The sequence below is a fragment of the Eumetopias jubatus genome, unplaced genomic scaffold, assembly GCF_037043125.1.
Source record: "Eumetopias jubatus isolate StellerSeaLion01/CBP00866 unplaced genomic scaffold, mEumJub1_p1.0 scaffold_13, whole genome shotgun sequence".
NCBI lineage: Eukaryota > Metazoa > Chordata > Mammalia > Carnivora > Otariidae > Eumetopias > Eumetopias jubatus.
This window is the reverse complement of record NW_028274819.1, coordinates 10,450,233-10,511,180: the sequence shown is the minus strand read 5'-3', so window position 1 is coordinate 10,511,180 and position 60,948 is coordinate 10,450,233. Positions and strand designations below refer to the sequence as shown.

At 54.4% G+C, this 60,948-nt stretch overlaps 2 protein-coding genes and 1 long non-coding RNA gene across 13 annotated transcripts; 1 reads left to right on the top strand and 2 right to left on the bottom strand.

The window, feature by feature from the left end:
• The first annotated feature begins 596 nt into the window (after window positions 1-596).
• On the top strand, window positions 597-21,510 carry CD5 (CD5 molecule). The gene is made up of 11 exons (XM_028118076.2): window positions 597-732; window positions 11,146-11,184; window positions 13,382-13,687; window positions 14,183-14,245; window positions 14,489-14,827; window positions 16,886-17,179; window positions 17,925-18,050; window positions 18,820-18,873; window positions 19,723-19,842; window positions 20,431-20,522; window positions 21,156-21,510. The coding sequence occupies exons 1-10, from the start codon at window positions 675-677 to the stop codon at window positions 20,517-20,519; spliced, it is 1,488 nt and encodes a 495-aa protein (XP_027973877.1). The 5' UTR covers window positions 597-674; the 3' UTR covers window positions 20,520-20,522; window positions 21,156-21,510.
• A 3,293-nt stretch (window positions 21,511-24,803) lies between these two features.
• On the bottom strand, window positions 24,804-52,100 carry VPS37C (VPS37C subunit of ESCRT-I). 10 transcript variants are annotated; one of them, XM_088017853.1, is made up of 7 exons: window positions 51,896-52,100; window positions 43,106-43,428; window positions 32,427-32,589; window positions 31,949-32,046; window positions 28,577-28,748; window positions 27,770-27,852; window positions 24,804-27,120 (listed from the first exon to the last, which is right to left on the bottom strand). In XM_088017853.1, the coding sequence occupies exons 4-7, from the start codon at window positions 32,039-32,041 to the stop codon at window positions 26,398-26,400; spliced, it is 1,071 nt and encodes a 356-aa protein (XP_087873979.1). In that variant the 5' UTR covers window positions 32,042-32,046; window positions 32,427-32,589; window positions 43,106-43,428; window positions 51,896-52,100; the 3' UTR covers window positions 24,804-26,397. The 10 variants fall into 10 exon arrangements, with proteins under 10 accessions (XP_087873979.1, XP_027973757.2, XP_087873977.1 ...); XM_028117956.2 differs by having other exon boundaries at window positions 32,433-32,589; XM_088017851.1 differs by having other exon boundaries at window positions 32,433-32,589; window positions 43,231-43,428.
• A 4,112-nt stretch (window positions 52,101-56,212) lies between these two features.
• On the bottom strand, window positions 56,213-58,258 carry LOC114220498 (uncharacterized). Of its 2 annotated transcripts, none has more exons than XR_003611566.2 (3): window positions 58,161-58,258; window positions 57,461-57,587; window positions 56,213-57,288 (listed from the first exon to the last, which is right to left on the bottom strand). It is a non-coding gene; the product is annotated as an uncharacterized LOC114220498 (long non-coding RNA). The 2 variants fall into 2 exon arrangements; XR_003611567.2 differs by having other exon boundaries at window positions 57,538-57,587.
• Window positions 58,259-60,948: the final 2,690 nt, after the last annotated feature.

Below are 60,948 nucleotides of genomic sequence, written 5' to 3'. Positions count from 1 at the left end.
ACATACCTACGTAGAAATCACACAGAACGACATGGAGATCCCACACACACGCACACGCACACACACACGTGCGCCCAGGCCCAGCATTCATGGAGGAGCCCTCGTCCACGCTCTATGGTAAAATACCACCTGTGGAGCTTCACCTCAAATTCCCACCTCATCCCTGTGAAGGGGATACAGACGGTTTCATCTGGTTTTCCACCACTGTGCCTTTGGCAAGAACTGGTGTGGCACCCTCCACGTTCCCTTGTCACCTCCCAGCACAGCTCAGCGCCCTTTCAGTGAGACCCCTGCCCCCCAGGCCCCTCAGGCCTGCCCTCAATGAGGCCAGGCCTCCTCCCTCCCAGCCACCGGGCCCAGAGCTGCCCCACGCCGCAGCCCCGCCCCAGCGTGGTGTGGTGGGGGCACTGCCCCAGCCCTGGGCACCTCAGGCAGGAAGCTGGCAGAGGCCAGGGCCGCCATTCAAACTGGGGCAGATGGTTTTACCGGGAGGAAGTTGACAGTTCGACTTCAAACACGGGTGACGCAGGCCCCACGCTGTCTCCTGCCCCCCCCCGCCCCACCCCTGCCGGCGCCTGCCCGCCCCACCCCCTCCTCCCTGAGAGGGAGACCCAGGACCAGACACCTTTCACCCACGGGTGCCGAGCTTGCCAAGGCTGAGGCAAGAGGAGGCCATGCCCATGGGGTTTCAGCGACCGCCGCCGGCCGCCCTGTACCTGCTGGGGGTGCTGGGTGAGTACCGGGGCACGTACCGGGCTACTGGGACTCGGGGTGCGAGGGGGTGCCAGTTCTTGCCCTGGTCTGATGCAGGCCCGCATGTACCCTCTCTGGAGCATCGCGGAGGGTTGGGGGCCGCCCTGCTTGTCCCCCCATCCCTTTACCACCTGTCCCAGCTCTGCTTCGTTCTTGCACTGCGGGGGTCTTCCTGCACCCGTTCAGGTGGCACCCACAGGAAATCAGACTCTCAGCCCCCATCTAGTGTGAGCCTCCTCTACAGCCCCCCAACACACACACACCTTGAGTGTCTGGCCTTCACCTAGATGCACCCAGGCACAGCGCACCCACAGTCTCCTGGGCAGTCCTGATGATGCTCTGAGCACAGTGGGCCATGGCAGGGTGGGGGCTGCCGCTGAGAACACAGCTGAGCATGTGCCAAAGACTCCCTTAGTTCCAAGTCCTCCTGACTCTCCCGGAGGTGCCCCAGCCAGGCCGGCCAGCCAAGGTGTGAGCACACACTGGGTCTGTTCTCACTCCAGGCCCAGGGGAGGGGCCAGTGTGGAAGCAACCTGGGGCCTCTGAGAAGCTGGCTGGGGGTCAGATTAGAGGCGGGTGAGCCTGGGGCCTCCTGTTTGCTGGGAGGGAGTTGATGGAAGCTGGCCCATAAATATTTATGAAATGCAGGGGGTGAACTGGGTGAGGTCTGACCACTTCTCAGGGGTTTGGAGGATACTGCGGGGCAAGAGAGATGCTCGACTGCAGGCCAGGTGGGAACAGGGCGGGTGTTTCGTCTTCCTGGTTTGGAGGCCAAGGACCGGGGGCCGTTGGCTGCCTGATCAGGGAGCCTCAGTCCCTCCTAGACAGGCTGGTGTGTAGTGTGAGTAGTTTGAGTAGGTGTGAATGTGTGTGTGAGGAGGTAAGTGTGTGTTGGTGTGTATGAGAAGTGTGTGTGTGTGTGTGTGTGTGTGTGTGTGTGTGTGTGTGTTCATGGGCCAGACACGTCTCCAATTGTAGGTTTACCTTCTGCCCGTGCATGTGATGATGGCCCAGGTGCTCGCATGTTCACACAGCCCTTCTCACATGAACCGCAAAGACATACAAAATGCCTCCTGTCCCCAGGGCAGAGGCCTAGAGATGAGACCCTCCTGAGGAGCTGCTGTGGCCTCCTTGGCCCTGGGGGTTCCTAGGATGGGGTCCTTGATGCCACCGGGGCAAGGAGGCTGGCCAGGGGATGGGAATGGGGTCCTGCTCTCTGGGCCTCCCATCTGAAGCCCGTATCATGGGGCCAGGCTTCTGGCAGGATCAGGGAGCTCCCCGAGGCCAGCAGAGCCGGGAGTCAGGGACACTCGGAGACAGCACCTTCCCCAGGAGTATGGGAACCATCTGGAACCCCAGGAGCTCATGCTTTCTGGTGTGTGTGTTTGTGTGAACTGGCAGATAATAAGCATTCCCATTGTTCAATGGGTCACCGCTTACAAAATACCTTTGAAGCCATTTTCTTCTGTAAGCTGCAGAACAGCCTAGGAGGGGGGCGGGCCCCAGCGCCCCATTTTATAGTCGGGAAACCGGAGTTCCAGAAAAGCCAAGAAGCAAAGCCCAGGGCACGGCAGCTAGTAAGCAGCAGGGACCCAGGGCCCGCACTGCTGCTCTCATGGAGGAGAGTTACCCTCAGAGTACAGACACACCAAAGCCACTCCCACAAGTAGGAAAAGGGCCGCAGGTCACAACTACCTTGTCAGACATGCCCCAGCAAGGGCAGGGGATGCTGAGGGCAGGGGACGCCGAGGGCCAGGGCTGGGGCTGGGGGCCAACAGCACGCACACCCTTTGAGCCATTCCGGGAAGAGACACCTGGCCACCAGAGCCCTGGGGAGGCTGTGTCTCCTGGCTGGCCACCAAGGTTGTGACTAGGGGAACTTTGGGGCACGAAGATGCCCACGGCATGCCTGGGGTGGTAGTCACAGCTGGTCCCCTCTGTCACTGCTTTTAGCCCCAACCTGCCTGGGGCTCACCTGCTCGGGGAGCAGGGTTTGGAGACAGCCCTGAGGGTCAGGCCCGGCCACCAGGATGGCAGAAGCCAGCACTGGGGCCATGGCAAAGTCATGGGCGCTGCCGTTTGGATTCTGATCTGCCACTTGCCAGTTGAGTGACCTTGGACCATACTGTAAGCCTCAGTTTCCTCCTCTGCAGAACGGGAATAATAAGAGTCTGTGTCTCGTATAGAGATTTGTAAGGATTAAACGAATCGATTATGGAGCTCTGCAGAGGAATGTCAGTTCAAGTGTAGTAAGTGCTCAGTAAGCATGGATGGTCCTAGTAATTACTACCATCATCATCACCAGGGTCGGAGTCGGCAGGGAGCAAGTGAGCTCGGGACCTGGTGGAAAGTCTCGCCAGACGCCAGCCTGGCCCTCGCTCCTTCTCTTCCCCAGTCCTCTGACCCGGGCGATTCCTGCCTTCATTCATCCACCTACAAATATTTATGGGCCATCTGCGGTGCGTCCAGCGCTGTGTAAGGCACTGGGGATCCAGCAGTAAACAAGACGGGAGTCCTTCCGCTTGCGCAGGGAGCACCCAAAATAGTTACAAATTCCTAAATGTTGTGGTGAGTACGATGCAGAACACAACAGCAGCTGTGACTCAGTGGCCAAGGTCCCTGAGGAGCGGGCCCAGTCCAAGGGGAGGGCCTCTCTGAGGCGGTGGCATCTCCTCGGAGACACGGACGCAGGAAGGAGCCAGCCAGGCAGAGCAGAGGGGGAAGTGTCCCATAGGGGTTGGCAAGGACAAACGCAACAGGCGGACAGGAGCGAGAGGGGCTGGGCATCCACAGGAGACAGGGGGGTGGCCCGGGGGCTCTAGCTTCAAGCAGGCTTGCCCGGTCCACTGTCCCCTTGCTGGATCTGGGCGCAAAGAATTCAGCGCCCAGCAGCCCAAGCTCCCCACCCCCAGTGGGGAATAGAGGAACCCGGGGGCTCCAGTGCTGGCACTGGCCCCTCTGGTCACTCTGTCCAGTTCCAACACTTCCCCGCAGAGCCAAGGAGGGATTTCAACTCCAGCTGATGAAACTGATTGAACACCTAGCCCCTGCGTGCATGTGTGTGTGCCTGCATGTGGGTACATGTGCGAGCACATGCGTGCATGCTGTGTGTGCACATGTGTGCATGCTGTGTGTGTACATGCGGTGTGTGTCCTTGTGTGCGTATGTGTTGTCTGTGCACGCAGGTGTGTGAAGGCCTATGGGGCTTTGGAGTCGCGCAGATTGGGGTTTGATTTCTGTTGAGCCCCTCACAAATGATAAGAACACGTCTCAGAATCTCAGTCTTCTCATCTATAAAATGGGGATGACCACCACGCCCACCTTCAAGGACAATGCAATTGTAAATCTGGTTCATTCACTCATTCAGACAGCAAGCGTTTATTGAGCACCTTCTATGTGCTGGCCACTATTCGAAGTGCTGGGGACACAACTGAACCATCGAAATCCCCACCCTGACAGATCCAACATAAGAATCGGGGTGTGATGGGGAGACAGACAGTGATGGCATGGGTGCTGGGAGCTCATGAGTGGGGTGGGGCTGGGGGGTTGGGAGTGCTGGGCACCATGCTTACCCCAAGGAGGGTGCAGTGGGTCTCATGAGTGGATAATGTTTGGGCAAATGCTTGTAGGAAGTGAGTGAGTACACAGTGTGGGCCTGGGCCGGACGATCCAGGCAGAGGGGCAGAGTAGAAGAGGAAGTGTGATGAGTGCCCTCGAAAGGAACAGTCCCCCACACCTTTCCAGGTCCACACATCCTTATCCCCAACCTTGGGCCAGACGCGTTTGGGAATTCGGAATTTTCCAGATTGTGGGTCATACTGCATATGTGCTGTGTGCTCATCACCTGCCAACGAGGTCTTGGGCAACACCCCCGAATCGAACGCATTCCCATTCAGTGAAACATGAATTCACACCCGAAGAGAGACCCATAAAGGCTGCAAACACCCTCCTGCCAAGTGCACTAGAAAAGACTTACAGTTTGGGGTCCTGAGTTGCAGGTGAAGGATTATAGCCCCAGATCACTTCCTCCATCGATACTACCATCATCACCATCACGTCCTGTTCCCACGGGAACCCTGAAACTCCCCTTGCCGTCGGGGCACAGCTGGGACAGATGTGGTGGGAACAGGGTAAGAAATTGGTGGTGACTGGAAGAAGCAAAAAGCGTCCTGTGCCACCACAGACACCCATGGAGACATCCAGGGTGAGCCTTTCCCTCCTTGGCCTCAGTTTCCCCTCTCTGTACCCCGGGATGAGCAGGCTCCAGGTTCTCCCAGTGGTAGATTGCCGTGATGCGGTGGTGATGGGGTTTCTTGTCCTGACTCTACCATCAGCAAGCTGTGTGAACTTGGGCAAGTCGCTCGGCCTCTCTGAACCTCAGTTTGCCGATCTGAAAATGAGAATGAGCGTGGGCCATGGGTGGAAAAAACTTTGGGATATGTGATGCTCTGAACAAAACGGAGGGCTTGTCACTGTGCCAGTGGAGATGCAGTGGAAATTCAGGCAAATTCAGTTGGACACAGCAGGCCACCAGCGAGAGAATGAGCACGACGTAGACTGTGACAGCCATTCTGCCCGCGATCAGCTCACATCCACGGGTCGGCGCAGGCCCTGTGAGTGGGATTAGAGGCCCGAATCTGCTGTTCCTTCTGCGGGCACCAGTCCCTCGGCTTCTCCTGACATAAGTTCGGTGTGACCCTCTGCGTGTCTTGCACATAAAAAGGCTCCTGATCAAAAACCAGCCACTTCATCTGGTTCTCCACTGAGAAACAGATTTGGGGCCTTTGTGATCTTTGTTCCCCTAGAGCCTTGATACAGACGCGGGGTAGACAGCACTCCGCTGATTAGTATCATCTCAGATAAAGGGGGTTTCTGACCTTCCAACTCAGCCTCTCATCAGAGAACGAAAGGAAGACAAATCCAGAATGCCCCCAAAAGGCAGTCCGACATGTGGTGCTCGCTGTGAATTGAGGAGACGTTTGTGGACTATTAAGAGTGACCCCTTGTTTATGGAAAATATGGAAAATCTGACTTCCAACCTGGGCTGAGTCCTTCCGATTCCTGATCTGGGAATCAGGGTGATAGCAGCCCCCTTCAGTAAGGCTGTCGGGGGTGGGGTCTCCCGCTCAGAGAGCTTGCCCTGGGGTTTGCACGAGGTAAGAGTGCCATAAATGTTCACCATCACTGTTCCTATCAGTGGCATCCCAGCTCCTCGCCGGGACCCCGCTGCCATCCCAGCACATGGCGGCTGCAAAGGCAGATGTTCGCTGGTCCCAGCAGGGTCTGTGAGTGAGCCTGGGGCCAGCCAGCCTGGGCCAAGTTCTGGCTCTGCTGAGTCCTGCAAAGGGGAACTAACACAGTACACTCATCAGCAATTCCCAAACCCAAAAACACCTACAGGTCTCCAGAAAATGCCTTTTTGGTGCAAATCCTGACCTGAACAAATGGCAGGCTATTTATAATCCTGCGCATCCCACATAGTGTGAAAATTCATGTTTCGCCGCAGAACCCATCATGAGTTTGAAGCTGGAGCTCCAGACACAGGGGGACAGTAAGGTGCCTTGAAGGTGCTGGTAAACCAGATCTGACAGGTTGCCGCCCGGGGCTCATGGGGATGCAGCCCGATGTGGCCAGAGCAACCTATTTTTCTTTTTTTTTTTTTTTATTTAATGTATTTTTTAAATTTGATTTTATTATGTTAGTCATCATACATTACATCATTAGTTCTTGATGTAGTGTTCCATGATTCATTGTTGGCATATAACACCCAGTGCTCCACGCAGTACGTGCCCTCTTTAATACCCATCACCGGGCTAACCCATCCCCCTACCCCCCGCCCCTCTAGAACCCTCAGTTTGTTTCCCAGAGTCCATAGTCTCTCATGGTTCAACTCCTCCTCTGATTTTCCCTTCATTTTTCCCTTTCTACTATCTTCTTTTTTTTTTTTTTAACATATAATGTATTATTTGTTTCAGAGGTACAGGTCTGTGATTCATCAGTCTTGTACAATTCACAGCGCTCACCATAGCACATACCCTCCCCAATGTCTATCACCCAGCCACCCCATCCTTCCCACCCTCCACCACTCCAGCAACCCTCATTTGTTTCCTGAGATTAAGAATTCCTCATATCAGTGAGATCATATGATACATGTCTTTCTCTGATTGACTTATTTCGCTCAGCATAATTACCCTCCAGTTCCATCCACGTCATTGCAAATGGCAAGATCTCATTCCTTTTGATGGCTGCATAATATTCCATTGTATATATATATACCACATCTTCTTTATCCATTCATCTGTTGATGGACAGCTTGGCTCTTTCCATAGTTTCATCCTATTTTTCAAGAACATCTGGCTCTTGGGATTTTTTTTTTAAGTCAAGCAAAACAGAAAGAAACCTTTTTTTTTTTTTTTTTAATTGACTGAAAAAAAATGTTAAGCGCCACGCAGAGCAAATACAACCCAGCCAGGGCCTGATGCAACCTACCGTATTGCTGCACCGAGAACCAGAGCGAGACTCACCGGGAATGTTGGGGAGGCAAGAGGACTGGGGGGGCGGGGGGCGGGGTGAGGGTGTAAAAGTCTTGGGGCTGCCTTCAGGAACGTTTGCACTCCTCACAGAGAACCTGCCAGCACAGCAGGGTCGGAATGGCTGAGTCTCTGTAAATGGGGGGGTGAAGAGAGAGGCCAGGAGAGCGAAACGCCTCCTAGGTCTCTAGGGCTTTCTCGGCCCTGCACTCAGCCTGGGCTCAGCCACTCCAAGCCCGAAATTGTGGGGGTCCGAGGGGAGGCTGGCAGGGGAGAGAAGGGGCCTTTGGAGGATTCTCGTTCTTGGCCCCAGCTGCTCGGCTGCTGCTGTGGATGGCAGATTAGGAAATGGCACAGTGCATCCGAGCCCCGCGTCCCTTGTGGCCCCCAGGGTCTCCAGCCTTCTGTTTGCAGCTCCCGCAGCAGCAGAGCTGGGGGCCTCGGGCTGCATGCAGGGCTGGCTGAGCTGCAGCCCCGGACAGTCTCGGAGAGAACCTGAGCATAGTCCGCAGGGTTCCAGGGAAGGAGGCCGCTGGTTTGCACCCCTGTGAGGAGCAGCTGAGAGAATGAAAATATGTCTCAGACAATGAAAACCTGAGCATATCTCTGGACAGACAGAAAGAAGAAGCATCCAGAAGGCTCGGAGTCAGTCACTCATCTCACCTCCACTTCTGCCCGGCCCCTGCCAGCCACTGAGATATATCAGGAACCAAAAGGTTATAGATCAGAGAAGTCTGAACGGAGAAGAAGGGGAGGGATCGGGGCGTCTAACTTCCTCATTTTACAGATGAGGAAACCAAGTCCAGAGAGGTTGAGCGACTTGCCAAGATCACAGAGAGCAAGTTCGTGGAAAAGGCTCCTCATGGCATGTTTCACTAACTGAACGGAATTCCAAGTTCTTCCCTTTCCTCAGGTCTGCACTCCATGAACATGCAGGGAGTTGGTGAAGGAAGGGGAGGCAGCTTGGCCCAGCAGTCAAGAGCATAGAGTCTGTGACAGATGGCTTGGCTTTGAGTCCCAGCCCCAGCAGTGACCTGCTGCTTAGCAGCTTAGTTCATCTTTCTCCACTTCTTCAACTATAAAATGGAGATCAAAATAATAGTGCCCTACTGGAGCACCTGGGTGGCTCAGTTGGTTAAGGATCCGACTCTCGGTTTCAGCTCAGGTCGTGATCTCAGGGTCGTGTGACTGGGCTCTGTGATGGATGGGAAATCTGCTTGAGGATTCTCTCTCCCTCTCCGACTGCCCCTCCCCTCACTCGCACATGCTCTCTCCTCTCTCTTTAAAAGAAATAAATAAATCTTACAAAAAACGATAGGGCCTATTTCATAGAGCTATGGTGAGGTTTGAGAGAGTTGACATATAAAAACGCCTGGGTAAATGTGAACTCTAAAAGTGTTGCCAGTGGTGATGATGGTGATGGTGAGGCTGATGGTAAGGCTGATAAACATGGTGATGGTGGTGATGGTGAAGGCGGTGCAGGTGTTGTTGAAGGTAACAGTGATCGTGATGGTGATGATGGTGAGGCTGATGGTGGTAGTCATGGTGATGGTAGTCATGGTGATGGGGATGAAGGTGAAGCTGATGGTGGTAGGGATGGTGACAGTGGTAGTGATGGTGATGGTGATGATGGTGAGGCTGATGGTGCTAGGAACGGTGGTAGTGATGGTGACTGTGGTAGTGATGGTGATGGTGATGATGGTGAGGCTGATGGAGGTAGTGAAAATGGTAGTGATGATAGTCATGGTGACGGTAGTCATGGCGATGCTGGTGACAGTGACAGTGATGGTGATGGTGAAGGAAGGACAAGCCAGGAAATGCTGCTCCACCGAGGACATCAGGCACCCAGAGGGAGGCAAAGACTTGGGATACCAGACGCCCTTCCTCAACAAAGCATTTTGGGGATTTTACTTGGTTCTCCAGCTTGTTTAGTCTTTCCCAAGAACGTTGTCTGAGAGGGGCCTGGGCCATCCTGTGTGAGATCTGCCAGAATGGTCTGGTCTGGCCCCTGCCCCCAGGGGTTCCAATGTCTAGGGGCTCAAGCCCCTCGGGGACAGGGTCTAGGCTGCGTTCATCTCTGCATCCCCAAACTTGGCGCTCTGGAGGCACAACGAGGTGGCAGTGAGCACGGGTTTGGAAGGCAGACTCACGGTTTAAATCCAGGCCCTGGCTGTTGCTGGCAGTGTCCCCCTGGACAGGGCATTCTCCCTCTCCCAGCGTCTACACCATGAATATATTCAACTCACATCACGGAGCCGTGTGGAAGAGTAACAGTGATATCTGTCAGGAGCCACCCTGAGTGCCGAGTATACAGTAGGTGCTCAATAATTGGTAGCTGTTGTTAATAATGAACATTGACCATGGTGACCTGGGGAGTATGAAGGTCTCGAGTGGGAAAGAGAAGTGGCAAGCCCTCCACGCATCCCAGGCCGGCAAAGCGCCCCAGCCGTCCTCTGAGCACCTGCCCCAGGCCCCGCCAGCTCCACAACCAGCGGCCCCAGCTCCAAGCACTGGACGCCAAAACCTCACAGTGTTATTACCAGGAGGCTTGGCTGGGGGGAGAGCGCCGACCGGCTGGGGCCTGTCTTCCCTTACAATTCTACCACCAGCTCCAGAACACTCAGGCAAAAACAGCCTTTTTAAAACACACCTATTTTTTTTTTTTTTTTAACACACGGCAAAAATTTCTCCAAAGCAATTTCAATGGAACCATTTACTCCCTCAAGTTGTCACCCTGACTGTCCCGGCTCCCGGTTGCGAAGCTAGCCCAGGGGTCAGACAGATGGAAATCAGAGCCCCAACTTCAAAGCTGACAGAGCTGAGCGGCAAACGTTGGGCAGGGGTGCTCTGAGGCCACACAGGTGCACCCCCCTGCCCCAGGCCCACCCAAATCCGACCTCCGCCACAGCCACAGATGAGCTGGCCACAGGGGTGCTCCATGAGAGTCCCCGCAATAAGCCAGTTTGCACCCCCAGCTCCGGAGTCAGACGGGACTTCCCAAATGGCCCCTGTTGCTATTGAACAGGCCTGGGCAGGAGCCACACCAGAGGGGTGGCCAGCAGCTCCCCAAGACCCCTGTCCACTGGGGCTCTGGTCCTGACTCCTTTGTGCCCCCCAGCTGCGCTATCTCGGGCCCCCCCCTTCCATCTCCGAGCTTCGACTTCCTCCTCTAGAAGCTGAGCCGTTGAAGATAAATTGCTGTCATTCCTATCCTGCTTTGGGGATATCAGAAAGTAGCAAATGATGCCTGGGGTTCCCATTCTGGGTCATTCCTCTGGTTCTCTACAACTGTGAAGTTCAAGCTCTTTTAGACTGAAAGCAACGCTCACGAGGGGTTTACCCTGCAGCCGAATGCACAGAAAGGGGTCCTTATCCTCACAACAGACCGTGTACTCTGACATTCTCTATTCTCGTCCATTTCATTTCGTAAAAAACGTGACGGCTGCATGACTACATAATTTTTAAAAATTAATGGTGGCAAGGCCACCTATCACTGCAAAGGAAGAGCACGAGGAAACGCTGGGGGGTGATGGAAATGTTACCTTGACTATGATGGTGATCACCCAGATCTCTGTATGTGTTAACATTCATAGGTCTGTGCACCAGAGGAAAATCCACTTTACTGATGTTCGTTTAAAAAGTAAAGTTTTAAAACGGGGAAAAATTTGATAGCTGCAACCCACAGAATTGGTTTCATGACCCACCTAGGGGTTCTGATGTATAGTATGAAACCCTGAACCCCATATTGGGGGGGGTGCAAAAGAGGCCACTGCTCACGCTGTGGGTGGGTGTGAGGTGGGGTAGGGGGGTAGGGGGCAGGAGGGAGGTTCCACTTCCTGACCCTCCTCTCTCCTTTCTGCAGTCACTTCCTGCCTCGGGGGGCCCTACTGGGAGGACTCAGGTAAGGAAGAGCCATACAGAGGCCTGGAGCAGGGGCTGGTGGGGGGCAGGGCTGCGATTCCATCAGGCTATAGGGGGACCTGTCAGAGTGAACCCCACCCCAGACAGAGAGCCCCAGCATGCCCAGACTCGTACACCCACACTCACATATACATTTAGATGCCCATGTGCTGACGGATGCCCTCAATGGCCTGAATGCTAGTTCTCAGGATAATTTCTATTATAACCCACTCACCATGCAGAGAAAACATACTGGCCCATAATGCACCCTGCAAAGTCCTGTTTCCTACTCGCTCCTGCCAGATCTCCCTGGTCAAATGCATTTGCAGCTGAGGCTGTAGAGAGAGGCTGCACCAGATTGTAAAGTATGTGGAATGCGCTGCCTTCAAGGTTGGACTTTTAAGAGGTTAGTGTTTCCCAAACAGGGCTCATGGAATGTGTTGGATAAAAGGTAGGCAACACCGTCCCTCACTGGAGACTGACTGTGTCTACCGGCCTGGAAAAGGCTCTGAGAAGTCCTACAGTGAAGAAACCTGTTCGGTAATTTTTAATTCAGCAGTTCTCAGACTCATCTCTCCCCAGACCTCACTCTTTCACATTTCTTAAGATAACATCATGCTGAATGTGTTTTGGGAGAAATGTGGCTAGAGGGTCTCAGAAGCCATGTGCAAACAGAAGGAGCCGCAGGGGCCTTGGTGGGCCCTGTCCAGGACCTAGAGCCCTGCGGTGGCATCCTAGCTCTGAGCTCTAGCAAGTGCTTTGTCCTCTCTAAGCCCCAATTTCCCCACCTATAAAATGGGGAGAACATCTCTTCCCTGGTGAGGAGTCAGTAAGTCTGCTCACTGGAGGGAAAGTGCAGAACATCCTGCCGATGTCAAGTGTTGGACGAGCCCCCGTTGTCTCCAACTAGTCTAGCGACCTTGCCAAGCCCTAGCGCTGTGCTCTAGGCCCCAAGCCCCAAAGATAAAGGTAGCCTGCCCAGAACTTTTCCAACCAGGGAAAAACCTCCATCCCGCAATCACTTGGAAAAACCTTCTACATTAAAAAAAAAAAAAAAAAAAAAAAAATTCTTGAATAGGTAATACAGTTGCCTGGCTTAAAACTTTAAAAATATAAAAAGACCTACAGTGATGAACCTCATTTCCATTTCTGTCCCCCATCTGCCCAGTCTTTCCCCCATCCTAACACCCCAGGTAACAACCACATGGATTCCTGTCTTGTCTCTCCTAGAATCTGTACAGATACAAATACATATGTATCCTTTTTTCCTTCACGGAGCTTTAGAAAATCACACTAGTCCCGTTCCTACCTGTGATCCAACAATTCCCCTCCTCGGTATTTACCCAAGAGAAATGGAACACGTGCCCACACAGACAGACATCAGTTCACGAACGTTCCACACGGCTCTGTTCACAGCAGCCAAATGGTGGCTAGATAAATAAATCGTGGCATAGCCACACAGCGAGACCTTATTCCACAACAAAAAGGGATGTGGTGCATGCAACGATGCAGAGAAAACCCAAATGCCGAGGGAAGGGGCTCAGACGAGAAAAACAGAGTAACAGAAACACAAACACGCTGCATGATTTGCATGATTCCATGTACATAACATTTGAGAGGAGGCAAGACGCGTCCCTAGTGACAGAAAGCAGATCAGTGGGCACCTGGGGCTGGATGCAGGGGAATCAGTCGCACATGGGCACAAAGGAACTTTCCAGCTGTGTGGTGGTAGTTCCAGACATGCATGCGTTTGTCAGGTTCCCCTGAACCACTCTCACAATGAGCGCATTTCACTGGGTCTAAATCGTACCTCAACAGCACTGATTTGAGAAGTCAGAAAGAGAAAAATATAAACGGGCAACAGGCCCTATTTCTATTGAAGCAGAACTTGCAGAGTGGGGCGATCCTGCTGGACAATGGGGTGCTGAGCACCCCCTTGCCCGCTGCTCTGAGTTCCCCTCAGCTCCGAGATCTCCAGCCCCATCCCCTGGGGCCCCGCTGCGGGGGACCGCCTGAGTGTCTGGGAAGCCCCCCCAGCCCCACCCCGCCGTGCCCCCAAGGACAAAGCTCCCGGGAGCCATGCAGGCAGCCCGCGGGGTGGAAGGCAGCCTGGCTGGGTGGGAGCCTGGTGGGGAGAGGGCAGAGGAGGGTTCCCACGGAGGGGACCCCCCACACACATACCCCTCTTTGACCCCCAGGGAACCCAGTGAGACTGACAGGCTCCAGCTCACCGTGCCAAGGGCAGCTGGAGGTCCTCCTCGGGTCCACATGGCGCACAGTGTCTAGGTGGAGCTGGAGACAGAACCCGAACCACCGGGAGGACCCCAGGCAGGCCTCGAAGCTCTGCCGGAGCCTCTCTTGCGGGGACGCCTTGGTCTTGACCCACTTACCTGACTTCAACAGTCCCCAGGCCCCGGTCACCTGCCATGGACACCTGGGGTCCTTCTCCAACTGCACCTCCAGTGAGGCCAACCAGAGGAGCCCTATGGGCCTGATCTGCCTAGGTGGGTGACGAGCTGGCCACACGGGTCCCCTGGGCCTGTGCACCAGCCCCCGGGGAGGCTGCCCAGGACCTGGGATCTGGGGCCTGAGCCGGCAGGTGGAAGGGGGTCCTGACTTACAACAACCCCCCCCTCAGAAACATATACTGGTGGGGAACTGGAGGGGAAGGGCTGAGGGGGTGCCGGCACCTGCCTGGGCGGGGGGGATAGAAGAGGTCGAAAACCTGGTTCTGCCATTGCTAACATTCCCGTCTCCTATTAACCTTCACTTTACCAACGGTAAAATGGGCTGGTGCTGCCCACCCCACGGGACCCTTAGAGACAATGTGGACCAAGTGGGCCTAATGGGGCAAATGGCACTTACATCACGCGTTCTAGGTCTTTCTCCAAACTGTCTGGTACCCCAGCCCTCCCCCCGACCCCGCACTCTTTCCCCCCAACCTCCAGTCCTCCCTCCCAGGGCTCCTGCCTCTCCCTCACCAGAGTATCTCATTGCAGAGCCAAGGAAGACAACACCTCCTCCCACAAGCCCCCCACCCACCACCACTCCAGAGCCCACAGGTAAGAATTCTGAGGTTCCTGGTGCCAGGGTGCGGGATTTAGCAAATAAAAACCCGGGATGCCCCGTTGCACTGGAATTTCAAGTGAACATGAAAAAATTTTTAAGTAGGTCCTAGGCAACGTTTGGGAGCTCACGACCTCCCACCGGCTGTGGACCTGTCTTTCCTTGGAACCAGACAAGGAAGGCCCCCCACGGCCAGCCGGGCAGCCCTCAGGCCCGCTCCCCGCTTTCTCCCTCCACAGCTCCTCCCAGGCTGCAGCTGGTGGCCGGGCCCGGGGGCCTGCGCTGCGCCGGCGTGGTGGAGTTCTACTACGGCAGCCTGGGGGGCGCCGTTGGCTACGAGGCGCAGGACCAGGACGGGACCCAGGACCTGAAGAACCGCATCTGTGCGGCCCTCCAGTGTGGCTCCTTCCTGAAGCATCTGCCGGAGGCCCAAACGACCAGGACCCAAGATCCAGGGGAGAGTAAGCCCTTGCCCATTCGATGGAAGATCCAGAATGCGAGCTGCGCCTCTCTGGAGCAGTGCTTCGGAAAAGTCCCCCCCTATGAGGGTGGCCAAGCTCTGGCCCTCGTCTGTTCTGGTGAGTGAGACCCCGCGAGGACCCACGGGGTGCCCCCAGATGCTCCGCCACCACCTGGTCCCAGAAACCCCTGCGTGGGGCACTGGGCACTGGGCACTGGGCACCATGGAGAACGGGAGGGAAGCAGAGGGTGGGGTGGGGTCAGGAAGCTACACTCCCACCCAGTGCTCTGGAGATCTCCGCAAAGTAACAGGGAACAAGCTCAAAAGCACCGCCGGCCTGGCTGCCGCTTGGGAAGGTGGGATCAGCCAGGACTTCCAGGATGAGGCGAGGTCTCCTCAGGGGTTTGGAAGGAGGAGAGGAGCGTGGGTTTGGTGGAGCAGAGGTCCCACCTCTTTAGGTGGGACTCGTGACTCGTGCCAAGGATCAGAGCAGGTGGAGCACTGGGAGGGGACCAGCCTTGCAAGAGGGCAGTTTGTAAATCCCAGAATTGGAAGAGCCCGCTGGAGCAGGGGTGACAAGTGGGAGGTCCCCCGGGCACAGCAGGCAGAGGGAGACCAGAGCAGGTCCCCAGAGAGCTCCCCGCAGAGGCTCCTGCACAATGACAAGAAGACTGACGAAACTGGTGTGGCTGAGGGGAGGAGACCAAAGAGGATGGTCTTGGGGACCCCAAAACCAGGATCACTGGGGAAGTGGAGGAGGAGGAGCCTACAGGTCAGAGGAAGAATAATCATAGCATGCCTCGGGAGGGAGTGGGTTCCCATCACCAGTCCAGACTATAAGAAGTCAGACTTACTGAGCACTTCCCTGGTGCTAGAGACCTTCCCAGGACGGTCGTTCATTTTCACAACAACCTCAGGAGGTGGGTGCTATTATTATCCCCACTTTACAGATAAGGAAGCTGAGGCTCAGAGGGGTTAAATTTCTTGCCCAATATCACAGAGCATTAGCGGGGATTTCCACTCAAGCAGTGTCACTCCAGAGCCTGCTGTCTAAACCTTGGCTGCCAGAAGCATGGTCCTGGACCAGCGGCACCAGCTACATCAGGCTGGTTAGAAATGCAGATGTGCAGGCATCACCCCAGACCTACTGAATCCGATCTGCGTCTCAGCAAGGTCCTATGGGTGTGTGTGCGCACATCTGGGAAGCCTTGCTCTGGACCACTGGGCTATCCCGCAAGTACACCCGCCCCCGCCCCCTTCCCTCCCCACCCCCCAGCCACCCCCCAGCCCCATGGGTACCTGGTGTGAATTAGTCAGACACGACCCCCTCCAGGTAGAAGCAGCCCCCAGGGTTTCCCGGCCTGATAAGGGGAGATGGTCTGGCTCTCAGCCCCACCCACCACCGCCCTCCCGCAGTCTACAACCTGCAAAACCAGGCAGGGAGGGCTTGCCTTTGAAATTCTGTTCTAAGTAGAAAATTTCCTGGGGCCTTTTAGATGGATGTTGCTATGGAAACAGGCCAAGCTGGTGAGACCACAGCTCACTCTAACCTGAGCCCAGGTGGGCCTCAGCCTGGAGCCCAGGCCCCACCCACCCTGACGAGCAGAAGTGGACTCAGTCCTTTCATGAAAGCCCACCCCTTGAGGCTGGGCAGCAGGATTGCTGGGTCTTGTCTCACCCCTGAACTGCCAGGACCCAGAGCAGGAAGTGTTTCCCATCCCCAGGCCTCAGTTTCTCCTTTCTGAAAAGCCCTCCCACCTCTCAAGGAGCAGCAGGTGAAGGAGAGGATGGTTCTCAGAGGGACGTGGACCCAGGGAGAGCCTGTTTCTCATTGCTCTTCTCTTTACCCTCACCTGCCTGGGGGCCCCAGGCATCGGGCATTGCCACTCTGCAGCTGCTCCTCTGAAAGCGCCCATGGTGTCACATCTCAGGATAGCTACCAGCAGCTGCCCACACATGCCAGGGCAAGAGCGCGATGAGGGAAATGCCAGAAGATGCCAGAAGGAGGGAAGGACAGAAAGGAAGGTGATCCCAGCGCCCCCCCCAACAAGCTGGGCTCTGCCAGGGCCCCCCCTTGGCCAGCGACACGGGGCCCCAGTGGCCAGGCATGTAGGCTAGGGGCCAAGGAAGCTCCCTCCAAACCCGCCATCTGCCCTCCATTGCTTCCCCTCTCCAGATTTCCAGCCCAAGGTGCAGAGCCGCCTGGTGGGGGGCAGCAGCTTGTGTGAAGGCTCCGTGGAGGTGCGCCAGGGCAAGCGGTGGGACATCCTGTGCGACGTGCCCCGGGCCAAGGGCACAGCCCGGTGGGAGGAGGTGTGCCAGGAACAGCAGTGCGGCAAAGTCAACTCCTACCGGGTGCTGGATGCTGCCGAGAAGACCTCCCGCGGCTTCTCCTGTCCCCAGGAGAAGCTGTCCCAGTGCCACCAGCTGCAAGAGAAAAAAGCCCACTGCAAGAGGGTGTTTGTCACGTGTGAGTTGGCCACAGCCCACCGGGGCAGAGGGCAGTTCTGGATTTTCCCTCTAGGACCTAAGCACTGAGCGTGTTTCTGAGGGACAGCCTCCAGGACTAGACAGAGAGCTGCGGAGCCCTAGAAAAGGATGGAGAGCTGGCAAATTGTGGGGGGGGAGGGGTGGCAATGGTGCTCAGACAGCAGTGAGCATGAGCCATAAAGAGGAGACTGGCCTTAATGGACGAGAGAGCTTTCATTCTATCTTCTAGTCTTCCAGGATGGAGGATAGAAAAGCAAGGGAGAAACAGTAATCGAATAACACATAAAAGAGGGATGGACAGACGGATGGATGGATGGACGGATGGATGGACAGACAAACGGACGGGTGGGTGGATGGATGGATGGATGGACGGACGGACAGACGGGTGGGTGGATGGATGGATGGATGGCTATTAGCATATGATGGCAAGGTGATCACTTATAAGCAACGGGCAAAGGGTAGAAAGTTAAATAGTTGACAACAAGAGTGGCCCGTGATAGCTGGATGATGAAGTGCTGGATGATAGGGAGTAGACAGATGAATGGGTAGCAGAGAATTCCAGAGACGGCCGGAGGGGCGGGTGTCTAACCGCCTTCTGCACATGCTGGTGTTACTGCCAGGAGCAAGGCGGGGCGCGGGGGGAGCCGGCCAGCCAGCAGCCTCCCTCCGAGCGGACAGTTCCGATGGCCCGGGCAGGACCTCCCTGACCTCTCTGCCTCCCGCAGGCCAGGACCCAAACCCGGCAGGCCTGGGCGCAGGCACCGTGGTGAGCATCGTCCTAGCCCTCGTGCTCTTGGCAGTGCTGCTGGTCGTGTGCGGCCCTCACGCCTACAGGAAGCTGGTGAAGAAATGTAGGTGCGGGTGCCCCAAACCCCGTCCCTTTCAAGCCCCTGTGAGGAGAGCCGGGAGGGGCGGAGGAGGGCACCTCCGCTTTGCCACCCTTCCCCTCCCCTCCCCCCAGCCCCTCCTCCCCGCCCTTAGGAACAGAAAGTCAGGAACACGGTAAGCGCTGATTGGCCCACACCTGACCCTGCCCCCCCCCCCGCGACGCACGCCCAGGCCAAAGGGGCGTGGCCTTTTTCAGAGTGGAGCACGCCCCCAGCCTCCAGATCTGGGTTCCAGGCCTGGCTCCAGTCCCTAGCGACTGTGCAAGACGCTGATTGAGCCACTTCCTCTCTGAGCCTCAGTTTCTTCATCTGCCTAATGGGCGATTGCACACATTGTGAATATAAGGGGCTGGTATCCTTGCCTTGCAGAACTCTGGGAAAAATTATTCAGAGACAGGAAGTGGATTAGAGAGGCTGAGGCTGAAAAGAGAAGGCCTGGCGATGCGCAGTGTTGGCCAGGTCCCTAGCACCCTCCTCGGTTTTATTCTGGTTGTAATGCCCCGTGGTTGTTTCTTCTGGAGAAGCAGCCCCCTCGACACGCTCCTTTAGCTCTGGTTGGGTCCAGTTGCCCTCCTGAGCAAATCAGAAAACTGAGACGCCGAAAGACTTCAGGGGGTGAAGTCCAGCCGCACCTATGACCTCCTGCCTCCCTTCCCCCCCCACCTCCCCATCCTTCCCTCCCATGATCCCTGCCCACCCCCGTCCTCACGTGCCTTTCCTGCCTGTCTCCCAGTCCGCCAGAAGAAACAGCGCCAGTGGATTGGCCCCACAGGAATGAACCAGAACAGTAAGTGTCCCAGGAGGCAAGGTGCTCCCTCAGCCCTAGCCAGTGTCCACACGGGTCATGGTTAACAGCTGACCACTATCAAAGCCGGCAGCAACTTGAGGCCTCTCCGCCATGCTCATCTAAGGTGGGACCGTGGTCAACAGATGTTACCAGGTGGTACCCCGAAAGAGGACTCCATGATCATAGAGATTTAGAAATCAGCGAGTTAAGCGACATTAGACTTGGTTCTTTATCTCAGGACTTATCAGAACCTTAATGGGCATTTTTGCAAGAAGGGCTGTCCAATCTTTTTCTCATGGAACAACTGAAAAAGGCCATTCTTAAAACATTAAAACCTTTTGAAGCAGCTAGCCCATCCCGCCCCCTCGTTCTTCATCCTCTCTCCCCTTAGCCACAGCCAGACCACCCTAATGGATAGAACCATGGCCCCCCTCCCCCCTCCCACTCCACATTCTTCCTTCCCTTTTGCAAGTCAAGGTGTGTTGTGGAAGTCTCTTTTACAATATAAAGCCCCTCAGCTCTAGGAGAGGAGGGATGTTATCTGCCCTATCACTTGTATTCCAATTCCCTGCTTAATAAATGCTGGATGAATGACTAACTGACCGGCGGAAGGCCCACCCCGACAGTTAGACTGCTGGCCAACCCCAAGCTGCTCTAAAACTCTGGCCCCTGCAAGAATGAACCTGCCCAGGGAGAAAGGATAGAGGGATGCACTGAAGGAACTGTGGGTGCCCTTGCCCCCTCCCCCATCACACAGAAGGAACAAGAAATTTAAATTCCCGGCCCCTGTTGGGAAGGAGGAGGGACAGAGCAGCGAGGCTAATGACACCGTCTCCTGCCTCTGCTCAGTGTCTTTCCATCGCAACCACACGGCGACCGTCCGGTCCCAGGTTGAGAACCCCACGGTCTCACCCATGGAGAACGAATACAGTCAGCCGCCCAGGAACTCCCACGTCTCTGCTTATGCAGGTAAGCGGCCGCCGATGCTTCCGGGGATGAAGGCGGCAGCACGGGTCACGTGATTGCCCGGAGAAGGGATGCCCCGGGGGACAGGGAGCTCTCACTGCCCTTTGACAGCGCGGTCCCAGTAGAGTATGGAACGGATCCAGCCTTCCCGGGCCTCAGCTTACCACCGCCCCCGCCCACCGCCGGAGACCGTGAGCCGCTCAGCTCGAGAGAAGAATACGCTGGGATGCCATTAACCACAGCACTGCTGTGACCTAACAGGCCTGTTTCTCCACAGGGCCTTGTGGGCCGGATGGTAAATGAGGCTCCTTGGATTCCTTCCAGGCAGAACAGAGCTAGCGGGGGCCTGCAGAAGCCCTGTATTGAAGGCTCCCTGACTGGCACGAACAATTAAGCCCCAGGGAACCTGGAGATCAGTATCATTAGTGAACACTGGCTGATTTGATCAAAACAGATACAGGACTGTCAAGCCACCAGCTCATAAAGCCCCTGTGATCTTCAGGCCCCCGCGGGCTCCTGGGCTCTCAGGGGCTCTCTCTGTGTCGCCTGGTGGGGTAAGCCTGCTGCAAAGGGCCTCTTTTCTTTCTGCAGCTCTGGAAGGGGCCCTGCATCGTGTTTCCACCCAGCCTGATAATTCCTCCGATAGTGACTACGATTTGCATGGGGCTCAGAGGCTGTGAGAGGTGAGCCCCGCTCCCTGGCCCCCTGGGATCCCCGAACAGCCCCACAGATAAGCACCAGCCCCTCAGTTCCTCACCTCCTGCCCACCCTGCCCATCTGGAATGGGGGGCTCTGCACATCTTGACTTTTTTTTTTTAAGATTTTATTTATTTATTTGAGAGGGAGAGTGAGTGAGAGAGAGAGAGAGAGAGAGAGCACAAGCTAGGGGAGGGGCGGAGAGAGCGAGAGAAGCAGACTCCCCGCTGAGCAGGGAGCCCCACATGGGCCTCAATCCCAGGACCCCAGGATCATGACCTGAGCTGAAGGCAGACGCTTAACTGACTAAGCCCCCCAGGTGCTTAGCCCCCACATCTTGACTCTTGCAGGCAGAAAGAATAGCATTAGCAATTTAGGTGACAGACGCTGATTTGGCAATTATAGCAGAAGGATCATCGACCTTAACCTCTTCTCCTAAACTGCATCTTAGAAGGCCACCCAGAAGAGCCCCCAAGACCCCTAGAGAGCTGTCAGCGGGAAGAGGGACAGCCTCTGTCCCTGACATCAAACCGGGGGCTCGGGGCCTGTCCCCCACTTCCCTGAACCCTCTCCGGGGTGTGAGGTTTCCTCCTCTGACCTGTTTCCTTCTCTCCCCACAGAACCAGGCACCAGGCACGAAACATCAAGAGCCAGACCTGTCTCCTGAGAACACTCTTGCATCCGCCACCTGGAAATAATTTCTGCCCCAGCCAGAACATGGACCGAGGCAAGGGGGCCTTCAGATATGTCCCCTGTCCCTGCAGCTGCGGGCTGCTGGAGCCTGGCCCAGGGAAGACCCCCAACACAGCCGGGCTGCCCCTTCGCGTGTGGGAGCCGTGAAAGGCACAGCCCAGAAACAAGACCCACCCCCCCCAAGCAGACATGTGGGAAGCGGTAGCCAGAGGAATTGGTTCTTTCCTCAGACTCTGACCCCAGTGAAAAGGAAGCTCCGCTCTGGGGCGCAGGGTGGGACGGGCAGGGTGGGGGGGGGGGCTCGGTTTCCTAGTGTCTTTTTAATATGTTCTTTGTAAATAACACTTTTTCTACTTTCTGCAAGCCAGAGGGCCTCCCCTCCTCAGTGCAGGGTCCAGCCCCTGCACCCCTCTGGGGACAGCGGTACAGCTGTCCTGGTTAGAAAGAGCAGCTTGGCATGGCGGGCAGCTGGCCCCTGATGCGGAGCCCCATCACCACCCCGCCTCTGTGGCCGCCCATCAGCCCTCGCCCCAAGACGCCTTCCCGAGCAGAGAGCATCAGATCTCTGGGACCGCTGGCTGCCAAGCCCACGGGCGCCACGCCACCTCAGGGCCTGGCACAAAGAGGGCGCCTTGTAAATCCTACCGATGTGGGGTTTTGTTTCGCACCGCAGTTTAAACTTCAAAGCTAAAGTGGTTTCGGCCCATCACAGATAACTTCCAAGCCGAGAGTCAGAGACCGGGGCTGGACGTTCCTGGAAGTTAAATCATTCCCTCAACGGGAACAGTCTCTGCTAGTCAGAAACTAGAGACGCATGTGTCTAGAAACACACAGTGCCCTGCGGTGCCCAGCTTTCCTTAGTGCAGAGGGGAGTACGAGCGGGAGAGCTCACTGGGAGCCTGAAGATCTAGAAAAGGCAGAGGCCAGGCCGGGCCCCACTAAGCCCTTGGGCACCAGTCCCCTTAGGAGGCCTCTTGGCTCACCAGGAGCACCGGGAGCAGCAGCTCCTCATAGCCCGGGCCACAGAAGCCAACTCTGGGAGAGCCTACGCTGAGTTACTGGAAGGATATGGGGGAGGGGTGCTCACAGAATCGGGGGACCCGGGGGCACTAGCATGCCAGAGAAATCTGGTCAGCCCTCTGCCAACACCTTCCAACCAGGCCTTCCGTCCTCCCCAGAGTCCCGTGAGAGCCCAGCGGGAGAGCCCAGGTCTCGGACCTGCCCCGACCATGCTAGGGATCTGGACACAGGGGCCCCCAGTCACCTTCCTACACTTGGCAGGGGTGAGGGGTTCCTCCGGAGGGAACAGAGAGGCGGCTTTTAGGGAGAACCGTCGGGGAGCAAGAATTCCAGTTCCCCCAGAGGTCCTTCAAGCTGGACTAAGAATCCAATTGACGTGAGATGGAGTAACAGGAGAAAATCAAATTTGATAGGAGTGTGTACAGGGAATCCACACAGACGTGGAAATTGCAAAGCCAGGCCAAATGAGGTCTATGTGTCGTTTTGACCAAAGGAGAAGGTGTAGGGCCTGGGACTGCAAAGGGAAGGAGTGCTCTTCACAGGGCAGTAAGACAAGCAGATGTTTGGTGATCAGATGTTTGCCCTGCCGTACAGACGGGCCACTCAGATAACAGTTATCTCTGGCAATAACTTATTCTGGAAAGACCTCCAATTTAGATTCTTCTATGCAGTTAAAGGAGGGGCAGCAGTGTCTCGTGAGCCCTCAGAGTCTTGATGCCTTCAGCGCAAAACAGTCGGCAAGCCAAGTGGCCCATCTTGGGGAGGCGCACCCTCCGCCCCTACAGGGCGGAGGCTGTGAGGCACCAAATGTCGCCAACCAGCACCTTTCTTGGGAAAAGCTCTCTACTCTCCAGCTTGGCCATGGTGCGTGGCCTCAGCACAACCAGGGCCTACTTAAGCCACCAACCCCTCGCAAAAAAGTTGCTGCATTGAGGTGTTAGGTCTCTTTGGAAAACTGTTTTCCAAGCGGTGGCAGGCCTGGGTGGGGCGCCCCACAAAGATGTGTTTGGTAAGCAGTTGAATAGGAGCTGTCTCGGCCTTGGAGGCGCCTTTTGTCAGGCTCCGGCCTTAGCAGGAAGACTCAGCCCACAGGCCCAGGGTGGGTGCTGCTCCCCGCCACGAGCCACTCCCAGGCCACCTCCTTCACAGAACAGGAGCCCGGAGGCCGTGCTGCGGCCTGGGCCGCCTCAGGTCCACCCTCTTGCCTTACAGCAAGCTGCCAGAGCAGAGTAGGGGCCAGCGGCCCCCTGAGCCAGAGAGGGTAGGGCTCACTGTGTGTCCCCACCCCACCCCCCATGCCAGCCCATTTCCCTAAATTACGTCACCTGCCTGACCGTCGGGGCCATGTGAGCGTGCCGAAGCCCCTCTCCATCAAGCCCTGTCGGAGAAAATGGTGCTTCCTCTTGTCAGCCCCTCGTGCCCCCTGCCGCCACTCCAGGACCCGAGGCAAAGTCAGTGACTAGACTGTGTTGCCCGAGTGCGATTTGTCATCTTCTTCCTACAAAGCCAAGTTGGCTTCTGACTCTCCCTGGTGTCCTGTGTCCTGAACCCCGGACACATGCAAGGCACCACCGGAGTTCGGGAGGGGGCGAAAGGCAGTAAAAATGTGACTAAAGCCCAGGGATTCTTAACGTGGGCCTCAATTCCGCAAGGCGGGGTTCTTCTTCAGGGCAGTGGCCTCTTCTGACACCACAAAGGCACAGCATGGTGGCGGAGCAGGTCAGCCAGCCAGCTGCCAGCCCGGCCCCCGCCCCTCCAGGCTATGCCACCGGGTCCGTGACCCACCCACCCCCACCCACCCCCACCCACCCTGCAGTCTCCTCCCTTGCTTAAAATTGGGGATCAAAGGGCTGTCAAAAGGACCCAACGAGATGATGCATGCATGTCGGGTGGCCCTGCTGTATATCCAGTACTGACAATCCACAGCATCTCTGCACGTTGTCCACAGGCAGCCTGTCCCCGTCACTCGGCCAGGAAGGAAAAGCAGAAGGGCTGACTGGAGGGTCCATCAGAAGCCCCCAAAGCTGCCCTTACTGCTGAAAGCAGAAGACACCCTCCCAAACCTCATGATAGAACCAGCTGAGCTCAGGGTGGGCTGGAGAAGGAGCAGGCTGGGCAGTGGGCCGAAGACCACCTGGTTCACAGCCAGCGTCGCGGCCCCTATCAGTTCAGAAACTGGACGGGCTGACAGCCGGGGTGGGGGGGGGGGGGGAGCAGGAATGTGGCACTGCCCTCGCTAGGCTGAGCCCCGCACGCCCCCTGGTGGCGGTCTGTGGCAAATATGCAGGTCCCAGCGTGGAAAGGCCTAAGATGGAAAACCAAAGTGTAGAAGAAAGGAAAAGGCCACGAGAGCCCAGACCCAGGGCAAAGGAGCAGAGGGCAGCCGCTCGAGAGAGGATATCCAGATAGATGAGGCCTTGTGGACATGATCAAAGATGCCTTTCAGCAGAGCATGATCCTGACTTCCAACCCCCCTACACATCCCCCCCACCCGGGCCCCCAACCCCCAGCCCCAGCAGCCACCCCTTCACTTCGCAAACCCACCAGAGCGACCGTTCGACGTGTAACTCATCAAAGTTTATTATGGCAATTAATTATACAAACATACCAGCGATCGTTCATCCAGTTCGGAAGCTCTTGAACCATAAGAGTCCATTAGTGATTTCTCTTTATAAATAACTTAGGAGAAGCAAGCACAATTGGCAAGCAACTGACAGCACGAATGGAGCATCTCCTGGCGAATACCCACTGATGGCGCGCAGGCCAGGGAGGGGGGCAGGCACCAGAAGGTCGAGTTTCCTCGTGGGCCCCCAGCACCCCAGGCCCACCAGATGCTGGGTACTCAAGTAGTGGACATTTCAAGGCACATATGACTTCCTAGCTGATAGCAGCTCCAGAGTCTGCCCTTGAGACCTGGTTCATATCTGGAACAATCAAGTTAATGCTTCGTTCCTCACACCCCTTTAGTCTACTGCCTTTGTTATTACTGAACACGTGAAAAACCCCCAGTGTGCCGGGGGCTGTGTGTGGCACGGAGTCACATCCCTGCCCTGTACATTCTGAAGACGAGAGAGAAGCACAGAAATGGACTCCGTCTGACAGAGCGATGGTGTCTCCGAAAGCACCAGGTGGGAAGTCACTGTTCGGGCGTCCTCTGTCTGAGGAGGGGTGCTGGGGCAGCGGGAGTAATGCCAGGGAGCCAGAGAACAGAGATGAAGTGGGGGGGGCACTGTGGATGAGATTCAAGGCACTAGAGGAGTGGATGGATGGGGGGTGGGGAACCCCAGAAGTCAACCGGAAATGGAGGGCCCCAGAGAAGAGAGGGCGGCTTGGGGGAGGTGACCCGGCCCTCCACTCCTAAATGAGTCCGGTGTGAGTGCTATCTCCTGGGCCAGAGCTGCTCCCTCTCCTCCAGCCACGGCAACTCCCGGATTCTCCAACCAGCGTGAGCAAGGTCTGGGGTCCACCTTCACAATCCCCAGCTTTCTCGCTGCTCCAGCTGCCGCCGTTCAGCCCAGCTCACAGAACACGCTTCTCTGACACCGGCCTATCAGAGTTCAATTATGGCTTTATGGGACTTAAAAATCAGCAAGAGTTTTTCCTAACTGCGCCCTGCCCCTGATCCAACTCCAACCATGGTGTGCGGTCCTTGAAAGGACCGGACAGACACAGAGCTGCATCCCTGGCCACGGGCACCAGGTTGAACGTGCCAAATCCCAGGAGAGAGGGAGGGGGGTGAGCAGGGGCTGGAGACCGGCCTCCTCGTCACTGAGATCACTGCATTTGGTTCCAGTGTCCGGGAGCGCAGTAGACGTCCGCCAACGCACACGCCTGCTCACTCACACGGACACCCACGAAGAGGGACCAAACTCGCCGCCTGGCTAGCACCAGAAAAGCTGAAGCCAGTCACCGAAGGGAGGCGCTCCCTTCCCCCCAGGAGGCCAGTTAAGTGCTGTGACCGGCCACGCTGCCAAACCAGTCATACTGCCTGGTTGCTTTCCAGGCCTGCATGCTCCCAACCAGGTCCCCCCAGGGCCCCCGTGTGCTGACACAAGTCCACTTCCAAGGTAACCTCGAATCTCAGTGGTGGGCAGGCCGAGGGCTGTGGCACAGGTGGAAGTAGAGAAGGGCCGAAGGCCAGGACGGTGTCTAATACCCAGGCCAGGTAGGACCCTGAGCTGGTGGAAACCCATAGGAAGGGGCGGGCCCAGGGGGGTAGGGAGGCTGAGGGGGACCTGAGGGCTGGGGCTGACCTGGGAAGCTCGGGAGGGGGTGCTGCGTTGGGTAGGGAGGTCTTCCTCCTGGCGAGAGGTAGGGGGCCTGTTGAGGGTAACCAGGACTGGGGGCCCGGCTCCCTGCCAAGGGGTACCCGGGGCCAGCGGCAGCAGTGGGGGCCACGGGATAGCCTGGCCGGGGGGGTGTGCTCCTCTGTGGGGACCAGGAGTAGCCCGCAGCACCCCGGGGTCCCGGGTGGGCTGATGGGTACGGGGGGCCCAAAGGCCCCCTGTAGGGAAAGGAGGGCTGGGACACCACGGGGAAGGGGGCCGGCTGGAGCGCGCCCTGGGCGGTGGGGCCCAGGGGTATGCCAGGGGACGGGCTGTAGGGCAAAGGGTAAGGAGGCACTACTGATGGGGGCGGGGGCGGCTCTTCGGCCACAGGGGGTGTCGCCTGGGGGACCGGGCGAGGCAGGGGCGGCGGGCGTGGAGGAGGGGCGTCACCGGCCGGCTCCTGGGAAACCCTGGGCTTCCTCATCACGTCCTGGAGCTTCTCCACGCGCACCCTTCGCAGATGGGACAGCATCCTCATGGAGGAGAAGTTCTCCAGAAATGTTTCCAAGGGCACCTCGCCCTCCAGGAACTTCTCGGCCATGGCCTAGAAGACATAAAGTCTGGTGACAACAGGGGCCTGCCTGGGATCAAGGCTGCCCGTGTTCCCCGGGATCAAAGGCCAACTGCGGCCCTCCAGCACAGCCCGCTGCAGGCACTCCCTGTCTTCTCTGGCCCCCACTTGGGACTTTCTCCTTAACGGCACTTATCACCGCTGACCAATTCTACCTGCACTTGCTCAGGCGTTCTGTCTCCCTCACCAGAATGGCAGCTCCTAGAGGGCAGGAGCTGTGGTGGCCACTGCTGCCCCCGCCCCTGGCATCGTGCCAGGCTCACGGCAGCTCCTGCATGGCCGTGATGAATAAATGGATGAACACTAAGCTACTCAGTTGCCAGTGCAGACGGGCCCCGGGCTGGGAGGACCTGGAAGCTTCTTCCACCCAGGGCACGGAGAACTGGAGGGAGCCCGTCTGCCCACAGACTGAAGAGATGGCCAGAGGGAAGCAGAATCGAGAGGCCAGGCAGCCGGGGTGGGGCCAGGGGCCAACAGGGCCTCCAGCGGGACTAACCGTGTCATCCACCTTTGCCGTCTACTAATGCCCCTGGTCCCAACTTTGCAGACACGCGGTGCTCATTCCAAAGGGTTCCCGCTCCAGGGCCCGACACAGAAGAGGGTGTGACAACGGCCATCCTACCTCAGACTCTTCTTCGATCTTCATGCCTTCGATCTGCAGAAGGTCTAACAGAGTCTCTGGCTGCAGTGCTGAAGAAAATTTTTCTGGAAGGGAGGGCAGAAAGATCGACATTCTGCCAAGTGCCTTTCCATTCAGTGTTAGAGGCTGAGCTTTCGGCAAAGACCCTCACAGCGTCCTCTGTGTGCTCAGGGGCCCAGCCCCCGTCAGGGGGTCTGGTGTGGAGCCCAGTTCCCTGAGGTCACCTTCCTGAGCAGAGAGGGCTCTACCAGGCCCAGCCCAGACCTTGGCTAGCCAGCCGTCCCAGTGTCAGCACGAAGGACTCGAGCATCAGAGCCCACCAACCAGCCCCAGCCGTGTGCTGCCTCATGGGGGCAGGGGGTAGTTACTGCACTGTCTGAGCACCAAGCTTCTCCATGGCTGAGACCCCGACAGCCCCCCCTCACTGATGGCAGGTCCCGGGACACGGAGAGCCTAGCCCAGCACCGCAAAGCGTGGTGTTGCCCAACAACAGCGGGGAGGCAGGCTCTCTGGACTCAAGTCCCAAATCTAGCCAGAGAAGCCTGGCCACATTCCTGACTCTCTCTGAGCCTCATTTTTCTCATCTATGGAACCAGAACAACAGTCCCTCCCCGTCTAGGCTGTTGGGAAAAACATATGTGAAACACTCAGCTCAGGGGGCCGGCAGGGGATCTTTCCTATCCCGGGGAAGGGGGAGGGAACGTATCCTTCTGCACTATTCCCAGAGCTAGAACAGGGCCTCCAAGTTGACAGACGAGCACCCAGAGCTTGCTCCCAGGCCGTCCCTACCCAGCTTCGCCTTCTGCTCCTGGCACCGCTCCACGAGCTTCCGGAGCTCCTGGTACTTGTCCGAGAGGTTTGAACGGCTGATCTCCAGGGGGCCTTGGAACTCCAGGTTCCGCTCCGCCAAGCTCCGGTTGGTGGCCAGTGCCATCTCCCGTTCCAGCTGCAGGTCCTGGACCTAAAAGAACAGGAGGGTGACCGTAAGAACCATCACCACCATCACCACCACTCACCTCGCGGCAGGCTGCACCTGGGGATTCTGGGACTCCTCACTCCCAGTGGGAGAAGGGGGTAATACCCCCAGCTAGGGTCCGACGGACCTGGGCTCAAACCCTGAGCCAAGCGCTCTGACCCGGGCGCCTCACTGAATCGCTAACCCAACACCCCATGCGGTGGACGCAGGTGGGAAGCGCGCTGAAGGTCAGCAGCTTGCCCAAGGCCACGTGACGAGCAGGAGCCAGGCCACCACGACCCTGCAGAGCTCCAGCAAGCAGGTGGACCAATTAATATGAACGAGGCAGAGGCTTTCTAGGAGGGAAGGGACCAAAATCCCAAACTACTTATCCCCAAGATTCTGAGGCAGGAAGCCTACTCTGAGAGGCACTAAGGTGGCCCGAGTCAGACCACAGGCCAGACATGCATGAGGCCTCAGAACGGTTACTCTGAGGGGTGAGAAAGGCAGGCCCAGACCCGGACAGGCTGATTCAGGGGAGACTTGTCCTTGCTTTCTGGGCCACAGGTAGGTCCTGCAGAGAAGCTGTGCAGATGAGCTAACGGCGGTGTCCCCAAGAACTGGAGGAGCCTCTCAGCCAGCAGAAGGCCCCCACCGACACGGGCGACCTGAGGCCCTCATGCCAACCTTGGCCCCTGGCCGTGCCCCCCCGTGAAAGTACTTCCCCAAGCAAAGCAGCGCCTTCCCCTCAGCCAGGTCCCTTGTGGCCATTAGCAAGGGAGGTGACAGCCCCAGGAGCCCTTACCAGACCTGCTACGGCCTGAAGCTCCACCCCTGCGCCAGGGAGTCCTCTTTACCGGGAGGAGGGCAGAGAGTCAGACGCAGCACCCCCGAGAAAGCGACGGTCCACTGAGAGCCCCGCGTGGCATGGGAAGAGAGGGCTCAGCGCCCAGTAGAGGGCTCAGGGCACCGCTGCACACAAGTAGCTGTCACGCGGGGGCCGCCACGGTCGGCACGTGATGAACGGACCGGCTCATCCCCCACAGGCCAGGGGTGTCCCGGAAGCCTGCCCTCCTGCTGCTCCCCGGCCACAGGGCCTTGAGCCCTGAGCTGTGGGGCGGGCCTGGAGCCTGCTCTTCATGCTCCAGATGGGACAGAGGGGGCACAGACCCGCCTCCCCTCCCCAATGCGGCCGCTGGGGCCCAGGGATCCTGGGGCCTGCCAGGGGTCTCTCCAGTCTCCCCACAACAACAAGCTGCCCCCACATCTGGGCTGACTGGTTTGCTGCCATGAGCACCCTTCTGAGCCACCCGGCGAGCTGCAGAGTGGGAGGCCTAAAGCCCTCTGCTCAGCTGCCCCCTGGCCCTCCTAGGTGGGCCTAGACCCACGGCCTTTTCCGTGGGTCTCAGCCAATAAATCCAAGCTGTGTCATTCAGCCCTGCACCATGCCCTACACATTCCGGCCTGTTCCCCCACAGCCTCCCCCAAATCTTTCTCCATGGGGGTTTCACTATGAAGCCTTCCACCAGTCATTCTGAAGAGGTCAATTAAGACAGTTCTAGCACCCCGCCCAGAGGTGCTCACCAGGCCTGGCTGGACCCCACCGGTCACTGCCCTCTGTGGAGAGAGCCCCCCTACTAGCTAGCTTTCTTCTCTCCAAGCAACGTCCACATACCACACCGAACCAGCCCACGTCTCTCTGCACAGCCACGCGACTAGGATGTGTAAAACTATGTTTGATAGACCATGGTGGACACCTCGTCCCAGGGATTTTGCAAATCTAAGTAGCTTGCCCTACTTCGCTTCCCCTTGATCCCAAAACTGCTTTTCCCCTCCAAGAACTCAGATCGACTGGTCTGACTGGCTGTAGTCCACAAAATTCGAGTCGCCTTCAGCCCCAGAGCGTTGTCTGTGCTTACATTTTCTGCAATTCTGCACTTCGGCATCAACTCTTTCAGCCTACTCAGCTTGGAAATCAATCAATTATACTTGTGTGAAGGCTCGCCTCTGCCAAGTTTCCCACACTTTAAAACTGGCCTTGGAATTCCTAGAACGCCGTGCTCATGGCAGAGTCAAGAAACACTTATGCTTAATTCGTGACAAACGGAGGATGAAGGAGTCCGGCACGGTGCTGGCTGGGCCAGATCCTGGCCTCATCACGGCCTGACTGACCCACTGAGGCAGGCTTGGGGCTTAACCAACACAGGTTTTGCTTCCAGTCCTCGCCAAGCGAGGCTCAAGGCAGCAGAATGTGCCACACAGAGCCCCCCTACCTGTCCTCAAACCCTGCCCCCTACTCGATCCTCCCTACCCCCCAGCAAAGATTGCTCATTTGGGGAGCGGGGCAGGTGGGGGGAGGTGGGGGCAGTCAGAGCACAAGCTAGGAGGGGCAAGGGAACACGGCCGCACTGGGCACACCGTACAGAAAGCAGGGAGAAGCTGGACAGGGTGGCTTCCCTTGTGTTAACACACCGTGAATCCCCAGCAGAGACATATCATACCTATTCACCAGTGAAAATAAAAATCTATTCCGAATGCTAATCCAATGAGCTCGGCACTGCTGGTGTCCGTCCCCAGCATGAGGGGCGGCAGGGGTAGCTTCCCCAGAGCAGGGGACAGGCTGCAGCTACTTGAGGCGGGACTGTGGGTATACCCAGCTCTTGGCCCCATCCAGTCGCCTGACCTCGCAGGGGTCACGGGGTTGAGGAGACGGGAAGGCCTTTATAAATACAAGCATAAAGCTCTATACATTCGGAAGGGTTATTTTATTCCCACAGGGACTGTGATGAGCTGAGACTGGTTAGGTGCCAGTTATTACAGGAAACGGGATCAAACAGGAGATGGGCCCATACCCCAGGCCAAGAATGGCTCCTCCCCTAGATGCAGGGCCAGACAAGGCCCTTGGGGAAAGACAGCCGCAAAATGGTAGGAGTACGTGCAGAAACCGCCTCCAGGGTCAGGCTGGAACAATATGTGGCGACTCACAGGGGGGCCCCAGATGCCCCAGTACTGTCCCCCAGAACTCCCAGAGAGCCCAGGGGCTGGACTCAGATCTCAGGGATTCCTCTGGCTTGATCCAAACCAGAGGGAAGGCCACAGAAAAGGGAGAAGAACATGGCCCCAACTCCCACCAAGCCAGTGTCCCGAAGCAGGGCCAAGGTCCCATCTGCTGGCCTTCCTCGGGCCCTATGACAGCCTTGCTCTACCTCAGGGGCCTCCTGGGCCAGCTGGTTAATGGCCTCTGGGTCATTCTGCATCTCCTCCAGCTCCTCCAAGGTCTTGTCTTTCAGAGTCTCCATCTTCCCTGTGAACACAGAACAGAGAGAAAGACACACTGCAGTTTCCCACTATGCTTCCACTGGGCGGGAAGCCTCAGGGTGGGACAAGGGTCCCAGCAAGCAGATCCCGGCCACCCTGCCATCCCGTCCCCAGGGAGACCAGGGAGCCCCACTCCTTCCACCAAACCATGAGCAGCAGGATAGGAGAAAGCCCTCGGCAGCCAGAGGCAACACCACGGCTCCTTGGGGTGCTAGATAAAGCTGCCCAAGGAGCACACAGGAAAAGGCAGAAGGAGAAGCCAGGCAGCCAGGGACAGAGATAAAGTTGGGCCCAAGGCTGCCTGTGAGCCCAGATGCCAGCAGGCCCTCTGGTAAGCGTCTATTTCTGCCTGAACCGGAAACACACCCGAACCTTCACACGCGGGGGCTGTGCGGCCTCAGCATCCCAGGCTCGAGGGTATCACTGCTTGTTCTGCTTAGCACCCCGACAACCTGGGGTTTCCCTTGACTGTGCTCGGCGACCACAGTCCTCTCCACAGGCCACAGAAACGGACAGTCACGGGCAGGGCCTCCTCGGGGAAGAACAACAACAATCATCATATTGGCCCCCAAGGCACGAAGAAGGCAAAGAAAACTGACCGACCCCAACAGAACATCCGCCGGGACAAAAGAGCTGGTTTCAGCAGGGCTCCCCCTCCTCTGTCACTCTGCCAACAGGGACACCGACTGTCTGCGTGACAGACAGTGGGGTCACAGCCAGGCCCCAGGAGGGAGCCCTGGGGACTAAGAGAAGGAAGTGCAGACACACTGAGGCCACTCTTCCTTTCTGCCAACAAGGTCCTCCCTTACCTTTTCTAGACGCGCATCCTACAGCCCTGATGTCCATCTTTCTCATTACAAAAGTGATGTTCGTTTTCCAAAGAGTCCAGGTTCCAGAGAGACCGAGAGCGGGAGGCCCCTGTCCTCCCCCACACCAGTGCTGCGGGATCCCACGCTGCCCATAGTGGGCCACGCCGGAGGCCGTGGTAATAGGGAACTTCTCTGGTGTCGGGGCCCTTCGCCAGGATTTGTTCCTTAAGCCCACACTGTGTCGGCCTCATCTTACTGAACCTTATGCCTGCCCATTTTGCTGATGGAGAACCTGAGGCTCAGGGAGGTCCCTCGGCTGAAGTGTAATAAGGTCCGAGGAGGGGCTCTGGAATCGAGGACCAATGTGGCACCTGTGTGACCAGAAGTGACCTCCAGGTCCTAGCCTCCCGTCTGGAATGGAAGGGAACGGTCTCCCCTAGGTCATCGGAAAGATGAAAGGAGAAACTGATCAACAGTGACAGCCCCCCATTGGCCAGCAAAGTGCTGTTTCCTCCTCACATGCCGGCACAGCTGTTTACGGTACCCCCTTCTCGTGTTCAAAACACGTTGCGACAACAAATTATAGGGTCACCCTCCTGAGAAAGAGCTAGCCAAACAGAGTAGTCAACCACCATCTCTTCTCTCCCGAGGGTTGAATGTGGTCCCCAACCTCTAAGGCAAGGAATGCTAAGTTTTGCACATGCGGTCTCTCCTGATCCTGCCGGGGCCGTGGTGGGGGGGTGGGGCGGGTGGTAGGCAGGCAACTGTCCCTTTACAGGTGGGGATCAGAAAGATTAGTAAACGGCAGAGTGAAAATCCAAACCTCCCTTCTGTCCCCATCTCACCCTGCTGGTCTGAAAGCTGGAGCAGGGGAGTGGCAGACTGAACAGGGCCCGGGAAGGAGAACTCTGGGGGTGCGCCGCTTCCCACCCTGCAGACCGAGTGAGTCCACCAATGAACGGGACCAGCGGGGCAAACACGACATGTGGAGCAGCGCTCTAAAAACAAACCTGGTCTGAGTCCCGGCCCTGCCACTTCTCAGCCGAGGGACGTCCCACAACCAGGACCTCCCCGAGCCTCAGGTTCTCCATCAGCAAAACGGGCAGGTGTAAGGTTCAGTAAGATGAGGCCGACACAGTGCGGGCTTAAGGAACAAATGCTGGCGAAGGGCTCCAACACCAGAGAAATTACTTGTTACCACGGCCTCCGGCATGGGCCAGGTCCCGCGGAGCGCCGGCAGCGCCGAGCCGGGCTCCAGCACAGAACCGGGTGTCCACCGGCTCCTGCAGTCGGGGCCGGGCTCAGAGAGCCCGGGGCCGAGGGAAGCTCTGGCCTGGGCAGCTGGCTGACCACACACCCCCTGGCAGGGTGTCTGCAGAGGCCCCGGGCAGGTGCACTCCCACACACGGGCGGAGCCCTGAGCGGAGCAACTGTCCCCCAGCCCCTTCCCAAGGCGGGTGTCACCGTCCGTGCTCGGTAAGTCCCACACAAGGCAGCACGGCCTCGAGCGGCGGATCACACGCTTTCCAGTCTCAGGACACCTTTCACCCCTAACATTACTGGGGAACCTGAAGAGGTCTCCCTTATGTGGTGGATTTTAGGTATTAGTATTGACCATATGAGATATTAAAAGTGAGAAATTTTTCTAATTTATTTTCTTTGAATGTTCATAGCAGCTTTCATTGGAACAGCCTGGAATTGGAAACAACCCAAATGATCTCCAGTTAGTAAAGAGTCTTACAAGCTGCACTACAGCTGTATAGTAAAGCTAGATTCTCCAGTAAAAAGCAAGAAATCAATGTCTGCGACTTGAATGGATCTCAAGGGAATTTTTCTGAGTGAAAAGTCATTTATAGAACATTCTGTTTATATAACATAGGATTCTTTTTATACAACCTTCTTAAGATGAGAAGGTTGTCAAGATGGAAAACATGCTGGTGGCTGCCACAGGGAAACATTTTTAAAATACAAGACTACGCAAGCACTCATATGTCAGAAGCCACCAGAAGGATGATGTGATCGCATGCCATGTACCCTCCGAAAACCCCACTGTATACTCATGCAAGAAACACAGTAAAAAGGAAAGTAACACCTTAGATTATGAGAATCATTCTGACCTCACAGGCAGCCTGAAAGGGTCTCAAAGACCACCCCTCCACCCAGGGCTCCCGGGAACACACTTTGAGAACCACTGGCCTCGAGGTTAGAATGGACTCTGCAACCAGATAGCCTGGGTTTGAATCCCTCCCTGTCACCTACAAGCCCTGTGGTTTAACTTCTTTGTGCCTTAGGTCCCCCATCTGTCAGAACAGGGGTGCATGGAACACAGCGAGCCTAAGTACTTGCATTACGAGGACCCTCGCGACCAGCTGATACAGCGAGTACTGCCAGCACCCGACCTCGCAGAGGAGGCTCAGAGAGGGGAAGTCACTTGCCCCAGGCCCTCCCCAGTGGGGGCTTCGCAGCATGCCCCTCGAAATCGCCAGAGTCCCAGGTCCTCCTCCAGACCCAGAACTCTCCAGGACTCTTCGTGTGACTTTTAACGAAGTTTTCATTCTAACTTCTACCCAGGGTCAAACTCGTGTGGCATCCGTGGCCTTTCTTTCCCCTTCGTCTGGCACTCTGAGGGAACTCAGGTGCGTGCAGCCTCTCCTGATAGAGGAAAAGCAAAGACCCCAGAGAAGAAGGGGTTCATCAAACAGTCCATGCGGAGGCAGATGCAAAGGCAGGGCTCAATCCCCTGTGTTGTTTCTACTGACTGACCTCTGCCAGGACCCCAAACATACTTCCCCCGGGTGCCTGTGGCTTGCCTCGTGTAGGCAGGGTGGGACCAGGCACGGGACGGGGTTCTCCCACTCCAGGACCGAAGCTCTGGATTTGCAGCCCCGTGGCAGGGGGCCAGGCGAGGCAGCCTAGGCAGCCTACCACAGCGTCAAGACCAACCAACAGAACGTCGAGGCTACAGCTCCCGAGAAGACAGCCCAAGCTCTGGCCAGCTCCGTGGGGAGACTCATACAAAGAGCATACCTGCGACACTGTCAGGCTTCTATAGGCCAGGAGACCCACGCTACCCAGAGGCCGAGTCAGGGGACGTCCAAGGGGAAGGGTCTGCACTGGGCTCAAGGCCCAGAAGGCACTGGGAGCACTGGGAGCTGGCCTGACTGGAAGGCCCTGACGCAGAACCCACCCTGCAGCCAACCGGCAAGACTGGCTTCTTGACCGGCTCACCTTCACCAGCCACTTTCTCTCCCCCACCCCCCAAAAAAGGGAAGTATTTTCATCAGAGGAAAGTCAGCAAAACAAAATCTTTGTATAACATTCAAGTGTTCTGTAACATTCTGAACTGTTTTCTCACGGGGGCTGACAGAAGCTGTTATTGATCTCTCTTACTGATATCTCTGTGGACCTAGTGTGTGTCCATCCCGGAACCAGCAGTGCGCGTGCGCGTTCAGTGGATGTCTGTGGAAGCAAAGTGGCCAAGTCCCCTCTCCAGGTCACACACAGAGGGGCCCGATGTCACTATAACTGGCATGCGGCTGCCACTGCTTTTGTGAGGGACAGGGACAGCTACGGCACCAAGGGTGTAACTTGTCATCAAAGCTTGGCAGTAAGTGACCATAGACATTTAGCCAGAAAGGGGACTTCGCTGGGTTAAAGAGTGCTGGCCAATCAAGAAGTGTGCTCCCCAGATAATTCTGGGGAGCGCACTGACATGAGCATGCCCTCCACCCACCACCCCAAATGGCAGTCTTCCTCTCCAATCTAGAGCCCCACACCTGGCTCTGTTTGATGGCCTTGAAATCCCAGAGACACACATCCCTGGAACTTCCAGCTGGTGACCCGAATAATCACTGTCTTTTAGACAGTGAGAATTCTCCCCGAAGTGGGCAACGGATGAAGCACACAGCTCTCATACTGAGACCTTCCTCTCCCAGCTTGGGTCCCTGGTTGGGGAATCCCATTCCCAGCGGGGTGCTCCTAGGTGCTAAGGTCACCCCCACTTCCCTCGGAGGCTGGGAAGGTATGCAGGTATGCACCTGCTTGAACTCGGAAGATCAAAGGGATGGGAGAGTGTTCTAGCTCAGGTCTGGGAGGACTCCCTCGGCCACTCCCTGATTGGGAAAGAGGACCGCCCCCATATTCAGAAAAGGAACATCGCAGCCCCGTGGTTGCAAAAGACCTCTCTCCTATGTCAGTCCCCTTTCGTGGCAGACTTCCCAATAGGCCACGCACGCTTTGAATGCCTCAAGAACTTCAGGTCTGAAACACCTCCGTTTTACAGCAGGTCAGCCCCCTTAGACCCAACTCTCAAGGGCAGCCTGCGTCTTCTGGCAGGCTCAGCCACAGCGGGATGGAGGCCACAGCACTTCCAACTCCACCTTCTCTGGTCCCGCTTCTACCACGCCCATTTCACAGATGGTGACACTGAGGCCGAACGGCAGATAGCTTGCCTGTGCTGAGGGAAGAGGGGACACCTGGCCCAGGAGCCTGACCCTGGCCTGCTGCTCCTTCCACCAGGCTCCCCACCTGCTCTGTGCCCTGGCCTCCTCACACCGCCTCACCAGCCCAGAAGGAGGTGTGCTCGGGATCCCACACCCAAATGTGCCACACATTCCTTTTAGGGACTCCAACTTTCTTACCTGTGAAATGGGTAAACAGTCCCTGCCAGTCACATGGCTCCTTTCTTCTGAGATCAAAGCCCTTTGCAAACTCCCCCGTTAATTTATATAATCGCTCCAGGGACTAAAGCAAATACAAGGCTTAATTACCCCTATTTCAGAGATGAAATGAAGCCCAGAAACAAATAATAAGGGTATTGCCCAAGGTCCTGTAAGCTGTTGGGGTCAGAGCACCGGAGGTCCAAGTCCCCTTCCATCCCTGGCGTTTTCACATCACAAACATCTTTGCCCACCTGCTCCGCCGCCCATCACAGGAGAGCCATGAAGATAGTTTAGTTATAAGGCTGTCCAAGTTGCAGAGCTTACAATCCCATGCAAGCCCGCTGATTACCTAGGCCCATCTTCGGTCCCTGCCTCCAGGATGGAGGTGGCTCACATCCTCACCCTCTGACAACAGTTCTGGGCCTGGGCTTTACTGTGGCATCGCCCACCCCTGGACGTGAGTTACCAATGCCTTTGTTTTGGAAGTCACAGAGACGTCCCGATTCTCAGGGCCACCCAGTGAGGTTGAACGTAGCACGCAACTCTCTAGGTTCGTAATTCGGAAACGGCAGGAGAAGCACGGGACACTCTGCCCAAGGCCCACAAAGCAGATGCCCCTGAAGCCCGGTCACCTGATGTGCCAGAAAAACCCAAACTGGCACTTCTCACAGTGGCCACAACCACCCGGGATGTCACCATGCAGAGAACTGGCACATTACTGAGAAGTTACCTGGGGTCCCAGGGTCCAGGGGCTCTGTTTCCAGAGGGCCTGACAAGTGCAGTTACCAGGCCCCTCAGCACCCCAGGCCCTGACTCAGACCCCCTTCTGCTTACCCAGGGGCCCAGGAGGATGCTGGGTACTTCTCGGGTGGTGTCTGGGGATTGCTGCTTGGGGGAGGGGATAGGAGAGAAGACACAAGCCCCTTGAAGGCAGGGAGATTGTCTCGTTCACCTCTGTCTTCCCAGCGCCTGGCCCAGCCTCTGGCACGCTGACAGCTCACAGCAGTGCTTGCAAAAGACGGACCCAGGCGGGGAGGGAGAGACCCAGGCGGGGAGGGAGAGACCCAGGCGGGGAGGGAGAGACCCAGGCGGGGAGGGAGAGAACAGGTCAGTCAGTGGGCAGACAGACAAGACACAGAGGTGTGGGAACAGGGCTCCCCCCTTCTCCCGCCCCCCTTCATTTCTCCATGCCTTCACTGAGTAAACATTTATGGAGCCGTTACTACGTGCCAAGAACTGCACCAGACCCCACAGCAAAGGAGGCAGGACGAATGAGGTGTAAATAAACACCAAGTTCTTACTATGTGCCAGGCACAACCTGAATGTATAAACACTGGTACTAACTCCCCCCCACTCAATTCCGTTTTAGAAAACAAAAACTTCACCACCACTCACAGCGAGTGCAGGTACCAGGGGATGTGACACATCTGGGGGCCAGAGCAGTAAGCAGGGGGGAGGTGGCTGGCTCTGAGGGCTGGGGGCTCTGAGGGCTGGGGCGTTGGGGCGTGAAAAGCCTGCCAGGCCTCCCTGAAGTGGGGGGGGGGGAGCGCTGCTGCTTGTGTGGGGACAGGAGTCAGAGGGCCACGGGCAGGTGACAGCAGGGCCCTGGCAGGAGCGGCTGCAGATCCACGTGGCTGGGAGAAGGGGAGGGGAGGCTGCCGACGCAGGCGGCTACACAGCCCTCACAGGTCCAGCAAGACAACACCTCTTTTGGGGGGCGTGATACCATCGACCCAAAGATCAGACGGGGACCAGGGTGGGAAAGGCCACGCATGTGCTAATCCGTGTTCCCTCCGCAAGAAGAGAAAAATCTCAGTTTCCCTGCCAATAACCCAAGAAGGAAAAAAACTTCCTTTCCTTTCTCTTTTGGCTCCTCTGCCGCTTTCACCTCCAGACAGGCACCTGCGGCCAAGGCCAAGCCACCAGGCGGGGAGTGTGTCCCTCTGTTTTCCAGAGCAGGGGCTCAGCCCAGCTCGGGTACTTCCTGCGGGCAGCAGGGCGGCCAGGCTTGGCCAGACCTGCCGGGTCCCCCGGGGAAGCTAGAAATCCAGATCCAGGTGACCTCTCTCCAACTTTTAAGTTGTAGTAGCCAATTCAAAAGTTGTAAAACAACAACAACTGGGCGAGGTGTGGTTAGTCAACAGCTCCCTCCAGGAGAGAGAGGTGCCTGCCACAGGAAAGGAGGGAGGGCACGGGGGCGAGGTGACAAACACCTTCCCCAGGCACCCTGGAGCTCCCCACCGGCAGCAAGCAGAACCAAGGGGGCAGGCTTGGGGGTGCTGCCCTCTGCCTCTGAGGCCACACACCGGGACGGGAAATGAAGCTCGCAGGCTCAACTTCTTCGGATCACTGATCACTCGGTATCTTGACTCGATCGCTCTCACAGGCCTGGTGCACGGGGAACAGGATCGAGTGAAGGTAGCAGGCCCAAAGGCGACTCCACTACACCCCAGGGGACTCAGGCCACTTTCCCACTGCTCCCTGGGGTGGGGTGGAGGGGGCTGAGAATGGAGCTGTTGGGAAGGGTTCAAACTCTGGGCTGTCTTCCCGCTCTGTCTTTAATGGGGCGGCGGGGGGAGCAACGTCTGGATGGCACTTGCTCAATGTGGATCCTTGCCAGGACTGTTTAGCTCAAAAACAGTTTCAACTGATATCAGATCCTTTACAAGGATAAATTAAAAAAAAAAAAGTAAAGACAAAAAGCAAAATGCAGTCTTTTCTAAGCTCAGATCAGAACAAGGTGTGCCAGCCTTGGAAATGGCTTGCGATGCCCAGGGCCCGTTGCCTCTGTCTGAACAGTCAATGCTAGCTCTCCCTCAACAGGATGCAGAGAAAAGCACAGAACATGGACTGATGCCCGGGGTTTGCCCTTTGGCTCCGCAATCCTTTAGCTGTGTGACCTTGATCAACTCTCTTAACCTCAATTTCCTTATCTGGAAAATGGACACCATGACGGTAATCCCACCTCAGGGGTTCCGTGCCTCAGATGAGCAAACAGCCCTGGAGAGGGCCTTGCAAGCTCCTGAGCACGGGACAAATACTAATTACTCTGCCTCTTGGGGGTAATCCAATGATGAGGGGCAACTCTTGACACCCCTGGGGCTCGATATAGAGTCAAGCAAATGTGACTGCTATTCCTGATTCAGAAGATGGAACTGGGACTGAGCAGGGTGCCTCTGTTTCCCCGGCTCCCCCTGGCAGACAAAGCACAGGTTCCCATCACTCCCCTCCTTACCATTAGGAGACCAGGATGACCCGCCAGCTACTTCAAGCCCAAAATTACACTGCAAGGAGAGCTGCAGAGGCCTTGGGCTTCTTGTGAAATTCCCACATCCACTTATGGCAGCACAAGTAGTAGTTACCATAGCAACCTGCACAGCTCAGTGTGCCTGAGTTAGAGAGACCTGGCCCCATCCCACCCCTCCTGTCAAAAACACCTGCGGTTGCCTTAGTCAAAAACACCTGCGGTTGCCTTAGAAACCTTCCTATTCCTGCTGCTTAATGAGGACAGATTTGTTGACCTGATCTAGTTTTCTTTCCCTAGAATGATTCTAGCCGTGCACCCGAGTATCAGACCGTTAGTCACCTGACTTCCCACAGGAGTTAATAAAAACAAATCAAACCATCATGTGCTCCTCACTTGGTCCAAAACACCACGGACCTGACCTTCCCTTCAATTTTAAAGTTGGCGTGTAAGCGCCAGAAGGGAGCCTCCTGAAGTTTCCTCTCTAAGGAATTTCTGGGGTTGGGGCAGGGAATTCCTCCCCATTCCCCAGTGCTAAACAGTTAAGACAGCAGGAAGGGAAGTGGAAAGAGTTCAGGGCTTAAGGGCCAAATATTCCTGGATTTAAATCCCAGCTTGACCTTTTACTAGCTCTGTGACCTTGGGCAAATTATTCCGCCCTTCTTACTCGGTTTTCTCACTGGCAATATGAGGCTAACGCTACCAACCTCGTGGGCTGTTGTAAGGACTTAAAGAGAAGTAAGGGAGATAACCTCTAGAGGTGCTAGAAAAACCACCAAGCAGTCGCTAGGTAGCATTAATCCACACACTCACACCTTACCACCGTTGCAAAATGCTGCCTGACACCCTGGCCAGGCACCCAGCTAGGCTCAGGAGGGAGGGCAGGTCCTCAGGAAGGCAAAGGGTGGGGCTTTCTGAAACACAGCCTCCAAACCGATCTGAACAAAGATCCTCCAATATAAGTGTGCCGACACATCGATGGAGGCGTATACAACCTCTCAGGACAGGGTCTTTTGACGGCAACGGTCATCTTTACATAAATATCTACATAACAACCACATGCTCCTCAGATCCACTGAATAACTCCATGACGTTATTCTCTCCCCCTTCCCCCAGAGGCAAGCCGCTAAGTGAGAAGACCCAGGAGGCATGAGCCCCTTCCCTGTGCCGAACACGGGGACACGGGAATGGCGCAGGACTTCGGCCAACTGCTTTCTCTACTCAGTGGGCTGCTAGCCAGGCTGGGGTGGTCCATCAGCAGAGGACACCTGTGGAGCTGGAGGGCAGGGCTGGCAGGGTGTGGGGCCCCTGGCTACTTACAGTCCTTGGATGGCCCAGCCCATCCCCTAAAGGGGCCCCTCCCAACCCTGCTGAACCTCCACCCCTCACCCTCATCCCAAGGGTGACTCCACTCAACCTTACCCACCTTTCTCTTCTCCCAAACCACCTTCCCTGCCTGACCCCCATTTCCCCGCCTCGGCTTCGCACCCTCACTCCCAATCCTCCAGGCCGCCCCGACACCCCTCCTGTCCAATCACCAGGTCTCACCTAGTCACTGCTCCCGCGGGCTTTAATCCAGGCACCTCCGGAGTCATTTTTGAAAGCACTACGTCCGGCCCCCTCCGCCATCCCCGAAGCCAGCCATCTCTCCTTCCCTCCTCCCCATCCCTCCAGCCGTCGGCACCTCTGCCTCCATCCTCTTTACCCACTCGCTTGGGGTGCCCTGTCGTTTTCCGAGTTTTCCGGTTTTCTAGAGGAGGTCTCCTTTAAAACGTTACCCCAAGGGCGCCTGGGTGGCTCAGTTGGTTGGGCGACTGCCTTCGGCTCAGGTCATGATCCTGGAGTCCCGGGATCGAGTCCCACATCGGGCTCCCTGCTCAGCGGGGAGTCTGCTTCTCCCTCTGACCCTCTTCCCTCTTGTGCTATCTTTCATTCTCTCTCAAATAAATAAATAAAATCTTAAAAAAAAAAAAAAAAACGTTACCCCAAGCCCCCAGAGCACAGAACGGACACCAGAGGCCAGGCCCGGGGTGGGGATGGGGGGGGAACCCTGCTCTTCCAGCTCAGTCTCCCCCAAGACCTTAAGGGGGCCCCCAGGCCACCTTCCCAGAACACAGATTGAAAGCCACTGCCCTTACCCCTGCCCCCTGCCCAAGCCCCCCATCCTCCACTCTCCTTCAGCTGTGAGACCTCACCAGCAGGACGGGCCGGAGGCGGGGGGGGGGCGGGGGGTGCGGGCGGGGGGGTGCTCCTGGGCACTTCCAGAGCCCTGTGGAGGCTGGCTGAAGTCTCTGGGAGAAAGAGCAAAAGATGCTTCCCAGAGGAGCTGACCTCTGAAGGACAGGCAGGCATTTGCAGGATGGGGAAGGCACAGGGCAGAGTATTCCGGGCAGACGGACGGCGAGAGCAAAGCCAGGGCACTACAGCTGGGGACACCTCGCGGACAGGAGTCAGACCAGGCTTTGCCGCCACCACTCAGCTTCCTCTCCAGGCCGCGCCGGGCCACCGGTGGAGACAAACGATGACCGTGCAGAGCGCTTACAATGTACCGGGCAGTGTCCTAGGCGCTCTGTCCTCAGCAGCTCGTGTGATCCTCACACCGGGCCCTCGCGGCCATGCAGCCTGCGGCCTTCCTCATTCTCCACACGAGAAACCTGGGTCGAAGAGAAGACTTGTACCTGATCCCAGTCTCACGACAAGGAAATGGCAGAGCCCAAATTTCACTGCGGTGCTCTGGCCCTGGGGCCCGTACCCTTCACCACGGCACCACGCCGCCCCTCAGTCAAATGCATGCCCTTGCAACATGGTGCCCAGCTCTGGGGGCAAACTTAGGACGTGGTCGTTCTTGCTGACATCTTTCCATTAGACTTCTAAAGAACAGGGGCTGGCCACACAGCACCCGGGGGCCCCAGATCTCCCAACACCTCCTTTGGGCCCTCGCCCTGCAGGGAAAGCCCAGTGGCTAAAGGCTCTGGGAGACAGACAGCCCCGCACCCTCGGTCCTACTGGCTGGGGAGCTTGGGTGGGTCCATCTCTCTGGACCTCGGTTTCTCCTCTGACACAGGCCTTTTACAAGGATGAAATGAATTAGTGCCTGGGAAGTCCAATGGCCGGCTCTCAGGCCAGGCTCAACACACGGTCAGGATCTTCTTCATCACCATGGCTGAGCTCCCACCCGGCCCATTCCCTCTGCAGATGCAGAGGACAGAGAACTGAAGATTCTTCCAGAGACAGCATCAATGATCGGTGCCACAGAAATCCAGTGGCTGGGTGTAACACAGATCAATAACGTTCCACTTCAGTCAGTACAATGGCCAAGAAACAGGTTATTTAGTAAGTAGCCCATTCTTGAAACTTCCTGACAGTAAAACACAAGCGGGACACTTTGCAAAGCCTCTTCCTCCTGTGGCCCACGGCTGAGTGAAAAGAAAACCATCCTAAGCTACTCCACACCCAATGGCCACTTGTTTCTCTGTTGCCCCAACTGTTCAGATGACTCAGAAAGGATTTCAGGCTGGAGCTGTCAGCCTCCCCCCGACCCCCACCCCAACTTCCTAACCTACAGAGGGCAAGCTGAGCTAGCAGGTTCGACCATCCCTTTAGGAAGGATTAGGATTAAGGTCAAGGCAAACACCCAGGAGTCTGTATGAGGTCACTCAAGGTCTGTCTGTTCAAAGGCCAGGACAACGAGACCATTGTTCTCACTGATTTGGGGCCATCCTAGGCTGGCAGAAGGTGGGGCACCTGTAGATCCTCCCCCTGCCAGGAATGTCTGACGCTACGAACTTCTGGGTCCCCCAGAGGGAGGCAGGTGTGCTGAGGGCAACAGTGGAGCCACAGAAAAGAGAAACTAGGCCAGAGCCTCCTCATATCTGCTCTTGACTCAGGCAGGGATCCATGAAGGCCATTATCAAACGCGTGAAGGCCATTATCAAACAGGCGACACAGTATCAGCAGCTACACCGGGCTCTGGACCCAGTTCCATGCTCCAGCAGAAGGCCTACTCTGAGCCAGCCTCGCCGGCAGCTGTCTGCCGGGCTCTAACAGACTCCACCCTCTGCAGCCCTCCCCCACACCCCCCAGGAATCTCTAGAGAACACAGCCAATCAGAGCTCTCACATCCCTGCTTAGAACCTTCCATAGCTCCCCAGTGCTTTAGTATTTCATTCAAAACCTTGTGCTCCTGGTCTTGGCATAGAAGGCCCTGTATCAGCTGATCCCAAACCTCCCTTTTCAGCTAGATCTCCTTCCACTCGCCTCAGGGACTGCTCACCCCACCCCAACTCTCTGTGTTACCTACTATTCCCAGAAGAAGCAACATGCTTCCACTCACTTGACAAATATTCTGTACCTATAAAAAGATCAGTATGACAGGGATCCTGCCCACAGGAGTTCCCAGCTCTGGCCCCCAGCCTTTGTTCCTACCATTCCCTCTTCCTAGAATACTCTCTCCTATGCCTTCTCCAGCTTGAAAATGCCTGCCCATCCTTCAAATGTCAGCTCCTTCTCCCAAAGACTTCATCTTACCCTCCCATGGTGCTCTGTAAGTACTACCTGGCATTTATTATATAGGAATCGGCATGTTTCTCCATCAAGACTGTGAGCCATGTTGCTCAGGAACTGTTGTTCCATTTATTTTGTCTGGTTTTTTGGTTGGTTGAGGCAGGAGAGAAATCTGGTCCCGGTTCCTCTCTGTTGGTCCAGAGTGGGTGTCCCTGTCCAGTCAGCACTCATTGAGTGCCTTGTGTGTTAGACATTGACCTAGTGCTGGGATGCAGACCTGAGCAACATGCCGTTTTGTTAGTGGGGAAAAATTAACCCTGGTCTAAAGACTGTTCTGATCCCAGGTAACAAAACTTAAGAGCAAGCCTTTAAAGAATGAAACTGTTTCCAAGCAACTTAACAGTGTCTCAAAACAATGCCAAGAGCATACACAGATATACAAAAATATCCAGCACCCAACAGGGTCAAATCTGCACCATCTGACATTGACAAAATTACCAGACATACAAAGAGGCAAGAAAATGGAATCCATGATGAGGGAAAAAAACCAATCAAGAGAAACAGACTCAGAAATGCAGATAACAGAATTTGCATAAAAGGACATTAAAATGGTCACTACAACCATATTCCGTATGTTCAAGAAGCTAAAGCAAAAACTGAGTGTGTTAAGTAGAGACATGGAAAATATAAAAAGAGATCCAAATCTAACTTGCACAGACAGAAACTATAGTGTCGAGATAAAAAGCATACTGGATGGAAGTAACAACAGATTAGGCACTACGGAAGAAAAGATCGGTGAACTTGAAAAAATAACAATACGAACTACCCAAAACAAACCACAAAGAGAAAAATAAAAAGACCAGGGGAGGAAATGAATGAAGCATCAGAGAGCTGTGGAACAACAGCGATCAGACCTCCCAACATACTTGTAACTGGAGTTCCCAGAGAAAAGAAAGGAGACGAGAGAAACTATCTGAAGAATTAATGGGCTGCAAACTTTCCAAATTTGATGAAAGCTATAAATCCACAGATCCAAAAAACTCAAATAACCCAAGCACCATAAACAAGAAGAAAACTATACCAAGGCACATCACGATGATTAAGTCGTTTAAAACCAGTGATAAAAAGGGGCGCCTGGATGGCTCAGTCAGTTAAGCGTCTGCCTTCAGCTCAGGTCATGATCCCAGCGTCCTGGGATCGAGCCCCACGTCGGGCTCCCTGCTCAGTGAGGAATCTGCTTTTCCCTCTCCCTCTGCCCCACTCCTGCTTGTGCTCTCTCTCACTCACTCTCTCTCAAATAAATAAATAAAATCTTTAAAAAAAAAGTGATAAAAGCAGAAGGAAAAAGGGCACAGTCGAAATGAAACAAAAAATAAAAAGGACAAGTGATTATTCATATGAAACAATGCAAGCCAGAGGACAGTGGAACCACATCTTTAAATGCTGAAATTATAAAGATCAACTTAGAATTCTATACCCAGGAAAAACACCTTTCAATAACAAAGGCAAAATAAAGACTTTCTTAGACATCCAAAAGTTGAAAGAATTCATCACCTGCAAGAAATATTAAAGGAAGTCCTCAAGTCAGAAAGAATGTGAAACAAAATGGATCTACACAGAGGAATAAAGAACACCAGAAATGATAAACATGTAAGTAAATATAAAATATATTTTCTTTTTGATCTCTTTACAAAATAATTGACTGTTTACAGCAAAATAATAATGTATTGTGGGATTTATAACATACATAGAAGTGAAATGTGTGACAACAATAGTACAAAGTCCAGGAGGACAGAAATAAATGTATACAAAATGGTATATCATTTGATGAGACTGTGGCAAGTTAAAGGTGCATACTATGGGGGCGCCTGGGTGGCTCAGTCGTTAAGCGTCTGCCTTCGGCTCAGGTCATGAGCCCAGGATCCTGGGATCGAGCCCCGCATCAGGCTCCCTGCTCAGTGGGAAGCCTGCTTCTCCCTTTCCCACTCCCCCTACTTGTGTTCCCTCTCTCGCTGTCTCTCTGTCAAATAAATAAATAAAATCTTAAAAAAAAAAATTTCTTTTAAAGATGCATACTATGAATCTAAGGCAACTGCTAGAAAACAAACAAAAAAGAGTTATAGCTAATAAACTAGCATAGGAAACAAAATGAAATCATAAAAATGACTCAACCCCAAAGAGATCAGGAAAAAAAAAAAGGAAACGGGAAGAATATTGGACAAATTGAAAACAAACAGCAAGATAAGAGTTAAGCCCAATAATACTAATAATAATATTAAACGTAAATGTTCTAAACATCCCAATTAAAAGGCAGAGATTGAAAAACTGAAGTTTACAAAATGCAAAACCTATCTATATGTTGCCTACAAGAACCCACTTTAAAGACACACATAATGGGCGCCTGGGTGGCTCAGTTGGTTAAGCGACTGCCTTCGGCTCAGGTCATGATCCTGGAGTCCCGGGATCGAGTCCCGCATCGGGCTCCCTGCTCGGCAGTGAGTCTGCTTCTCCTTCTGACCCTCCCGTCTCTCATGCTCTATCTCATTCTCTCTCTCAAATAAATAAATAAAATCTTAAAAAAAAAAAAGACACACATAATTTAAAAGTAGAAGGATATGAAGAAATAACACCAAGCAAACGTTGATTTTTGAAACACTATCCATTTTTAAATTGTGATAAAAAATATATAACATAAAAATTACCATCCGAACTATTTTAAAGTGTAGAGTTTTATGGCAGTAAGTACACTCACACTGTTATACAACCATCACCACCACCACCAACAGAATTTTTTTTATCATCCCAAACTGAAACTCTAATTCCCATTAAACACTAATTCCCTATTCCTCCCTCCTCGGTCCCTGGCAACCACCATTCTTCTTTCTGACTCTGTGAACTTAACTACTCCAAGAACTTTACATAAGAGGAATCATGCAGTATCTGTCCCTTTGTGATTGTCTTGTTTCACTTCACATTATTTCTTCAAGTTTCATCCATGTTGTAGCACGTGTCAAAATTTCCTTCCTTTTTAAAGCTAGATAATGTTCTATGTATGTACCACATTCTGTTTGTCCATTCATCTGTCAATGGATGCTTGGGTTGCTTCCACCTTTTGGCTACTGTGCATAATGCAATCCCACAGCAATAATAAGAGTTCCAATCTCTCTACATCCTCTTGCAAATACTTCTGGGTTTTTTGATAACAGCCATCTTAATGGGTGTGAAGTGGTATTTCACTGTCATTTTGATTCTCATTTCTCTAACGACCAGTGATGCTGAATATCTTCACGTGCTTATTGGTCATTTGTATATCTTCTTCAAAGAAATGTCTATTCAAGTCCTTTGCCTATTTTAATCAGATCACTTTTTTTGAGTTGTAGTTCTGTATATATTCTGGATATCCACTAATTTGTTAAAAGCCGGATTCGCTATATTAATATGACATGAAGTAGATTTCATTACCAGGGGTTAAAAGGGTCAATTCATCAAACAAATGACACTTCAAAATGTTTATGTACTTAATAACAGAGCTTCAAAATACATGAAGCAAAAACTGAAAAAACTACAAGGAGAAATGGACAAATCAACCATTATAGTCATAAGTTTCAATGACCCTTTTTCACTAACTGATAGAACAAGTAGACAGTAAAGCAGTAAGCAGTTAAGACTTAAACAGCACTACCAACCAACTTAACTGACATTTATACAACACTCCACTCAACAAAGCAGGAAACACATTTTTCCCAAGTGTTTATAGAACATTTACCAGGGAAGACTATATCCTGGGCCATAAAACAAGTCTCAGTAAATTAAAACATTTCAAATCATACAAAGTACATCCCTTGTTTACAAAGAAATTAAGTTAGAAATCAGTGTTTACTGGACAGAAAGAGAAAGTATGAGTATAATGCTGACTTTGTGTCTTCTACTACTTGTAATCCTGCCAAGGAAAGAGTACATACATTAGCAGGGGGACTAAAGTACTTAATGTCTTCAATGCTAGGTGTACCTGACCTGCGCTGTCTGATAACGTGTTCATGGTTGAGTCTCTCCTCTCCTCTCCAGCCCATCCTAAGCCCCAGGGGCCCCACTTCTCAGCACCAGCCAAATCACGACAAACCTGTTTGGTATTTGCTCAAGTCTCTCACAGAAACCAACGAAGGGGAAGAGAAATGCAGTAGAAGGAGCACCTGTGAAGTAAACATACCTTTTAAGCACCCCAATCCTCAGAGACATCACCACTACAGAGATCTCTGTGTTACAGGGCAACTATTCAGGAACAAACTGGAACCTTATGAAAACTCTAGACCCTGAGCAGAAACTAACAGAATTGTGGAACAAGAGGATCCAGTGGGATGAAAACAAGGTCTTCAATGACCTGATTATGTCAGCCTGGAAAAACCCTACTGGTACTGGCCAAAAGTATCTGGAAATGATTCACATGGCTAGTTAGCCCAATGCCCTTTCAATGGCAGATTTATGTCAGATTAGCAAATTTCACAGCAATAAGTAAAAAGAAAACGAGAATCCTTAGAAATAATCTCACTTCCAAGTATAGAAAATCTACAAACTCCTTAAGGTGGTGCTTCTCAAATTTGACTTTCAAAACGAATCACTCAGTGCATATGTAAAAAATACTGATTCCTGGGACCCCTCCAGACAATCTCCAGAGGTTTGGCTCCATATTTTTAACAACCATCACAGATGATTCTTTTTTTTTTTTAGATTTATTTACTTATTTTAGAGAGAGAGAGCAAGAAAGGGGAGGGGCAAGGGAGAGAGAGAGAGAGAGAGAACCCTCAAGCAGACTCCATGAGTGCGGAGCCCGACGCAGGGCTCAATCCCAGGACCCCAAGACGATGACTGGAGCTGAAACCAAGAGCCAGATGCTCAACCAACTGAGCCACCCAGGCTTCCCTAAGCATCACAGATGATTCTTAAGGTCCAGCAAGAACATTAGCTTTGAAATGAGACTAAGGGGTTAAAAATCCCGACTCGGCACTTCCTGGCCCTGTAACCAAACTATGTAACAACTCTGCAACTCCCTTTCCACCTGCAAAATGGGATCACCATTGAAGTGTTCTCAGAATTCACTATGTTCACAAAGCCCCTAAAACAGGGCCAAGAGTACATGGCAGTCACGCAAGAAATCAGAGCTATTGCTACTTAAACCCAGCCAGCAGAAGCTGCCCGGATGAAGAAATCTAAAATGAAATGTTCTACCTAATGGAAATTACAAAGGCATCAAGCCAGTTTCCAAGATAATCGAGGAAAAGCCTTTCTGGGCACTAAGACCACCAAGAACAAAGACTCTCACTTCAGCAGCCAATAGTTACCCAAGCCCTTCCTCCCACCCAGAACCACAAGGTCCAGGCCTGGGCAGGGCTGCTGCTTTGCACAAGAGCCAAAGAAAGTCCTTCCTCCCCAAATCCCTCTGTCACTGCCACCTCCAGCTCTAGGGCCGACAGTCCTAAGAGTCAGGTGGCAACATCCTGGGGGCACCAGTAGTAAACAGGACTCCCGGAAAAGAGGCAAGGAGCCAATGAAGGGAGTGGAAAAGGCCTGAGTCAGCAACAGGATTACTTAGTGAAGGGAAGTGAGTCTGTGAAGTTTCCAGGGCTAAAGGAGACATTGCTAGGGTGGGTGAGGCCCGACACTGTGCTGGAGTTGATGGAGGGTCAACTCTGCCAGTAACTCACAACACAGCCCCAGGTAACTCCTTCTCCCACCCATAAAGTGGGAAAATAAGCACCTTATTGGATGTGGGGAAGAAATGAGGAGGAACCAGGCACCTATGGGAGATACACTGATACACAAACACCCCACTGCCCTTTGTACCCAAGAGGAACGGGACATATACTGGAGAGAGATACAAACACACACACACACACACACACACACACACACACTGGAGAGAGATACAAACACACACACACACACACACACACACACTGGAGAGAGATACAAACACACACACACACACACACACACACACACACTGGAGAGAGATACAAACACACACACACACACACACACACACACACACACACACCCCAATGCCCTTTGTACTCAGCAGGTCCAGGAGTAGGGTTTGGTCAAGGATGCTGGGCGCTCCTAGTCTGGGTACAGAAAAAAGGAAAACAGAGCCGAGGCTGAAAGCCCGTTTCTTTCACTGTCCTGGGGAAAGGGCACAGGCAGGGAGTCACAGACCAGAGTCTCTGTGACCCTACCCTGCCACCGGCCTCCCGTGTGACCTCTGGCTCCCACTCTTAGGCCTGCTTCCCCATCTGTACAATGGGCAAACTGGCTCTAACGTCACTGGAATTGCGCCCAGCAAGATGCTCAAATATGGGACGGGGGGTTGGAGGGTGGAGGTGAAGGGTGGGGCGGGGCCGGAGGCGCCACCTGCAGGGGGAAGGGAGGGGAGGGCGCTAGGGGCAGGGGCGCCGGCCTCCCTCCCTTCCGCGGCGAGGGGCAGAGGCGCCCGCGGCAGTCACGCGCCCCTCGCACCCAATCACCGGCCTCTGCCAGAATGAGGCGGACAGGCGGGGGCGCGCCGGGAGCCACTGCCAGCGCCACCCCCTTCCCCGTCCTCGCCCCTCCCCGGGTCCCGCTCACCTGCCCCGGCCGCCGCCACCTCTGCCGCCACCGCCGCCGCGGGTTAAACCACGGCCCGCGCCCACACTTCCGGGGCCCGCAGGCCCGCCCCCTCCCGCCGGATGTGACACCCCTCCAACGTCCGGGCCTGGGAGCGGGGCCCGCGCCGTTCGTCCCGCACCACGCTGTCTGGCCCGTGGGTCTGAGTCACCACGACACCTATCCCCCCTTTCACCGCCCCCCCCGGGCCACACCCATGGGAGTCCCCGCAAGACCCTCCAGCGAGCGGCGGACGCCCGGCCCCGCCCCGCTAACGGCCTCCGCCCCGCCCCTGGGAGGGTTACCGCCCATTGGGCGGAGACTCGACCGCCCTGGGCGAGTGCGCCTGCGCAGACATCCGGCGTGTTCCCTGGCGGGCGGGGAAGGGGCCGGTTTGTTTTATCCGGCTCGGCTTTGGGGAGGCCGTTCAAGGCGGCCCGAAAGGGACCGAATGGAGAAGAACCGAATGGAATTCTAGCACCTGGGTAACGCCCCAGGTGGTCTGAGCTCAGGCTGAAGGACCACACGCCCACGGCCGTGACACCGTTTGGCCCCAGGACGGGAGTCACCACGGACCTGTCTTGTGTCCTTCCCTGGCAAGAGAGAAGTGCCTGTCAGTTTGGAACTGGCTGGCGGGTTCCTCAAAACAACTCTGCGTAGTTTCTCGAGGCCCTAGACTGCACTTTTAGTCCATTCTTTGTGGGTAGTGCTTGAGAGATGTCCTTATACATCCTCCCTTGCCCCGAATCACGAGACTGATGACCTGGGAGGAAGGACCTGATGCCAGCCAGCTCTGTCTTCCCTGGGCAGCCTGTACTCAACAACCAGGCGAACCCCAGTCCCTGTTTTGCCTCTCAGCAGGGTCCATGATAGCAGCTTTGTAAAAGTGGGGTCCCAGGAGGAGAGCTTCTTAGACCAAGGAAACCGTACCACCCAAAACTCGCAATCTTCTTAGGTGCTGAATTAAAACCATCGTTGCTAGTGACAGAAATCCAACTCAAACCGTAAAGTCCAAGGCGGGTGGTAGCACCAGGCACAGCAGTATATTCAAGGCCTCATCCTCCTTACTTGACTCTGCTCTTTCCTTTGTGACACCAAAATTCCTTTCAGCAGATAGTCTCAAAATTTCTATTTCAAATTCTAGAGAGAATGGATCTGATTGGCTATGGTGATCACTACTGCCCCTGTTGGGCAGATCTTCCTCTTTCTTGCCCTCTCCCAGCTGCCAGGTGGCTTATGGGTCAACCACACTTGGGCCAGATGATCACACTTCACTCAGTGATCACCCCTAGAGCGCAGAAGGGATCATGAGGAAGGCAATCTCAGCTACTGACTTATTTGAGGGATATCATGGTTGGTTTTTGCAAACATCTCACTTTGAACATAACGTCAGAGTGGCTCCTGTTGACAGCAGCTGTCCGAAACTGGGGTGAAACTGTTATTGAGGGGTCAGGCAGACCAGGGCAGATGACCTTCACTTTGTCTCATAAACCTTTTGTGCTATATAATTTTTAATCTTGTGCATATATTACTTTGGTGGTTAAAAAAATTAGAATACACAGGGCGCCTGGGTGGCTCAGACAATTGAAGATCTGACTCTTGATTTCGACTCAGGTTCTGAGATCGAGCCCAGCATCCCGCTCCACGCTGAGCTTGGGATTCTCTCCCCTCTCCCTCTGCCCCTCCCCCCTTCACTCACGTGCGCATGCATGTACTCTCTCTCTCTTAAAAAAAAAATAGAAAATACTACTGATGGATTAACTTGAGTTTATATGCAGCAATCCTTTCATTCACTGGTACTGTGTTGGCAGGTGAAATGGGCACATGATGCTTGGAGGGAAAGTAGTCATCTTGAACTGTGATTTGACCATGGAATGGAGGCCATACCTGGAGGCACAACAAAACAGAAGGAGCCTGAGCCCTGGCACCATGGAGCATCGTGACACTGCTGGATGCTTGCCTCTGGACTTTCACAGGAGAGGGAAATAAACTACCTTGTGTAAGCCACGCTTGATCTCAGGGTCATGAGTTCAAGCTGCTTTAAAGGAGCTGAGTCAGCTGGGAGGTGAGTCCTTTTGCCTTCCCCACCTTCTTAACTACTGCTTCAATTTCAGATGTAATGGCTGGAACTTCTGCAGCTGTATTGGACCATGAGGTGACCTAGAAAGTGGAAACCATTCAAGCTCTGGATGGCCTACGCCCAGACCGGTTTAAGCGGGAGGGGGAAAAAATCAAGTTTTATCTTGTTACAATTACTTTAGGTTTTTTGTAATGTGTATCCAAACATGTCCAAACCTGATATGGTTATGGTTAATATGGTACTGCTTTATTATTATCTGCTTGGTTTGGTAAGTGAGTTTATATTTTACAAATTTCTTTTTTTTATTATTTTATTAAATTTATACAGAAACCACACACACACACACACACACACACACACACACACACACACACACACATACTCTCTCTCTCTCTCTCTCCTATCAATGCAAAATTGTTATTATAAACATATATGCTTTCTTAAAGTATAGCTTTTGGATTTTTTTTCTTTTCATTTTTTGCCCAGGGTTTCCCTACTTATTAACAGCTTAGTGTATATCTTCTCATATAATCTCATCCAAATCTGAATCTACTGGCTGAAAGAGGCTGAGGGGCTGGGTGGGGAGAAGCAAAGGAAAGTAAAGTACAGGCACGTGAATGAAGGTGGAGACCATTATTGCTTGTCATAAATATTCTAGCTGGATCACACTTCCCTACCCCCCTCCAGCCCCCGCCCCAGATTTGCCACGACTATGGAATTTACTTTGGCCACTGCAATGTGCACAGAGGTTACTATATGTCACTTGCAGGTAGAAGCCTTCACAAACCAGAGTCCAATTTGCCACCCATCCCGTTCCTTTGCATCAAGAGGGCACATCCATCAGCTTTTCTCCCTGCGTGACTGTGATGAGTGGGGCCCCCTGCTAAGCCATGTCAGATTCAGTGAGCCGTAAGTCCTAGTTGTGTTGACCCACTAAGATCTGGGGGTTGTGTGTCTTCGCAGTGTAACAGCTTATCTGCCCTGAACTAGGAGAGCATAACGGGATGTTAATTGTCTCTTTCTTCCTTTAGTAAGCAAACCCCTAGTCTAGGGCCACCCAGCTAAAGAGTCTATTTCCTAGCCTCTCTTTCACCTAAAAGTATTCCTGTGACTTCATTAGAGCCAATGAGATATGAGTGGAAATAATATTTACAACTTTTGGCTATGTCCTTTAAGAAATGGGGTATATTGTGCTTCCCCTTTCCTACTTCCTACTGGCTGGAATGCAGATGCAATGACAGGAGCTGGAGCAGCCATACTAGACCAAGAGACAATATCACACATTGAAGATATCAAAGCAGCAAGAAAGAATTTGGGTCCCCATCACAAGGGAGCCACCTGGAGTATTACATGAGAGAGAAATGAAATTGTATTTTATTTAAGCCTCGGTTATTTAGGCTTTGGTTACAGAAGGTGAGCCTATAACCTAATACCCAACCCATGTGTTAGCCTTGTTTTGTTTTGTTTTTTAAGATTTTTTTTTTAATTTGACAGAGAGAGAGAGTGAGAGCAGGAACACAAGCAGGGGGAGTGGGAGAGGGAGAAGCAGGCTTCCCGCGGAGCAGGGAGCCCAATGCGGGGCTCGATCCCAGGACCCTGGGATCATGACCTGAGCTGAAGGCAGATGCTTAATGACTGAGCCAGCCAGGTGCCCCATGTTAGCCTTGTTTTGACAATTAGAATGTGGAGAATAAAAACCATATTTCCTGGGGCGCCTGGGTGGCTCAGTTGGTTAAGCTTCTAACTCTGGGTTTTGGCTCAGGTCATGATCTCTTGGATGTGAGATCAAGCCCTGATCAGAGATCAGACCCATGCTGAACATGGAGTCTGCTTCAGATTCTCTCTTCCTCTCCCTCTCCCTCAGTTCCTCTCCCCACTAGTTTGCTCTCTCTCTATCTCTCTCTCTCTTTCTCAAATAAATAAATAAAATCTTTTAGAAACCAAGTGTCCTTCCATGGACTTAGGAATGAGTCAAGTGAGATTCCTGCCCTCCAGAACTTGTGGTCTAGCAGGGGTTTCAGAAAATCAAGCATGGGCAAAGCCACATGGCAGAGAAAACTTCGGGGTGCTCTAGGAAAATATAGGAGAGAAACTTAAACGGGTCGAGGTCTCGGTCTGTCAGTTGCCTGAAAAAGAAGCAGAGGACCACCTTAGGTCTTCTTAGGTCAGTCTCCCCAGAAATAGCCCAAAACATGAGGTTTCATGTCAAAGAAATTTATTTCAAAGTTGCTCTCAGAGAAGCCAGTGAGGGGCAGGGGAAGCAGGACCGGGATGGGACCAAGCCAAGCCTGGGTGTGATTCTGCACAAGTCCTGCAGACGGAAGCTCCAGCCTGCTCCCACAGCGAACCCTGGAAGGCAAGTCTGGCCTCCAAAATGCCCAACCCAAGGCAGGGGAGCTGGGCTCTCCCACGGCCACAAGCTTGTCTGAGAGCCATCCTGTGGCCACTGGGCCATGGTAGGAGATCCTCCAAAGACAGGTCACAGGTGCTGCTAGAAACAAAAGCACACCAAAGCCAGGGAAAATGCAACCTCAGATAATGCCGACGTGTCTTGTACCCCCTCTGCTCTCACCAGTGTCAGCTCAAGAATCCCACCAAGGCATAGAGCCTCTTCTAAATCTCTAGAGTGAGCCCATTCTGGTGACCTAGGGAGGAGCCCTCAGCTGGAACAAGGGTGTGCATCACCTCAGCATTTAAATCCCCCCACACCCCCCACACAGTCACACAGACACACGCGCGTGCGCACATTCATACACATACCCACTCTCTCATACACGCACGCACGCACGCATGCACGCACACACCAGGTTTTTAAGAGCAAGAGGGAGGGCATGGTGTGATTGCTGATGAAACGCTCAGCAAGACAGGCCGGCTCAGTCTCCAGCTTGGGCCCCCAGGAACTTTAAGCCTTGGTGTCCCACCACAGCTTCCCCATGCTTCCATCCACACCGGCCTTGGGATGGGCCATGATAAGGCCCCCAGTCAAACACAGTTTCCCAGGCCCGAGGGCCAGCTGGTGTCAGAATGGAAGGACAGCCTCTCCTGTAGGCCGCAGGCCCCAGGCAGACCCCACCAGGGGGAGGTCAGGCAGCTTCAGGCTTGAGGCCCACCACGCAACCTGTTCATCCCAGGCTGGACAGCCCCCCAGAGCTAACATCACACAGCTAGGGAGAGGCCGACTCGGGCCTCAGGTGTGGGCTTCACCAGGCCTCGGAGCTCCAGTCGGTTTTGTCACTCAGTGGTCTTGGTCCCAGGTGACCTTGGCCGAGTTGTTCTCTGGGCCTTGAGTCCTCATCTGTAAAGCCAGAGATGGAACCAGATGGCCCCTCGGTCATGACATTGCACTAAGACACAGCTCCCTCAACCCCTAAACCCCGGACAGGCTTCCCACATACAGCAGTCTAACGGGTATGAATCTAAGTCCAGAATACATGGTCAACTTTATGTAATATTCACATAGCACCTACCAAGAATCGAAGCACCCTACACATATTAACACATGAGGCTCTGTTATTGTTCCCACTTTAAAGGTGGCGATGCGCACCTGGCTCAGTAGAGCAAGGGACTCTTGATCTCAGGGTCTGGAGTTCGCGCCTATGTAAAAATAAATAAATAAATAATAAAAAAAAAATAAAGATGGTGAACAGGAGGCACAGAGAGTGGAAATAACTCATCCAAGTTCACACAGTGAGTCCATCTGGCCTCCAGCGCTGCGTTCTTCAGCTCTGCTCCCTCTCCTTTGTAAGCAATGTTGCATCCTTTCATTACCCTAACTCAAGTGCCGTCTTCCCTCCCTTCCTGGCCACAGAATCCAGTGAGATTTGCAGACTGTTGTGGGGTCAGGAACAAATGGGGGTGGGGTCCAGACAACATGGGGGTCACCCATACAGCCGGAGCTCCCCCCCAGCTACGGATGGTGACATGCCAATGCTCTCTGTCTCTGGGCAAATCACACAGGTGCCCCTCCCAGGGCCAGCCCTCGGGGTTCCCACCAGCTCCTCTGAAGGCCACGTGCTCAGCACCCACCTACCTCTGATCACCGCCCCTCCCTGCAGAGCTGAGTGGGAAGAGAAGCAGCCTTGGCCCTGCATGGAAGCCGCCAGCCCCTGTGTCCCCCAGAGAGAGCCTCCCCCTCCTTTCCAACCTGGCACCTGCTTCTGTACCCACCTGCCCACCTGCGGGCGCCCTCATGTAACTTCGCCCCCCAAACCCGGGCTGGGGCAGGAGTTTTCTGCAGGGTGGTTCTGCACCACGGCAAAGCTGCCATTCCTTCTCTCCTGCTGCTATGAGAACAGGAAGGAAATTAACATTTCCACATATTACACACAAGCTCCTTTCTGTGCAAAGTGCTTGGCAAATAGTTCAAGGAACAAGGAGAAGTTGATAACAGAAGGTGTTACAAAATTCAAGTTAAATCTGTCTTCTCACAGTTGAAACTTGGTCCTGTTCCACTGTGAAAATAAGTCTAGTCCCTCGTTTTGGCGAAAACCTTTTAGATTTGAGGCTGGTCCTTCCACTTCATGGAAGTCTTGATTTTCCAGGGTCAACAGCCCCCCGGGACGTCTGTGCCCTCTCCCTCTTCTCCGTCGCCCCTTCCCCTCTCCCCTCTCCCACGACCTGTGCACACACTCCCCCACCCATTTCCCCAGCCCCCCTGCTCTGTCTTACGTTCTCCCTTCCTCTTAACCCCCTTCTTCTCTTGCGACCTTCTCCTGGGCCGGCCTCCTTCGTTCTCCACGGGCTGACATCTCACTCACCTACTCGGCGCTCCCCATCACGCTGGACGAGTTCCACACTCTTGAACGTGGCATTCAAGGCCCACCCGTGGGCGTGACCTGGTCTTCGCTCTCCTTTCCCGAGTTATCCCTTGTGTATCGTTAGGGCTGTCCTCCCGTATTTTTCTAGTCTTCATTCTAAACGCATGCTGGATTACATTTCCACGGTCCCTTGAAGTTCAGCGTGGCCCTGTGACTCGTTCAGACCAGTGAAATTCGAGCAGTAGTGGCGCGTGGCACTCCGGGCAAGGGCTGTGACGGCCAGTGTGCTAGCTCGCGCGGGCCCCACCCCCACCACGGCAACCGGCTGCGCTGGCGGATGGCGAAGTCTCCGTCGGTCTGCGTCCCCGAGGGGCAACCTCTCCAGTCACAGCCCCACATGACCTGTAATGGACACACAGCAAGTCCAAGAAAGAAACATTATTTTTAAGTGGGCTGTTGCTTGTTGCTGCCCATTCTAATATAATGTGTCCCTTGGGCCTATGACCTTGGCAATTCCACCTTGCCCGGCTACTGACCGTCCCTTGGACTCACTGGGATGCCAAGGCTGCCCTCTTTGACTGACATTCTCTGCTCCCCACGCCCCCTCAGCAAAATCCTCTCACCTGTTGAGACTCAGGGCAGTTGCCACCTCTACCAGGAAGCCTTCCTAACTTTCCACCCAAGGCAACAGAAGGGAAGGAAAAGTTCTTCTCCACCCTCAAGGTCTTCTAGCTGGACTAAGAATTCAGTTTACATGAGACAGACCAACAGGAGAAAATAAAAACCGAAAGATTTATTACATGCACACAGAGGCCAGACAATGAAATCGAGATCCAAAGAAATGACCAAGGCAGGGAGTTTTTCTACTTTTTTAGACAAAGAGTCAATAAATCTGTGAGGAATTGACAGGACAAAGAAAACTTAACTTTGGGAGCTTCGATTAAGAATTCTAAACAGATTTGGGGCTGGGGTAAATTAGTAAAAAGTAACAAGGGTCATTTACACAGTCTTCTTGGATCTAAATTTCCCATCTCTGGTGATAAGGATCTCTTTAGCTCCTAGTACAGGGCGGGTACCTTTCACAGGGGAGATTGATTTTCTGCTTTCACGGGAACAGAGGAGGGTATAAGTGCCCTTCTTGCCAGACTGTCTCTTAAGTAACTTCTGTTTAAAATAATCAGTATGCCAGGGCGCCTGGGGGGCTCAGTCGGTTAAGCTTCCGACTCTTGATTTGGGCTCAGGTCATGATCTCAGGGTCGTGAGATCGAGCCCCACTTCGGGCTCCATGCTCAGTGCGGAGTCGGCTTGAGATTCTCTGCCCCTCCCTGCCTGCTCTCCCGCTAAAAAGGAAGTGTTCACCGAAAAGAAGAGTCTCTAACATATCTAATAATTATGCCCTCCGTCTCCCTTCCTCCCCTCCTGTCACTCCCCTGCATCGTGTCCTGACCCCCACGCCCAGCACTAATTGACAGAAGAGCAGTCAAGAGCATGGAATTTGCAGTCAGGCAGACCTGGGTTCAAATCACGACTCTACTACTCACTACTAGGCGTATCTCCTCAAGGGAGTACTGGACTCCTCCAAGCCTCAGTTTCCCCCTTTGTAAATTGGGGACAATCTCGACCTCGTAGGGCGTCCGTGGAAAGCACATGGGAGAATGTATCCAGCATTTGTGGGGCCCCTTGAATGAGTCAGGCTCTGGGCCTGGGAGACTGGAGTGGCCACGGAAGGCCTCACTGAGGAGGGGATAGTAGAGATGACAGCTGAAATGGGGAGAAGGAGCCAGCCATGCAAAGGGCTGGGAGAAGAACATTCCAAACAAGGGAAGCACAATTTGCAAAAGCCCAGGGTAACCAAATTCCATAAATGGCCACTTTTCCCTGGTGGCTAATGATGATGTATTTACCCCAAAGACACAGATGTAGTGAAAAGAAGGGCCATATGCACCCCAATGTTCATAGCAGCAATGTCTGCAACAGCCAAGCTGTGGAAAGAGCCGAGATGCCCTTCAACAGATGAATGGATAAGGAAGATGCGGTCCATATAGACAATGGAATATTACTCAGCCATCAGAAAGGACGAATACCCAACTTTTACATCAGCATGGATGGGACTGGAGGAGCTTATGCTGAGTGAAATAAGTCAAGCAGAGAAAGCCAATTATCATATGGTTTCACTTATTTGTGGAACATGAGGAATA

What these genes read in the sequence shown, in the direction of transcription:
- CD5 (XM_028118076.2), top strand. Translation starts at nt 675, where the DNA reads ATGCCCATGGGGTTTCAGCGACCGCCGCCGGCCGCCCTGTACCTGCTG. An exon ending in CACCACTCCAGAGCCCACAG is followed by an intron (nt 14,246 to 14,488) that starts GTAAGAATTCTG and finishes CTCCCTCCACAG; the next exon opens with CTCCTCCCAGGCTGCAGCTG. An exon ending in TCTGGCCCTCGTCTGTTCTG is followed by an intron (nt 14,828 to 16,885) that starts GTGAGTGAGACC and finishes TCCCCTCTCCAG; the next exon opens with ATTTCCAGCCCAAGGTGCAG.
- VPS37C (XM_088017853.1), bottom strand. Translation starts at nt 32,041, where the DNA reads ATGGAGACTCTGAAAGACAAGACCTTGGAGGAGCTGGAGGAGATGCAG. An exon ending in GGAGCAGAAGGCGAAGCTGG is followed by an intron (nt 27,853 to 28,576) that starts GTAGGGACGGCC and finishes CCTCCCTTCCAG; the next exon opens with AAAAATTTTCTTCAGCACTG. An exon ending in AGATCGAAGAAGAGTCTGAG is followed by an intron (nt 27,121 to 27,769) that starts GTAGGATGGCCG and finishes TATGTCTTCTAG; the next exon opens with GCCATGGCCGAGAAGTTCCT.